Source organism: Crinia signifera, chromosome 1 (genome assembly GCF_055691185.1).
Source record: "Crinia signifera chromosome 1, ASM5569118v1, whole genome shotgun sequence".
Classification (NCBI taxonomy): Eukaryota; Metazoa; Chordata; class Amphibia; order Anura; family Myobatrachidae; genus Crinia; species Crinia signifera.
Genome location: NC_139217.1, coordinates 29050541 through 29122629, shown reverse-complemented (window position 1 = coordinate 29122629; position 72089 = coordinate 29050541). Strand labels below are relative to the sequence as shown.

At 48.0% G+C, this 72089-nt stretch overlaps 2 protein-coding genes across 2 annotated transcripts; both read right to left on the bottom strand.

The window, feature by feature from the left end:
* Positions 1–38678: 38678 nt before the first annotated feature.
* On the bottom strand, positions 38679–66898 carry UBOX5 (U-box domain containing 5). Its single transcript, XM_083183672.1, has 5 exons — positions 66760–66898; positions 49185–49261; positions 46613–47801; positions 45492–45659; positions 38679–43684 (listed from the first exon to the last, which is right to left on the bottom strand). The coding sequence occupies exons 2-5, from the start codon at positions 49236–49238 to the stop codon at positions 43476–43478; spliced, it is 1620 nt and encodes a 539-aa protein (XP_083039798.1). The 5' UTR covers positions 49239–49261; positions 66760–66898; the 3' UTR covers positions 38679–43475.
* On the bottom strand, positions 54835–66862 carry FASTKD5 (FAST kinase domains 5). The gene is made up of 2 exons (XM_083183538.1): positions 66760–66862; positions 54835–57679 (listed from the first exon to the last, which is right to left on the bottom strand). The coding sequence occupies exon 2, from the start codon at positions 57640–57642 to the stop codon at positions 55291–55293; it is 2352 nt and encodes a 783-aa protein (XP_083039664.1). The 5' UTR covers positions 57643–57679; positions 66760–66862; the 3' UTR covers positions 54835–55290.
* Positions 66899–72089: the final 5191 nt, after the last annotated feature.

Below are 72089 nucleotides of genomic sequence, written 5' to 3'. Positions count from 1 at the left end.
TTATATCTCATTTGACCCTGTGCACTGTCTTGATGATGGAAAGGTCCCCTAGGAACCACCTAAACCTTTTATTGTTGCTTCTGTTGAGAGATACTTAACAAATGTCAGCGGTAAATTGGGATGCAAAAGATTTGTACAAATTGGTGGCCTCAGGGGCGGTATCGACAATCAGACACCAGGCGGTTATAGGAGGATTTGGGGTTTGATGGAATGTGACAGAATGTACATTTTAATTGGCTACTTAAATATTACGCAGTTTGCTGTTAATGAATAGCTGCTGAATCTTTTCCAGTTGCTCATTATAGACCGCCGCCAGTCCTCAATGTTGCAGCAGTCTAGAGATTAAACTGACCAGTAATATGCTGTAATGCTGGGTCACTTGACCCTTGTTTTTGACCCTTGCCTCAGATAGATCCCATTAAATCAATGCTCTTTGGGAAGCGCAGATAAGTGCGTACATTGTGCCAGCAGCAGTCAATACTGTAGGTCATTTACTATGACGTAATAAATAATGGCATTTTTGTATTCAGATCTAGGGATGTTGGTGCTTTGGGTTTAGAATCTGGTTCTAGTGACCTGGAAAAGTACCCCCAAATCCAAAATGTGATATCACTACTGGGTGTAGGTGATTTTAGCTGCAGCAAATGAAATTCATTTCAGGAGGGGATATATACAATAAAAATGTTGGGTGATAGAGGTCCGTGACAAATAATGGCTGGTCAGAGGGATGGGAATGGGGTCCGAATCTATCAGGATTAGAGATGTGCACCAGACAATTTTGGTGTTTTGTGTTTTAGTTTTGGGTCTGGAGTTTCCGACGTGTTTTGGATCTGGATTGGTTTTGCCAAAACCACCCTTTCGGGTTTTGGTTTTGATTTGGGATCTGTATTTTAGTTTTAGTTTTTTAAAGCACAAAAATGAAAATGACAGATTTTTTGTATCCTACAGTATTACGATTAATTTCCACTCATTTCCAGTCTATACTGAACACCTCACCATATTGTTTTTAGGCCAAAAGGTTGCACCGAGGTGCAACCTGGATGACTATGCTAAGCCACACAAGCGGGTGGCACAAACACGTGGCCCATCTAGGAGTGGCACTGCAGTGGCAGACAGGATGGCAGTTCGAAAAACTAGGCCCCAAAGACCACATAATGCAAAGAAAAAAGTTGAATGAACCCATCATTTCAGCGACAAAAGCTGCCCAAGTTCTCCGTATCATACAACCTCCATTTTTGATGACTTTTTTACATTCTGATAAACAGCAAGAGGAAGATTATTTTTGAAAAAGGTGAAAAAATTTCTTAAAAATAAAGAGGTGCAAGATGAAATTGTCCTTGGGCCCTCCCACCCACCCTAATTTTCTATAAACAGAACATGCATACTTTAACAAACCAATCGTTTCAGCGACAGGGTCTGCCACACAACTGTGACTGAAATGATTGGTTTGTTTGGACCCCCACAAAAATAATCAATTAATCTCTCCTTGCACAAACTGGCTTTACAGAGGCAAGATGTCATCTTCATCCTTCTCCAATTCCTCACCCCCTTCAGTGTGTACATCCTCTTCCTCACAAAGTATTAATTGGTCCCTGCTAGAATCCACCATCACAGGTCCCTGTGTAGTGTCTGGAGGCAATTGCTGAGAATTCCTGGAGGAATTTATCATTAATTTTGCTGAACATCGTATACTCCACATTTTGTGGAAGCAACCTCCTCCGCCGATCGCTGATAAGGTTACCGGCTGTACAAAACACTCTTTTGGAGTACACACTGGAGGGGGGACAACTTAGGTAACATAAAGCCTGTTTGTGCAAAGGCCTCCAAATTGCCTCTGTTTCCTGCCAGTACAGGTACAGACTGTCCAACATGGTTACTTGGATGTTGTCACCAATATAATCCTCCATCATTCTTTCAATGGTGACAGCATCATATGCAGTGACAGTAGACATATCAGTAATTGTTGGTAGGTCCTTCAGTCTGGACCAGATGTCAAAAGTTGCTCTTGACTGCCCTGCATCACCACCAGCAGGTTGTCTAGAATATTTATGTTTTTTCCTTGCAGCCCCAGTTGCAGGAGAAAATGAAGGAGGAGCTGTTACCATGTCACGATCTGCTTCAGTTGACAATTTTCTCACCAGCAGGTATTTGCACCTCTGCAGACTTGTGTCTACTGGAAACAGATAAACAACATAAGCTTTAAACCTAGGATCGGGCAAGGTGACCAAAATATAGTGTTCTGATTTCAACAGATTGACCAACAGTCAATCCTGGCAAAGAGAATGGAGGGCTCTATCCACAAGTCCAACATACTTGGTGAAATAACTCAGTTTGAGCTCCTCCTTCACTTTCTCCTGCTGCTTCTACAAAAGCCTGATCAGTGGAATGAGTTGACAAGCTGGCAGTGTCTAAACTGACTTCAGGTTTGGCAAGTTCAAAGGGATAGAGAGCCTTGCACAACATGGAAATCAGTCTCCACTGCACTTGAGTCAGATGCATACTCCCTCCTTTGCCTATGTCATAGGTGGATGTATAGGCTTGAATTGCCTTTTGCTCCTCCTCCATCCTCTGAAGCATATAGAGGGTTGAATTCCCCCTCGTTGCCACCTCTTGCTTCCAGGGACGTGCAGTCAGGGGAGGCAGTGCCTAACCTATCATAAATGATTTAAAATAAACTACTCCAAATTATTTTTATAAACTTTATGTGTTGGCATTGAGTAGGAATGAACTTCAGGTAGGAAACACCAATGATCCTGCCGACTACAGGAGACTCTTTATTAAATGACTTTACATCATTGTCCTTGTAAAGGGGTCAGTGGCGTAACAAAAACTTTTGCGCCGCCGAGGGGGCTGTGGCCCTATAGTTACGCCACTGAAAGGGGTCTGTGTGCACATCACACATGACTCTGAAGAGCTGCAGAAGTGTGTCTTTACTAGCTGCAGCCATGTTGAACAAATGACTTACTGAATGTCAAGAGGATGGCAGTGATGCAACTTCCTGCTCTCTCTTAGGCCAGGCATGTCCAAACTATGGCCCTCCAGCTGTTGTAAAACTACAAGTTCCATCATGCCTTGCCATAGTTTTGCTATTAGGGAACCTAAACCTATGGAAAGGCATGCTGGGGTGTGTAGTTCCACAGCAGCTGGTTGGCCATAGTTTGCTTTAGGATATCTTTTATAAAAATGTTGTGTTTAAATGTCTAGAGAGCTTTTGGGTGAGTTATTTTGTTTCTGTGCAGGGTTAATACTAGCTGATTTTTTTTACACTGCAAATTAGATTTCAGTTTGAACTTTATCCCACCCAAATGTAACTCTCTCTGCACATATTACATCTGCCCCACCTGCAGTGCAGCATGGTTTTTCACACTTTGAGAACAAATTTGTCCTGTTATCAGACCTGAATTAGGCCCCAGTTCCGATCTTTCCAAAGTTCGGCATGCAGATTTTAAATCTGAATTTTGGATTTTTAAGCAAACCATCAACAAATCCAGAGTGAAACACTTGAGGGTGGTTTTGCCAAAACCAAATGATGAATTTGAACCAAAACCAAAATGCGAGGGTCTGCGCACATGTAAAAAATAATGTGGAAATCAGGCACACAAATAAATATAGACTTTATATATTGTATTATGCCCATAACCATAGGACAAACCTCCAGTAAGACACTGGCAGTGGGATGCATCTCCTGTAATCTAATAATCAATACGAAGGCTGCACAGTTGATCTAGAGGAGGACATATATAAGTGGCAGGGATGGAGCGCAGGAGTTAATAAACTACGAATGCCCGGGAGACACGGCGGACGTAATGTAGATAAACTGCTCTGAGGAACGGATCGTGCTTTATCCTAAATACATGGCAGGAAAAGGATGCTTCAAGCTTTCACAGGAAAGTATCAGTGGTATTATAGCAAATGTCAGTGTGAACTACGGAAGACAAGCAGTGAGCTGCAGCAGCTGCTGCTATTCTCAGTGTATAGCAAAGGGAATAGAGAAGGATTCCAGACTCATAGGCAGATGTCTCTTCTGCCGCCTGGAACCTGTATAAGGGAGGGGAGATAACTAGGGCATATAACACCTCTAACCAGGGACGGTGTAAGGCTTCTCAGTACCCTAGGTAAAACTTCAGCCTACTGCGCCCCCCCCCCCCATACTGCCACCAATACCAACCCCTTAAGGCATACTTACCTAACATTCCAGAATGGCAGGGAGGCACCCAAAAAATGGGTGGTCCACCCAGCAACAAATGGGCGAGTCCCCTTTGCCATCCACAATACAATACAAGAAGGGGGGCAGGCAGCAAAGTAGGGCAGTATGCCTCAAGGGAAAGTATGGAGGTGAGGTCTTAGAGGTTCCACAGCAGACACCTATATTAGGTACAACAAAGATCCTCATAGACATCCTTGATTTTTTTGATAGGCAGACTTGGTGGCGCCCCCCGGATCCTGGCGCCCTAGGCAGCTGCCTAATGGTAGAGCTGGCCCTGCCTCTAACATGCTGTCCCTACTGAGAGGCAGCAATGTCGCTACTGAGAGGCAGTGATGTCGCTACTGAGAGGCAGTGATGTCGCTACTGAGAGGCAGTGATGTCCCTACTGAGAGGCAGTGATGTCGCTACTGAGAGGCAGTGATGTCACTACTGAGAGGCAGTGATGTCCCTACTGAGAGGCAGTGATGTCGCTACTGAGAGGCAGTGATGTCGCTACTGAGAGGCAGTGATGTCGCTACTGAGAGGCAGTGATGTCGCTACTGAGAGGCAGTGATGTCGCTACTGAGAGGCAGTGATGTCACTACTGAGAGGCACAGGGAGGATTTGGAAACATGTAAATGATCAAATAAAGCACCGCTGGTTTAAATGAGCCACAGAACCAGTGTACAGTTGCGGTACGATTAGCATGCTAGACAGTGCACTATATAGTATCGTGTGTGTGCACTATGCAACATATCATATCATGCACTCTCCCACCAACTCAATTCTGGCTAGAAAGCGTATGATAGTATAACTGTGATGCAATAGCATGTATACGATATCGTAGGGTGTTTAAACAACAAATCATATGCTTTTGACCACCGAGACATATACGATATCGTACGGTACATAAATCCAGGGCTATTTTTGTGCAGGCTCCAGCAGGAACTGTGGCCCTTATTCTAGTTCACTCTTTCTGACAAAATATTTCTTAGATGGACAAAACCATGTGCAATGCAGGTGAGGCAGGTTTAAAACCCCACCCAAATCTAATTATCTCTGCACAAGTAACACCTGCCTCACCTGCAGTGCACATGGTTTTGTCCATCTAAAGGTGCGTACACATGTACAGATTTTCTGTCCGATCTATCTGGTGGGAACAAAATCCTGGAAATGTATGGGAGCATATGACAATCAAAAATTTCTACCCAAATGCAGGAAAAAAAAAATATGCTTTGATAAATTTGTTATATCAGAATGATTTAAACAATTTGTCTGACTGATCACTGTCTGTTTTCAAGTGTTTGGGACCAATTTTTTGATTGTCAGTTGCTCCCATACATTTCCAGATTTTTGTTCCCACCAGATAAATCAGACAGAAAATCTATACGTGTGTAAGCACCTTTTGAAATATTTTGTCAGAAAGAGTGAACTAGAATAAGGGCCACAGTTCCTGCTGGAGCCTGCACAAAAATAGGCCTTCATAAATCTATATGCAAAAAGCATATAGAGCACGGTTACTGCTAATGGGCCATAGCTTATATTATGCAGCAGTTTATTTACTTTGGTTACTGATTAAAAAGTCTACAGCAGGGGTGGCCAAACCGGTCTGCAAGATCTACCAACAGTTCATGTTTTCCAGGCCACTTGTTTATCTGTAGAATGTGTCAGTTAGTAATGACTTCACCTGTGCACCAGCTAGGGGGTCTGGGATATGTTACAGTTAGTAATGACTACAGCTGTGCACCAGCTAGGTGATTTGGGAAATGTGTCAGTTAGTAATAACTACACCTGTGCACCAGCTAGGTGGTATGGGAAATGTGACAGTCAGTAATGACTACACCTGTGCACTAGCTAGGGAGTGTGGCAAATGTGACAGTTAGTAATGACTACACCTGTGCACCAGCTATTTGGGCTGGGAAATGTGACGGCGAGTAATGACTACACCTGTGCACCAGTTAGGGAGTCTGGGAAATGTGACAGTCAGTAATGACTACACCTGTGCACCAGTTAGTTGGTCTGGAAAGTGTGACAGTCAGTAATGACTACACCTGTGCACCAGCTAGGTGGTCTGAGAAATGTGACAGTTAGTAATGGGGATATAAGCAAGGCTCCTAGCATCCCAAGTTACCTTGAACAACTAGGGTGAGATTTAATAGGATGAGAGTTTCAGAAAGGGAGAGATTTGGTGAGAAATCTCCAGGGTTTTTTAAAGCGGCAATCATTTACACTGCAAAATCAAACTGGTTTAGCAGTGTAAATGATTGCCACTTTAAAAAAACTGGAGATTTCTTACCAAATCTCTCACTTTCTGAATCTCTCATCCTATTAAATCTCACCCCTAGTCTCTAGTGTCAGCATTCTAAGCTCCAGGCAATCACTTGCTCCAGTGTTATCTCCATCTGTGACCTGCTGCTGCTGTTCCAAACCTACATTCTGGTAACTCTCCTTCTGCCAGATCACCTTCCAGCTTAGTGAAGTGTCTGTGCTGCATCCAGTTATTACCAGCAGAGGTCACTATTGGCTCCCAGGCCAACTACCCACCATTGTGTCTGGACCATAACAACACCACCAGTTTCCAGACCGCCTCTGACATCCCTGGCTCCCAAGCCAATGACTACTTACCTGCTGGCTCCCAGGTTGATGACTAGTGCCATCCCCGGCTGCCATGCCGATGACTACTTACCTGCTGGCTCCCAGGTTGATGACTAGTGCCATCCCCGGCTGCCATGCCGACATCTATGAACACCTCCTGCTTCCACGCCGACTAGTACCAACCTCCCCAGCTCCAAGGCCGAAGTCCACGTATCGGTTCCCTAACAGACAGTGTCCTCCATTGGCTCCCAGGTCAGATTTTTCCATCGGTTTCCAGACCGACACCAACTGAAAATTATCATACAATATGCATCTCTACAGTTCTGCTACTCTCAAGATCTCCAGTTCAAATTCTCCAGAGTTGTCCCATCACCAGTCAACTGAGTTCAGCGGACCAGGACAGGGGACCGCGACCTGCTCGTCAGGCACAGCTAAGTCCAAAGCTACTAGTGGGGCTCCCTGGCAAAGACCACTGGCGGTTAGACTCCACACCCCTGTTCCTGGTCTCCGCCAACCCTCTGTTCCAGCTGCTCCCTGTTGTGCCATTGTATGTCTTCCCGATTCATCAAACCACCTAGTTACCAGTTTCCAGCGCCCTCCACTGGCCCACCCAGGTCACAGCCAGGAACACAGATTTTTCCTGTGCTGACAGCTGGAGGCAGTGGCATATCAATAATGGGTCGAGTGTCCATGGAGCACATGGGCCCCGGAGTTCCAGGGGGCCCCACACCGCACACACTGCACCCGATTTTTAAATATTTACTCTCCAAAGTCCAGCTACAAGTGACCCTAGTGCAGGGGTGGCCAACCGGTCAGAGGTAAAGAGCCGAAAAATATCGGTAGTCAAGCTAAAGAGCCGACATGCGCCAAAAAAAGGGGCGTAGTCTATTTTGACCCCTTGGGTGGGTGTGATACAAATTTGCCTCCAATAGTGCAGTGCCATATATACATATGCCCCCCAATAGTGCCAGATATACATATGCCCCCCACACGGTGCCAGGTATGCCCCTACGGTGCCAGAAAGCTGGTATGCCCCCACAGTGCCAAAAAGCTGGTATGCCCCCACAGTGCCAAAAAGCTGGTATGCCCCCAAAGTGCCACAAACTGCTATGCCCCCACAGTGCCACAAACTGCTATGCCCCCACAGTGCCACAAACTGCTATGCCCCCACAGTGCCACAAACTGCTATGCCCCCACAGTGTCACAAACTGCTATGCCCCCACAGTGAAAATCCAAGCAGCAGCACTCACCATTGTTGCTGCTGCTGCCGGGCGGGGAGAGGACAGTCTGGCGTCCCCCTGCAGTCCTGTGATATCACCGAGGGGAGGAGAGCACAGCACACCGCGCGTCTCCTTCCCCCTCACTTCCCTGTGACTGGGCCGTCCACCAATCAAAGCTCGCTGGCCGGCTCCTGATTGGCTGCTGGCCCGCGAGCTCTAATTGGCAGACGGCCCAGTCACAAGGATGTACAGTAAGGGGTAGGAGAGATGCGCGATGCACACTCTCCTCCCCTCAGAAGGAGAAGGGATTCAGGGAACCGGCAGCAGGGGGGACTGGGATGGACGGTGGGCGGCGGGAAGCAGTGGGAGCAGGAGCCACACTTTACAAGGGGGAGAGCCGCATGAGGCTCAAGAGCCACGGGTTGGCCACCACTGCCCTAGTGCAATGAGTCTAGTGGGTTGCCTACTAAAGAGGAGAATCCTCTCTTAGGGGCCTGTTCAAACCCGTTCCTGCGGGTCTGAATTAGTCTCCTTCCCCGATGTCCATGTAGGACGTGTTGAACATGATGGCCATATAATGCCTCTGAGCAGATGACTGAGAATGTCGGCATAGCATTGAGAGCCTGAACCATCGATGACACCTCTACGACAATAGAAGAACAGGATACATTATTTATAGTCAGAACGCGATTATTGGGGTACGGTGAGAGACAACGATGTTCTACTGTGAAGTCCTTCATTGTCATATTGTTTCAAAAATGTATTAAAAATATATATAATATTAAACAAATATGACGCGAGACTGAAGGACGCAGAGATCCAATGTTTTATAGAACAACTCGTCACTGGTGTCCTTCATACTCGCCACTCAGAGCGCTACATAGACATTATGGAACAAAGGCGACGCTTCGGACCATTCAGACACAAAACACTTGCATTGTGGACACTGACTAAGGTATAGCGTATGTAAACATGACAGGTATTGTTCATTATAGAATGAAGGATAATTAAGTACAAAGAGATAAATAGGCTGCTGAACACTTGGTGATTGGAGGGACAGCAGCATTAGAGACTTGACTATCGCTCACCTTTGGTAACCAAGGGTCCCATTTACCAACAAGTTGTATCATACGCTATAATGGGGAACCATTACTCATAGCATATGATAAATGGTTCCCCGGCCAGTCAGATCTTAACTGCCATTTGTTTTAAAAATGTCAGCTAGGAGCTGATTGGCTGGAGCCCCATTTATCGAAGGCAACGAGTTTAAACCTCATTGCGTATGATAAAACCTATTGATAATTGAGGATATTCGCTTCTACTAGCAAACTACTTGTGATTGGCTGTTTGCAAACCCTAACACTAATTGTTCTTTTCTTTAGCTCTCTTGAGGCAGCTCGTTCTGCATCTATGACAAGAAATGCGTTTGTAACAGTATATATCTTGTATATATACGGGTTAGGATCATTTGGTCTACAGCATGAGGGTCAACAGTCATTAGTTCAACACCATTAGGTCGACACAGGTAAAGGTCGACATGGGTCTAGGTTGACATGGTTCTAGGTCGACATGGTTCTAGGTCGAAAGGTCATTAGTTCGACAGGTCATTAGTTCGACAGGTCATTAGTTCGACAATGTCTAGGTCGACAGTGAAAAGGTCGACATGGGGTTTTTCACTGTTTTTTTTACCTGAATGTCAACACAGTCGACATGGACACAGTTTAAAGTGCACCGCATCCCCTCGTATTGCTCGCTGTGCTTGCTATGTGTCGGGCACGGTGCCTCGCTGCACTCGGCACACTATTTTATTCTCCCACCATGCCCTAGTGGATGGTAGGGCATGAAATACCGCCTGTCGGCGCACGTCGGCTCAAAAAAACAGTGAAAAACCCCATGTCGACCTTTTGACTGTCGACCTAGACACTGTCAAACTAATGACCTGTCAAACTAATGACCTGTCGAACTAATGACCTGTCGACCTAGAACCATGTCGACCTTTTCCTATGTCAACCTAGACCAATGTCGACCTCTCCCCGTGTCGACCTAATGGTGTCGACCTAATGCCTGTCTACCATCATGTAGTAGACCAAATGACCGCATCCCATATATACTGTAGATATATATTTTCTAAATATTGGCGGTGGTTCACACTGGCATTTGCACCATGGGTCTACACATGCGTGTTTCCGCTGACACGCATGAACAGACCCGCAACATGGGACTTTGCTGCAAATTCATCTTTTTACAAGCCATCCTGAATGACCCCTTGTGTCAGAGGTGATGAGAACACATTTATCTTCCAACATCCACATTGCGCACAAACACAAGTAGGTAAGGACTTTTGCGCACAACAAATCTTCGCGGTACAGCGCTGCGTAATATGACCGGCATAATGAATAAATGTTAATAATAGTAAAAAAACAGACTTCACATACAAGCGAACAAGGAAACAAAATCCACACAAAAGAAAATGAAGAATTCTTTGCTTTTTAAGCAACAAAGTAATATTTTACTGATGACCTAAAAGCAGAATATTCAAATGAATCCATCTGCGGTGTTTCATTATGGTCATTAAATTCAATAAAATCTGTTTGTGACATTATTATAATTGTAATATTTCTTTTTTCTGTTCTGATTCTCCATCGCTAAATAATATTATCCATGTATAAGATTATTAATGAAAACGTCACTCGCGCTGATCTGTTCAGTGCGCGTGACCTGCTTCCGTGGTTCAAAGGTCACAGCGATCCATCGACGATGAGCGCAGGAAACACGCAGTAAAGGACCTACTGCCTCTTTGCATTTGACTAAAATGACTTATTATAATGCAAACAAGCTGGTGCAGCCACGGTAAATTAGCAAAATGAATGAGTAACAAGATTCCAGACTCATAATTTTATTAAAACATGCTAATTATACAATGAGATTTTTCCATTGATTCTGTCAAAAAAGTAACTTACAGATACATTAAAATAAATATATACAGACATGACCATATTTGTTAATACCTGTACGCCTCATTGAAGCAATGCTTCATTCCTCCTGAAAAGTGATTCAATTAAAAGCTATTGGGTGAGATTTAATAGGATGAGACTTTCAGAAAGTGAGAGATTTGGTGAGAAATCTCCAGTTTTTTTTAAAGCGGCAATCATTTACACTGCAAAATCAAACTGGTTTTGCAGTGTAAATGATTGCCGCTTTAATAAAAACTGGAGATTTCTTCCAAAATCTCTCACTTTCTGAATATCTCATCCTATTAAATCTCACCCATTGTCTCAGGTATGGCTGCGTTTTCATAGAATACAGCAACATAACTGTGAAAGCAGATACATGATTACTGTACTGGTTCTCCAAAGATATTATAAAACAGACTAGATAGATTTGTTGTGATATCTCAAATAAATTGTTTTCTTGAATTAGCCTCTCACATGTCTTCAATCTTCAAATTAGTTTCACAGCCTTTTCAAATGGAGAAATGTAGTCTTTTGTTTGGTATCACCGTGTGTACCACACTGAATATCAAAGGTAAAGGCTATAAGACAATGGCCCTTATTCTGATCGGTGCGGATATATCCGCGTGCGTTCGGGCCGCCGATGTTTTGTGTCTGCGCATGTGCAGAGGCGTCTCTGCGCATGTGCGAGCGGGGCGTACGGCCAAATCCCGCATGATATGTGAACACTCCGAACAGGGGGTGGAGAGGGGCGTGAAGGGCTATTTGGGCTCATTACCATATGCATACGCCCCGCGTTTCATGAGAGTTCCCATGAAAACGCTGGGCGTACGTATGGTAATGCGGCCGTGACGCACGTGTAGGGGGCGGACATATGACATCGCCGGATGTCAGCTGCCCGCCCTGATCCCTGCTTTTGCACGGAGAAATGTCCGTGTGGTCTGAGGTTGCGGGTGCTGGTGGAGCACTCGGTTCTGCATTCGATGGTCTGCGACCATCGAATGATGGGGGAGGTTCCCTTAGATGGAGGAGGCGTATTCCGTGAAAAATACACGTGCGGTCCGTTCGGCCAGCTTCTTACCGCATACGGACGGAGTTGGCGATCCGTATGGAAGGCGGGGTTTCGCACGCACGGTTCTGGCCGCATAATCGGCTCCGGCCGCACTGATCAGAATAAGGGCCAGAGTCCGAGCAGCCTGATGGTCATGTGACTTTAGTTGCAAATATTAGTAAGAAATTTAAAGTCCATGGCACACTTTTGCCATCCCCCAGATAAACCCCAGATTAAACAAAACTATAGCGGAAATGGTTTAAAAGAAAATAAGGTACTTGTTTCCTAGCACGGCGCCCATCGCATCGTATACCATAACACTTAATATGGTATACGATGGTATGCGATGTGATGCGACGCAATATTGTACAATAAAATATCGCATTGCATCGTATGCCATACAATGGCATACGATGCGATGGTATATGATTTTTGATTGTACAAGCACCCTGATGGGTCCTTACAATGTTACAATGTTAAAGGGCCCCCCATTGTTAACACCACACCCAGGATCAACGCCAACCCTCGCTGTGCTCGCCACACTATCTAAAATCAGTTCCACGTCGGATAGAGGGGGTATGAAAACGTCGGAGGACGGGTACCGCCACCCCTCGCAGGCTCGCTGTGCTCGCCACGCTTCGGGTTTGCGTTGGGGGTGCATTTAACATTGTAAGCACCCATCAGGAGTCATTAAAAAAGAGTAAACACAGTTGTTTGACAATAAATGGCTTCACCCAACCACTGACCATAAGTGAAAGAAAAAGCTTGTGAGTTATCCTTCATATTCTCTGACAAATGGCCAGAAAATCACAAATTCTGCTAGCAGTAGCGCACGCAGGGGGGGTTTCTGAGTACCCAGAAACGCCCCCAGGAGTCTAAGGACCCTAGACTGAAAGCTGAGGGTCCCCTCTTTCCATGGGTACAAGAATTTTAAAAATCGGCCCTTGGTAACCGGAGATATCTGACTTCAAAGCAGTGGTCCCCATCCAAGCCTGTTAATTGCTCTTCCCAGTCAGATATTTCAGGTTCTGTCTGATTGAGAGTTTCTCTGAGGGTATATTCCAAAAGCTGGGACTCTCCTCCTTTGATGGACACTAGTAGCTTGTCTCTACTCTTCCCAGAACCAGAGATATCAGCCTTCCAGCAGCTGGTTACTGCTCCAGCTCCACACACCTGGTATGTAGTTTTATATTCTCGTTGGCAGATTGCTCTGCCTCCTGAACTCTGATCCCCTAGTCCCCAGTACCATTTGGTAGGTGGGATTCTCTAGTTTTTAATTACATTAAAATCTAAGAAATCTATTTCCGGGAACTGGAGATATCTGCAGTCAAGCAAGCTGTCCTCCCACCAGAAAATTATGAATAATAAGCCCACTCCACTATACACCCCTCTTCTGCATATTAAACATCCTCTACCACCCTGGAAGTTATGTATCAGGGCCCCTTTCATTCAGCCCAATGCCCCCTTCTCCCACCCCATCTCCCACCATCTGTGCAGTAAAGGGGTAATTAGTGGAAATTACTGATCCAGGCCCTACATGCTGAACGGTTGATATATTACCCCCTACCACCCACGGGACATCAAAGCCTCCCCCACCCCTACCGCAAAAACTGACCCGTATATACTGGGTCACCTAAGTGTCCATCTCCGTGCTTTGCTCCGCCCCTCTGGAAACCCCCTTCTGAAAATCCTGTGTTTGCCCCTGTTAGGGTATGTAAATTTATGAGCACAACTGTATACACAGCCAATGCCGATACTCACTGATACACATGCCTGGCTGCTGGGTGCCTTCCCTAAAGTATTGGAAACACGCAGTAGCCATCCCCATGAGTAGCGGAACTCTAGGCTATATAACGTGCTGTTCCTGATGTAGGCCCCTGAGAGCCTGGTAACACAGTGAAGAACAGAATGATCTATGTCCTCATCACAGTAGAAGCTTCGTATAATCATTAGTTATTCCAGAGAAACAGGGTTTAGCATGGTTTGTCCTGGCTTTGGTTACAGAGCTGGTCAGGGCCTGATTAACAATGGGGCGGATGGATCTGCAGCTCCAGGCCTCCACATACAAATAGTCTCATCACCATGACGATCACCGGATGGACACCAGCTGCCACATTGTTGGCCATAAATTATAAGTGTTAAACTTCTATTTCTATTTTACCCATTTTTGTACTTTTCTATATCTAGGGAGACATTGGGGCATATGGTGTATGAGTTCTACGGGATGCGTTCATTTGGTCTACAGCATTATGGTCGACAGTCATGAGGTCGACACCATTAGGTCGACATGGGAAAATGCCGACATGAGAAAAGGTCAACATGGGAAAAGGTCGAAAGGCCATTAGTTCGACAGGCCATTAGTTCAAATTGTCTAGGTCGACAGTCAAAAGGTCGACATGGGGTTTTTCACTGTTTTTTTGAGCCGACATGTGCCGACACGCAGTATTTCATGCCCTACCATCCACTAAAGCATGGTGGGAGAATAAAATAGTGTGCCGAGCGTAGCGATACACCGTGCCCGGCGCATTGCGAGTACAGCGAGCGATGCGAGGGGATGCGGTGCCCTTTAAACTGTGTCCATGTCGACTGTGTTGACATTCAGGTAAAAAAACTGTGAAAAACCCATGTCGACCTTTTCACTGTCGACCTAGACATTGGAACTAATGACCTGTCAACCTAGAACCATGTCGACCTTTTCCCATGTCAACCTAATGGTGTCGACCATAATTCTGTAGACCAAATTATCCAACCCGAGTTCTACATGGCACTGGCATCACCCCCTCCACTATACATAATCTCCCCTCTGTACATGTTCCGATCCAGGCCCATTAGGTTGTTAATCCAGCCCTGGAACTGGTGAGCAGTTATACCAGCATAGAAAGCATCACCTAGAATGGGAAATAGGGGAATGGTGTCCAAGCCACAAAGTCCAGGCAGCCCCCACTTCCGCTATAGCTCACGGATGTGATGGACAAGAAACTTGGCACTTACACGTGACATCATCTGTGATCCGCTTCAGACTTGGACATGTGATGGCGCAATTACTCCAATGGAAGTATAAAACGGAATAACAGTAAAAGCTATAATGCAATAATAGAAAGAAAATGGGGGCTGAGATTGTGGCTTAGGGGGCACCACCAGGGCAGGCGAGAGGGGAGGTCAAAGTGGACACCTGTACCGGGCCCCGACATTCTAAGGGGCCCTAAGATTGAGAGGCTGTATGCATAGGTGTGGCACAGCAGTGCCTAGCAATAGTTTATAAAGGTGCTGTACGGCCATCCACCTGCCTGGATTCCTGGGAGGGAACTCAAGGACCCCATGCACTTTCACGATTTAGGCTGATTTCACCCAATTACAACGGATCGCGCAAAATCGGCCAAAATCGCCAAGTGTTTGACATCCCATTGGATCTGATGTGTGGTTCTCTCCAGAATGCAGAACCAGGCCACTGGTTTATATAGACAACTGTGTCCAGATGTCTGTGAAACCCATTTCACGGTGGGGGCACACCAGCTTACCCTTCCTTAATACTGTCCCCTTTATGAGAAGCCAGGACCTGATTAAAGGTTCCAGGTGCCCCAGGATAATACACATGTAATGGCTGCTAAACACACGTGTATTCAGGAACTCGCCATGTGCGTGTAATGCCCATGTGCGTGTAATGAAGGATATACAACTGGCATGTACTGTAGGATCTAATGCTTGTGGAATGGGAAGGAGACTTCGGCGTTAGGCTGCCCGGCTGGCGCTATAGCACAATGTACATAAAGTAATGGTTCCATCAGTAGGTTACATTGGCTCAGACATCTGGCAGTCACCTTAATAATTTTACCCCCCACAGTACACAGGAACAGGTGATCACTAACAAGCATGGAATAAATCCCCCCCCCCCCCCCAGTCCTGGCACCCTAGGCTGCAGCCTATTGGTTATTCAGGCACCCTGAGAAGCCTTATAATGCTGATTTTTCAATGTACCTGAAAGTGTTCAGTGTTTACATTTTCACTTTAGTTTTTAACTTTATATTCACTCCTATATTTAAAAATGACATTAGGAATTGTATCACATTTGTGTGGTTGATGACTCTTTGGGTGGTGTGCGATTATGTGATCCCCCAAAGTGTTCTGTGTAGTCATTTTTACTGTTCATCTCAAAGATAAAAATGTCCAGTCTCCAGGTAAAGCAACAGCTACATGTGGGGTGATACATACACTTCTGCCAAAGGACCCAGCGTCCGAAATGCGTTAAGTGTGTGGACTGCCTGCCGTGGACTTGCTGCTCTGCCATCCCGTTCACTGGACATTGGATCCTTGAGCCGGCACTTGGACTCCATTCACCTCCCCTGGTTCCATCATGGGTGACCGATCTTATGGGGGACTGGCCCAGCAGTATTTGCCTGGTGGATACATTCTTGCTTTTTTAATAAGTCTGTTTTTGTGAGTGCATTTTATCAATAAATACTTTGTCATTGTTTATGAAGTATTGCACCAATTGCTCTCCTTTCTGGTCCCCAACACATCCCATTAAAAAACCTCTATGTTTAGATGCTTTGGAGACCTATGTAATTTCAGAGGTACTGCACCTTCTATGGAGATACTGAAGTTCTTTGGAATAGCCCAGCAGTTTTTGGCTTGAGGAATTTCCTATGTGCCTTTTATACATCGTATGCTTGTGAGTGCATCTCATTCTCTTTCAGATTTACTGCACCAATTATTGTTTTTTATATATCTTCAAAAACTCCAATTGTGGGGTGCTTGGAGTCTTTTCAGATTTGGGAAGGATATTCCCTTCATTGGGACATGTGAAGCCGCAGTCACCAGTGTTGTTAAGTTATGTATTGTATTCCATCTCAAATGCCTGGTCTTTCATATGTTTAAAAACTGGAGGTAGCGCTTAAGGGTGTTGACTGACGTTTTCTTCACTGTGATACATAAATCAGTTGAGCAATCTCTGAGCTTGTTGGTTGGGAGTTGCCATGACGATGTGTACAGCCGCAGCTAATGTTGTCATGAATATCCCTCTATTGCAATCCTGTAATCATGAAAATGCTGTTCCCAATAGTCTGTGCAAGGCAACATGTAACAGAGGCAGGAAAACATCTGTAATATTACCCACTTCTAGTTCATCATTGGCCGGCCTGGGACAGTGGTTCTGAGAAGTTCTGGTCAGAACTTTTATTATTATTTTGACATTTTTCTTGCAGCTTACATATGGATTTGTTTACAATTGAATTGTGTTTGCACTTACAGTTGTCACAATCTAAGACTACAGGCTCATTCGATGTGTAAGGGGCACTCCTACTGATTGACTTAATGTGAATAAGGTGCACTACTTTGTGGTGTAATATGAATCAGGGGCGCTACATGCGATGTAGTAGACATGTACTGTGAATAGGATTGTGCTACTGTGTGGTGTAATTTGAAGTAGGGGTTCTGTTATGCGACCACCTCATTGAGAGACCACTGTCCCTTTATAAAGTATAGGAATTAGGGTACAAATTTATAGTTTGCAGCAGGTACCAAAAACCAGGCTTTGCCTAATGCTGGAGGTGGAGGGTCAGTGGCAGGGGAAAGGAGTTCCACCACCTCACTTTAAGCCCTGGATGCCCCTTGCCTATGATCTGCTTTACTCTGAGTTCCATAGTAACAGCAGGCCTAATTCAGACCAGATCGCTGGGCTGCTAAATTTTTGGAGCTGCCCCACCAGAGTGAAATCCTGCCCTATGCAAGAGTGCGAATTGATTAGCAGGGCTTGCGAAAATTATCTGCAATCCATTCGCAAGCCGCTCTTCTTATAATGATTCCCCAGTGTGTGCAGTCTGTGCCCAGGACTTACTCAGCGGCTGCGATAGAATCAGGCTGATCGGGGGCGGAGCTGATGTCACATGACTTCCCCTCGCACACCTGGCCACGCCTGCGTATTACCTGATACTCCCAGATAACAGCCACTCACCATGTAATGATTCCCCAGTGTGTGCTGTGTGTGCGTAGCCCAGGACTTACTCAGCGGCTGTGATAGAATCAGGCTGATCGGGGGCGGAGCTGATGTCACATGACTTCCCCTCGCACACCTGGCCACGCCTGCGTATTACCTGATACTCCCAGATAACAGCCACTCACCATGTAATGATTCCCCAGTGTGTGCAGTCTGTGTGTAGCCCAGGACTTACTCAGCGGCTGCGATAGAATCAGGCTGATCGGGGGGGCGGAGCTGATGTCACATGACTTCCCCTCGCACACCTGGCCACGCCTGCGTATTCCCTGACATTCCCAGATAACAGCCGCTCACCATGTAATGATTCCCCAGTGTGTGCGTAGCCCAGGACTTACTCAGCGGCTGTGATAGGATCAGGCAGATTGGGGGCGGAGCTGACATCACATGACTTTCCCGCACACACCTGCATTATCCCTGACAATCCCAGATAACAGCCACTCACCATGTAATGATTCCCCAGTGTGTGCAGTGTGTGCGTAGCCCAGGACTTACTCAGCGGCTGTGATAGAATCAGGCTGATCGGGGGCGGAGCTGACATCACATGACTTCCCCTCACACACCTCGCCACACCTGCATATTACCTGACACTCTCAGATAACAGCCACTCACCATGTAATGATTCCCCAGTGTGTGCAGTCTGTGTGTAGCCCAGGACTTACTCAGCGGCTGTGATAGAATCAGGCTGATCGGGGGCGGAGCTGACATCACATGACTTCCCCTCACACACCTGGCCACACCTACATTATCCCTGACACTCCCAGATAACAGCCACTCACCATGTAATGATTACCCAGTGTGTGCAGTGTGTGTGTGTAGCCCAGGACTTACTCAGCGGCTGTGATAGAATCAGGCTGATCAGGGGCGGAGCTGATGTCACATGACTTCCCCTCACACACCTGGCCATGCCTGCATATTACCTGACACTCCCAGATAACAGCCGCTCACCATGTAATGATTCCCCAGTGTGTGCAGTGTGTGCGTAGCCCGGGACTTACTCAGCGGCTGTGACAGAATCAGGCTGATCGGGGGCGGAGCTGACATCAAATGACTTCCCCTCACACACCTGGCCACGCCTGCGTATTACCTGACACTTCCAGATAACAGCCGCTCACCATGTAATGATTACCCAGTGTGTGCAGTGTGTGCGTAGCCCGGGACTTACTCAGCGGCTGTGACAGAATCAGGCTGATCGGGGGCGGAGCTGACATCAAATGACTTCCCCTCACACACCTGGCCACGCCTGCGTATTACCTGACACTTCCAGATAACAGCCGCTCACCATGTAATGATTACCCAGTGTGTGCAGTCTGTGCGTAGCCCAGGACTTACTCAGCAGCTGTGATAGAATCAGGCTGATCAGGGGTGGAGCTGATGTCACATGACTTCCCCTCACACACCTGGCCATGCCTGCGTATTACCTGACATTCCCAGATAACAGCCGCTCACCATGTAATGATTCCCCAGTGTGTGCAGTCTGTGTGTAGCCCAGGACTTACTCAGCGGCTGTGACAGAATCAGGCTGATTGGGGGCGGAGCTGACATCACATGACTTCCCCTCACACACCTGGCAACGCCTGCATTATCCCTGACACTCCCAGATAACAGCCGCTCACCATGTAATGATTCCCCATTGTGTGCACAGTCTGTGGCCCAGGACTTACTCAGCGGCTGTGATAGAATCAGGCTGATCGGGGGGCGGAGCTGACATCACATGACTTCCTCTCACACACCTGGCAACGCCTGCATTATCCCTGACACTCCCAGATAACAGCCGCTCACCATGTAATGATTCCCCATTGTGTGCACAGTCTGTGGCCCAGGACTTACTCAGCGGCTGTGATAGAATCAGGCTGATCGGGGGGCGGAGCTGACATCACATGACTTTCCCTCACACACCTGCATTATCCCTGACAATCCCAGATAACAGCCACTCACCATGTAATGATTCCCCAGTGTGTGCAGTGTGTGCGTAGCCCAGGACTTACTCAGCGGCTGTGATAGAATCAGGCTGATCGGGGGCGGAGCTGACATCACATGACTTCCCCTCACACACCTCGCCACACCTGCATATTACCTGACACTCTCAGATAACAGCCACTCACCATGTAATGATTCCCCAGTGTGTGCAGTCTGTGTGTAGCCCAGGACTTACTCAGCGGCTGTGATAGAATCAGGCTGATCGGGGGCGGAGCTGACATCACATGACTTCCCCTCACACACCTGGCCACACCTACATTATCCCTGACACTCCCAGATAACAGCCACTCACCATGTAATGATTACCCAGTGTGTGCAGTGTGTGTGTGTAGCCCAGGACTTACTCAGCGGCTGTGATAGAATCAGGCTGATCAGGGGCGGAGCTGATGTCACATGACTTCCCCTCACACACCTGGCCATGCCTGCATATTACCTGACACTCCCAGATAACAGCCGCTCACCATGTAATGATTCCCCAGTGTGTGCAGTGTGTGCGTAGCCCGGGACTTACTCAGCGGCTGTGACAGAATCAGGCTGATCGGGGGCGGAGCTGACATCAAATGACTTCCCCTCACACACCTGGCCACGCCTGCGTATTACCTGACACTTCCAGATAACAGCCGCTCACCATGTAATGATTACCCAGTGTGTGCAGTGTGTGCGTAGCCCGGGACTTACTCAGCGGCTGTGACAGAATCAGGCTGATCGGGGGCGGAGCTGACATCACATGACTTCCCCTCACACACCTGGCCACGCCTGCGTATTACCTGACACTTCCAGATAACAGCCGCTCACCATGTAATGATTACCCAGTGTGTGCAGTCTGTGCGTAGCCCAGGACTTACTCAGCAGCTGTGATAGAATCAGGCTGATCAGGGGTGGAGCTGATGTCACATGACTTCCCCTCACACACCTGGCCATGCCTGCGTATTACCTGACATTCCCAGATAACAGCCGCTCACCATGTAATGATTCCCCAGTGTGTGCAGTCTGTGTGTAGCCCAGGACTTACTCAGCGGCTGTGACAGAATCAGGCTGATTGGGGGCGGAGCTGACATCACATGACTTCCCCTCACACACCTGGCAACGCCTGCATTATCCCTGACACTCCCAGATAACAGCCGCTCACCATGTAATGATTCCCCATTGTGTGCACAGTCTGTGGCCCAGGACTTACTCAGCGGCTGTGATAGAATCAGGCTGATCGGGGGGCGGAGCTGACATCACATGACTTCCTCTCACACACCTGGCAACGCCTGCATTATCCCTGACACTCCCAGATAACAGCCGCTCACCATGTAATGATTCCCCATTGTGTGCACAGTCTGTGGCCCAGGACTTACTCAGCGGCTGTGATAGAATCAGGCTGATCGGGGGGCGGAGCTGACACAATGGGGGACATTTACCAAAATGGATTCGTAGAAAAAAGGTGTATTCGTAGGGAGAAATACACCTTTTTTTTACGAATTTGTATTTTCGGGATTTACAATCCCAAAAATACAACAATTCGTATTCCTAAAGATGGAACATTCGTATTTGTAGTTACAAATACGAATGCCCTACACCATCGATAGGATACGACAGAAATCACCATTCAAAAGAATGGTGGTTTCTGATTTACTAAGCAGCCGTACTGACAATACGGCTGCTTAGTGGTGTGAAACACCCACGCAAATACGACAGGAAAATAGAACACCATTTTCCTGTTCTATTTGCGTTTTAGCCTGCACGGATCAGTCAGATCCGTGCAGGCTGCAGTGTAAAAAAATAGAAAAAATAAATTAAAAAAAAAAACGGCGTGGGGTCCCCCCCACAGCTGTAACCAGCACCAGGCTGAAGGAGCCGGGGCCGGTAATTAAAAATCAGGGAACCCGACAAATAGGGGTTCCCCGATTTTTAACAACCAGCCCCAGGCTCCAGGTCCGGGGCTGGTTCCCAAAATACGGGGGACAAAATGAGTAGGGGTCCCCCGTATTTTAAGAACCAGCCCCAGGCACAACCAGCCGGCAGGGTAATGTCACAGCCGGGGGACACTTATAATATAAGGTCCCGCGGCCAAAACATTCTCCCTACCGACCAGTCAGCCTGGCCAGGGGCCCTGGGGGAGTGGGGACCCCCCCAATGAAGGGGTCCCCCCCCTCCAGGACTTACCTGACCAGGCTGAAGCCTGGTGCTGTCCTCGATGCCCCTGGGCGGTGGGCATCGAGCTGATAAATGTTGTAAAAAATAGATAAACCATTGTTTTTTACTGTGGCACTACAAGTGCCAGCAAGCCTCCCCAGCAAGCTGGGACTTGGAGAACCACAAGTCCCAGCCTGCTGGGCATTAAAGGGCCCGCTGGCACTTGTAGTTCTACAGTTAAAAAAATAGTGCACAAAACACACTGACACACTTTTAAAATAAAACTTTATTACACACAAAGCCCACACATACTAATACTTACCTATCTTCTTCCCATAGGTCGCCCTGGTCCTGTGTCGTCGTCTTCTGGTCCTGTGTCGTCTTCTTCCTCCATGTCGACGTCGCTGTCGGCGATGGTGTCCCCGTCCGGATCCGAAGAAATCCATTTGGGAAGCTGTGGAAGGAAACCATACTCACCTGTCCCAGCGCGACGTAGTCCAGGTAAGGTCTTTGCAAAAAAATAAACCGAAAACCCCGAAACCAAACCGGACACGACGGAGACGCACGGTGTGTTTGTTTACATCGTGCGGCTCCGCCTCCCGAATGCCGCTATTGGCCGCTAGGCCGCAAGGCGGCCAATAGCGGCATTCGGGAGGCGGAGCCGCACGATGTAAACAAACACACCGTGCGTCTCCGTCGTGTCCGGTTTGGTTTCGGGGTTTTCGGTTTATTTTTTTGCAAAGACCTTACCTGGACTACGTCGCGCTGGGACAGGTGAGTATGGTTTCCTTCCACAGCTTCCCAAATGGATTTCTTCGGATCCGGACGGGGACACCATCGCCGACAGCGACGTCGACATGGAGGAAGAAGACGACACAGGACCAGAAGACGCCGACACAGGACATCAGGGCTACCTACGGAGAGAAGATAGGTAAGTATTAGTATGTGTGGGCTTTGTGTGTAATAAAGTTTTATTTTAAAAGTGTGTCAGTGTGTTTTGTGCACTATTTTTTTAACTGTAGAACTACAAGTGCCAGCGGGCCCTTTAATGCCCAGCAGGCTGGGACTTGTGGTTCTCCAAGTCCCAGCTTGCTGGGGAGGCTTGCTGGCACTTGTAGTGCCACAGTAAAAAACAATGGTTTATCTATTTTTTACAACATTTATCAGCTCGATGCCCACCGCCCAGGGGCATCGAGGACAGCACCAGGCTTCAGCCTGGTCAGGTAAGTCCTGGAGGGGGGGGACCCCTTCATTGGGGGGGTCCCCACTCCCCCAGGGCCCCTGGCCAGGCTGACTGGTCGGTAGGGAGAATGTTTTGGCCGCGGGACCTTATATTATAAGTGTCCCCCGGCTGTGACATTACCCTGCCGGCTGGTTGTGCCTGGGGCTGGTTCTTAAAATACGGGGGACCCCTACTCATTTTGTCCCCCGTATTTTGGGAACCAGCCCCGGACCTGGAGCCTGGGGCTGGTTGTTAAAAATCGGGGAACCCCTATTTGTCGGGTTCCCTGGTTTTTAATTACCGGCCCCGGCTCCTTCAGCCTGGTGCTGGTTATGGCTGTGGGGGGGACCCCACGCCGTTTTTTTTTTTTATTTATTTATTTTTCTATTTTTTTTTACACCTTGCAGCCTGCACGGATCTGACTTGATCCGTGCAGACTGCTAGAAATAATTCGTATTAGCGGCCGTATATACGGCCGCTAATACGAATCATTACACCATCGGAGGGTTACAAAGCAGTCGTATCTGACTGCTTTGTAAATCCCCCTCCGGAACACGACTTTGCATACGACTTAAACAGTCGTATGCAGTCGTAGGGAAACAACCAATACGAAAAACTAGGTTTTTCATATTGGTAAATTTCCCCCAATACCTCTCAATGCCTAAAACGCCTGGGCACACCTGCATTTTCCATGAGACTCCCAGAAACCAACCAGTTACCACCACCAAACTCAGGCTTCCCATCAATCACCATATGGCCAGCGATAAAAAAAATGTAGGACTTTATCGCAGGATGACATCGCGCTTGCGTTGTACAGGCCGTAAGCATAAATTCGCAAGCCGTGCGGTCGGGTTTCATTCAGGCACATCCTATGAGACTCTGTTACTGATGAGACATCAGCGAGGTGAGTTGTCCTAATGTATGAGGGATTACCACATTCATCCAAAAATCATGTCTTTCACAGCAAGTACAAACAAGCCCTAGCGCTTCACTACACACTGGGGGTTGGCTTCAGATGTGACTGGCGGAAGCAGCAGGGAGGCAATAATGGGGTCACCCCAGCCAGCCACCGCAGCTCTAACAAAGAGGTCAAGAAATCTGTCTTCACAAAGAGGGGTACACTTACCTGGGATGTTGCCCATAGCAACCAATCAAAATCTACTTTTTAGAGTCTGGCTTTATTACTCAGTCCAAAATGGAAATAACGTGTTTTTGGAAATTGGGGAAAGACTCAAGGCTCAGGCTGGTTTAGTCTGAAGCTGGTCTGGTACCAGCATTACAGTACAGGTGCTGCACATGTGCAAAGTACTGAACATTGGTTCGTTGCGATATGTGAAGCCTCTGAGTTGGGAACTGAATCGGGCCCTTGGTAAGACATTAAAATAAATGCCATGGTGTTAGGAAACTGAAGGGGATGATATATTTGTCGGGATACGGTCATTTGGTCTACACAGCATAATGGTCGACGGTCATTGCTGATGCTTACGGCCTGATCATTTGGTCTACACCATGTAGACCAAATGATCCCAACCCATATTTGTCTAGGTGTGGAATGACTTGCAAACAGTTATGTTAGCAGTCATCCTGTCTACCCAGAAGCAGTATGTCAACATCATAAAATGTCGACAAACCCTCCCGGGTGGTGCAGTGTCTTCTAGTGCAGCCCAGTGCTGTGACCGTAACTTCTAGTGCAGCCCTCTGACGTGGCAGCTTTACAGGGAGAAGGTCATACAGGTGTCCTCTACATTATCTGTTATCCGCTTCCAAGTGTGTGTGTGTGTGTGTGTGTGTGTGTGTCTCCTCCTCCCCCCCCCCCCCCCCCCCAAAAATAAAATAGGGAGGAATATGGTGAATGTGAAGCGTTAGCATCACACAATACCTCTTAGTCACTCTCATTATTATATGATGGCAAACAGACATAATAGAAGGGCAGGCTATTGCTTTAATTAAACTATTACAGGGCAAGAGCAGTTAGTGAATTGACCACTTCAAAGGCTAGCATCTGAAAAGCACCTACATGGGCTGGAGAGAGGGAGACAAAAGGAGCGAAGGAGACGGACACAAAAGATAAGGATCCTACAGATCCACTTGCATCTCGCATTCTGCACTAAGCGCTGGTCGCACAATAAGAGGTATTAATTAAACTATTACTTGGCACGTCCAATCGGCCTTCCACGCAGATGACAGCCTCTGGGGATGACTAAGGCAGCTCCTTCATCTGCATTCTAGATACTTAATACAACCCATTACAGGCGACGCATCCTCAGGAACATAGGAAGGTTGCTGGTGGCATCCATGTCACTGTATAGGGGTGTACACACGGAGCAAATTTGTGCTATTTTCTAAGCAATCTGACTAGATTGCTTAGAAAGTAAGCACAGATCTCTCCGTGTGTATGCTCCAAGAGATTAAATATCTCTTACTAACTAAGTCAGTGCATGCAGTCACAATCTAGTAAGATTGCTTAGCAAATGACTGCAAATCTCTCTGTGTGTACAGAATGAGAGATACTGATCACAATCTCTCATTCTGAACCATTACCCTGACTTTTATTGCTTAAGCAAAATTGTTTAGCAAAATCGCTTAGCAAAATCACTTAGCACAAAACTCTGCATGTGTATGTGCTCCCCATGGGAGATCTTGACACCAGCAAAATTGCTAAGCAAAATAGCTTAGCAAAATTGCTCAGCACAGATCTCTACATGTGTATGCCCCTTATGATCAATGTGACAATCAGCGATTACTATGTGTGCAAGATACAAATGGCATTAAACGTGTCAGGTTTCGCTCGACCAGGCCTAAGACTGCGGCCTTATGGTTCCCACTGACAATTTTCGACCGATCGGCTGATAATCGTCAAGTTTTTTTACCACAATCATTAGCAATTGAGAAAGATCGTGATCCGATGCGTATCGGTGCGATGCGATCCCACGGATCTTTAGCTGGATCTTTTGATCTTACCTGCTGCAGGGAAGATCAGAAGATGCAGCTAAAGATCTGCGGTACTCGTGTATTCCTGTCTTCTTGTGTTCGGGTATTTGGGAATTGGGGTGCTCAGTCGCTCGGGTGCGTTGGCATGTTCGGGCGAGTTTGGAAGCTTAGGGATTCGGGTGCATTCACGCGATCGAGTGTTCGAGCACTAAGGGATTCGGCAGTTCAGCCATTCATGGATTATGGTGCGTTCAGCCGTGTTCACGCGATTGTTCAGGTGTGCTCAGGCGAATTTGGGTGTGCATGGATTCAGATGTCTAGAGAAGTTCGGGAGCTCAGGGATTTGGGTGTGTTTGTGATCCAAGTATTCACACGATAGGTAGAGTTTGGGTACATTCGTGCAGTTGAGTATTTGCTAGTTGGCGCACTCGGGTATTGGGGTGCTCAGGTGTGTTCGGGCTTCCAGGCGATCATTAGGGGAGCAGCAGCAGGGAGGATTGACTTTGTGAGCGACATGTGTGTGTGCGGAGTGACGAAGGCGAACACCTTTGGGTCAGTGGCATGCGACGGCAGCACCGCAAAACACAGAAAATTTCCAGGCAAACCCCCGAAGGGGTTACAATTTTTCTGAAATCTTAAAATACATTTTTGTCAAAATATAATCTTTGAACTAAATCTTTTGTCCCAGACTGATGGGGAGTTCAAGGAAAATCTTAAGAAGAGATCACAGATCTTTCTAGTGTGTGGGCCACTTTAACCCCTTACCGATGCAGCATGTTTTTGCCTTCCTGACAGAGCCCTTTTTTTCAAATCTGACATGTATCACTTAAGTGGGGATAACTTTTTTTTGCTTTTACTTATCCCAGTGATTTTGAGATTGTTTTCTCGTGACACATTGTACTTTAAATTAGTGGTAAATTTTGGTCGATACAGTTTTTTTTTTTTTTTGTGAAAAATACCAAAATGTCGTAAAAAAATTGTACATTTTGCTATTTGCAAAATTTTCTGCTTGTGAGACAAATAATCATACCACTCAAAATAGTTAATAACTAACATAGACCATATCTAAACTTTATTTTTAAATCATTATTTCAACCTCCTTTATTTTTTTTGGACACTAGGGGGCAGCAGAGTCTAAATTTTACACATCAGACAGTAAACGCTGCTTTTGGCTGTTCACGTTTGAACAGCCAATCGCAGCGATCGCCCATGGCGGGGGGCATCGCTGCCCCCCCTGGGCAATGATGGAAGATGTCTGCTGTCAGGGACAGCAGACATCGTCCCTCTGTCACCGCGTCTCTAGACGCAGTGGCACTTTGAAGTCATGACGTACATTTACGTCATGTGTCGGGAAGTACATCCCGACCATGACGTAAATGTACGTCAAATGTCGGGAAGGGGTTAACACTTTCACCGCCTCATCAGCACCTGGTCAGTATTGTGACTTACACGTTATCCTACTAAGCAGCCTGACACTACTAATGCGCCAGTCCATGCACCTGCCAGATCCATTGAGCAGGACCCAGAGTAGGAACCGCCGCTGTTTATCTATATAATAAGTTGAAGAGTGTGTGTGCGTGTGTGTCTGTTGCATTGCGGACACACCGTGGCACTCAGAGCCCCCAAATTTTGGCAACAAGGTACCTCTATACCCAGTGGTGTGCACTTCGAAGCCGTATTTGGGAAATTTCACTCAGAAATTTAAAAAACACCAAGATTCAATTTGCCTTGAATCAGGATCTGGAAAAAAAGATTGACGATCTGGGAAACAGATGATGACGAAACAACACCACACCTGAATTCATTGCCCCCATTGAATATGCATGCAAACACATTCCAACATTATGGTAAAGGATTTCAACAATAAGGAATATTTGGGGATATACATATACCACACATCACACACACACTATACTTGCATACCTCACCCTCTCCCTGGTAATGTGTGAACCTGTGGTGAAATACCCTTCTTATCAATTAACCATCTCACCACAGGTGACAGTAATCAGACATTACCAGGGAAGTCCAGGAACAGAGCATTTTCTCCCTGAAATAGAGTCAGGTAGGCAAGTTTCACACACACATAACACACACAGTACACCATATACGCACACACAGCACACCACACACATAGATACATAGCGCACTACACACACTTATACATTAGTTAGATACACACAACACACACATAACACACCACATGCAGTACAACATACACCCACAAACACTGCAACACATACCCTAAAAGAGTACAACACTCACAAATACACGCACACACACACTTAAATATTGCACACATACAGAAACACACAGAACACACACTTTGACATTGCGCAGATACACACAGCACACTACACACACATATATACATAGTGCATACATGCCGCACACAGACATCCATTCACCTCCTCCCTGACTCCGCTGCTGTCTGCAGAGTACAGCAGCGGAGGTTGTGTGTGACCCCCATCCAACCGCCATACTGACCACAGGATGCTGCGGTCTGGAGGTTGGGCTTCCCCCATTGATGTAAACAGGAGCTGGGTCAGATGAATGTGACAGGTAGCAGGTGGGATAAATGTGACATAGAGGTGCATGTCCCTGCGTCACCCAGCCATCTCTGTCCCTGCGTCACCCCGCCATCTCTGTCCCTGCGTCACCCAGCCATCTCTGTCCCTGCGTCACCCCACCATCTCTGTCCCTGCGTCACCCCGCCATCTCTGCCCTGCATCACCCAGCCATCTCTGTCCCTGCATCACCCCGCCATCTCTGTCCCTGCATCACCCCACCATCTCTGTCCCTGCATCACCCCGCCATCTCTGCCCCTGTATCACCCTACCGTCTCTGTCCATGCGTCACCCCGCCATGTGGCATAATGTGAATTTTAGCTCAATCCAGGTGGCATAATGTGAATTTTGGCTCAATCCGGGTGGCATAATGTGACATTTTGCTCAATCCGTGTGGCATAAAGTGAATTTTCCCACTTTCTGTGTGGCATAATGTGAATTTTGGCTCAATCCGGGAGGCATGATGTAAATTTGGGCTTATTCCAGGTGGCATGATGTCAATTTTGCCTCAATCCATGTTGCATAACGTGAATTTTGGCTCAATTTATGTAGCATAATGGGAATTTTGTCTCTTTCCGGGTGGTATAATATTAATTTTTTGCTCATTCTGTGTCGCATAAGGGGAATTTTGTCTATTTCTGCATGGCATAATAATTAAGGGGCGAGTGTAAGGGGGTCCTACTACTGTTTTGCATAATGTGTATAAGGGACATACAGCATGGTACACTACACTCAAGGACATGCCCCCTTTTGAGTGGCAGCACCCTCTTTTTCTGGAGTGTGCACATAACCGTTTACACTGTGGTGCCTACCTGAAGTGTAGACGGATGTGGCGCTTGAAGATGACATCATCTCCAAGCGCTGGGACCACGATCACCCCTGCCAGGACCGCCGATCATCGCCTTGGGGGCAAGCCCAGCCCCCGTGCACCCCCAGTCTGCGAGGTGAATGGATGCCGCACACAGACATCCATTAATTTCCTCCTTGACTCCGCTGCTGTCTGCAGAGTACAGCAGCGGAGGTGGTGTGTGACCCCCATCCAACCTCCATACTGACTACAGGATGCTGCGGTCTGGAGGTTGGGCTTCCCCAATTGATGTAACCAGGAGCCGGGTCAGATGAATGTGACAGGTAGCAGGTGGGATGAATGTGACATGTAGTGTGACATAGAGGTGCATGTCCCTGCATCACCCCACCATCTCTGTCCCTGCATTACCCCGCCATCTCTGTCCCTGCGTCACCTCACCATCTCTGCCCTGCTTCACCCCGCCATCTGTCCCTGCATCACCCCGCCATCTCTGTCCCTGCATCACCCCGCCATCTCTGTCCCTGCATCACCCCGCCATCTCTGTCCCTGCATCACCCCACCATCTCTGCCCCTGCATCACCCTACCGTCTCTGTCCATGCATCACCCCGCCATGTGGCATAATGTGAATTTTGGCTCAATCCAGGTGGCATAATGTGAATTTTGGCTCAATTCGGGTGGCATAATGTGACTTTTTGCTCAATCCGTGTGGCATAAAGTGAATTTTGCCCCTTTATGTGTGGCATAATGTAAATTTTGGCTCAATCCGGGAGGCATGATGTGAATTTCGGCTTATTCCAGGTGGTATAATGTCAATTTTGCCTCAATCCATGTTGCATAACGTGGATTTTGGCTCAATTTATGTAACATAATGGGAATTTTGGCTCTTTCCGGGTGGTATAATGTGTATTTTTTTGCTCATTCTGTGTCGCATAAGTGGAATTTTGGCTCTTTCCGCATGGCATAATAATTAAGGGGCAAGTGTAAGGGGGTCTACTACTGTTTTGCATAAAGTGTATAAGGGGCATACAGCATGGTACACTACACTCAAGGACATGCCCCCTTTTGAGAGGCGCCACCCTCTTTTTCTGGAGTGTGCACATAACTTCAGCCTTTAATTTCCCATACCCCCACTTCAAAATTTCCACTTCGACCATTGCACACACATATTTATACGTAGCACACCTCACACACATTGGACAGATACAACACAACACACCACACCACAGTACACACACCCACATACACTACAACACCCACAAAAACAGTACAACGCACACAAACACACAAAAAAAAATTAATCATAGGTGCTAAATCTCAGGAGTGGATGTGGAATTCATCAACACACACCAGCTATCAAGTCAGGAGTGGTGCGTTTCAAACAACAACAACAATACCACCCCTGATTTCATTGCTAGCATTGAGTATCAATGCAAACACATTCTAACATTATGGCGGAGGCTTTTATAAATTACAATCTTGAGCCATAAATGCAGCATAAGACAACATTTTACAGCAATTTTGGAAAAAAAAAAAAAAACAAGGTTGTCCCGGGTAACGCCGGGCGGGTCAGCTAGTAATGAATATGCTAGTAAACATGTTTTTTCACCCTGGAGATCCAACATCGATTTATATGTTTACCTCATTCAACCAGTTGCAATCTACACAGCATCACATTGTCCAATCCTTCCTGTGAACGAATACAATGTAGGCAGTCTAGGGTCTTTCGGGAGTGCATAATCACACCTAGCGCTAATATTTCCTGAACCCTACTCAATATATATTTACCTGCGCCTCGGGTGAGATCCGATATCCAGGTGGCCAAATCAGAGGTCAGGCCGGGCTTCCTGCTAACCGACTTCTCCCTCTGGAGGTCACCAACTTCATAGCTCCAGCTTACTTGTTCAGTTCTGTTGAATGGTTTGTACAGTCCACTTAGGGGTGACAAGGGGCAGTATGGCGATGGCTTGCTCAACCCCTTACCCAAAGACATTGGCCCAGGTGACTCACAATGTCCCTTCATCGGTTAAGATCTCATTGGGGAACCCTACTCTGCTGATGGACAGAGCTATACCCACTGTAAACTGGGAGATCTAATCCACAACGGTGAGACTACTGTATATCCCTTACCCAGTCTACTGGGACGTACTATGCCCATAGTCACTCATTATGAAGGTTCCTCAACTGTTGGCACATAGTCATTGGCACACGTCCCCGAACGTACAATAGGTGGGGACGTCACTCGGTACTTCAATCCCCTCAGCTAAAGGGATTTGGGGGCCGATTCAAGATCGCTCGTTGCAAATCTGGCCCCAGTCCCAATGGTAGATGATAGACTGACATTTATTACCTAAGGGGAGAGAAATCATTCGATGAAACCATCCAATGATTTCTGTCCCCTCTGACCGCATGCGAGGGGATGTGTTTGGGTACATTACTAGGGTCAGTCATAGGGAAGTTAGCCACTCATACACTTAGCAAAAAATTAGGGACTAGTCACCTCTACAGGTTCTACACCCTATGAGCTTCTACAGAACATGGTCTTCCCATAGGCAGCAGGGAAAGGATTGGTAGGTGTGCGGATCTGGTGCTTCGGTCTTCCTCCGGGCTGGGTTGTGCTGGTGTAGATGGTGATAACTGTAGTCCGGCTGCTTGAATGGTGATGGCGCTAGGAATTTCAGCATCAGTTCAAACACCAAAATCAAACCCCAGGATGACATATTCAGGCCCAATTTTATCATACAAGAAAAGTCCTTGTGGGTTATGGACCAATCTATTTACCAACCGTAACAGAGTCCCAGTGGGACTGGACCGCGGCCACACTCTTGGTCCAAAAGCAACAAGTATGGCTGCTGAGTGACTCGTTGTGCTCAGATGCCTGTCTGCATGATATCTGGCCTTCTTTATAGATGGAGTAACTGTAAATGGTACTTGTTTCCAAGCAGGGAGCGCCCACTAAGCTATTTGCTTAGTGGGTTATTCGGCGTAGTGAAATCGCATCGCATCGCATGCCTTTTTGTGTCTTGCGATGTGCGATGCGATCGCAGTAGTTAATTTATTCACTGCACCCTGAGTGAAATCACATTGCATCGCACATCACATCGCATGGCCCTTTTTTGTGGCGTGAGATGCGATCTCAGTAGTTCATATTGTAAAAAACCACCACTCTCCACGTCACCCAGAAGTGTGGCGAGCGGTGTCGGAACGCATCCTCCGACCTTTTCATACCCCCACTATCCACGTTGGCGTGCAGTTGATTTTATATAGTGTGGCGAGCGCATCGAGCCTCTAGAGGGTACGCAGATTACTTTACATGTATTCCGTGTCCCCTCGCGGGGCACGCTGCGCTCGCCACACTATATAAAATAAACTCCACACCGACGTGGAGGTATGAGAAGGTCGGAGGACGCGTTCCGCCGACGCTCGCCACGCTTCAGGGTGACGTGGAGAGTGGTGGTGTTTTAGGTGTTTTACCATATGAACTACTGAGATCACATATCTCACGCCACAAAAAAAGGCCATGCGATGCGATTTCACTCAGGGTGCAGTGAATAAATTAATTTAATTAACTACTGATCGTAGGTAGGAAATCTGGGTGCCCTGCTAGGAAACAAGTACCATGTAAATATTTCTTCTCGCTCAGGCTAGGGCAATACTGTACATTTCTTATCACTGTGGCTGGAGGACCCTTATAGCCCAGATCAAACGGTTAGAATCAGCTCATCGGACATAAATGGAACAATTTAGAAAAAGTGCATTGAATATGTACAGGGATCATACATCAAATGTCTTGGGCTAGACGTCATGCACATGATCCAGGACACAGAGCATATACTAAGTGGCAAGAAAAGTTTGAGAAGTGTCAATTTTTTTTTTTTTTGGTGGCAATGTTGACACCGGAACATGTGGACTCACAATACTTCAGGCCAGGGGCCTTGCTCCGCTGCCATTGGCACATTTTATGGTTCCCAATCAGAGTCCATGAGTACAATAAAGTACGAAAAGTCCCCAAAAACTTGTGTCGACCGTTTCATGTGTCAAACATTGCCACTTCGATGTTTTGCTTGTAATGACCTATTGACTATATGGTGTTGACTGAGACATAGGGCCCCATTCAGCCGGCTGTGAATCGGCAGCCCATCTGATAATTAAAAGACCGTGCATGCGCCTGGTGCACAGTGCGGGATCCCAATGCATACGGACCATGCTGGTAATACGCAAGATGCTTGACAGCCGCCGGGCATTGGGAAGCGTAACGCTGATGTTTTCTGGGAGTACCCCAGAAAACGTTGGTGCTCCCTGACCAATGGGAGTGGAGAAAGACGCTGATGTCAGCAGTGGCCTCCTTCTTCCAACGACCTTCGCAGCGCTGAGTAAGTATCAGACTCGCCGAAGCGTTGGCACAGGCAGGGGAGTGTGCAGGTGGCAGCATCAATGGAACATCAACCGTTTTATAACTGTCTGCATGAAAATGCTGGGCATTCCCTTGGGCGTGGTGTTGCCTGCTCAGGGATCAGCGGCAAAAATAAAAGTCAAAGGGAGAAAAATGAGATGGACGCTGACCAACAAATTGTTTCTCTGCTCTTCGAGGAGATGTGTTCTCGTACAAAATGTCAACATTTTTTTATACTTTACCATCCACATTGACTCCAATTGGGAATGATAAAGGTAGCGATTGAGGCATGGCACAGTACATTACCCGGGTCCGTGTGCTCAGATCACAGTACACATGCCCAATGCTAAACAACGCATTTCTAAGATATTTTTTCTTCCCCACCCGGACACAATTTGACAGACAGATAGGCGGCGTCTGGGGTGGTAACCGGCCATTTTCAGGGAGTGTCAGAATAAACACAGACGTGGCCAGGCATTGTGAGCGAGGGTCTGTGGCATCAGCTCTGGCCTCGATCAGCCTGATACTATCGCAGAGTTGAGGAAGGGTCAAAGCTCCGCACACACTGCACACACTATTCAGTGGCCGGTGATTTGCGCATGGACTTGCAGCTGTACAACGATCGGCGATATTTTCGCAAGACACCCACAGACTTGCACAGGGCGGCATTTCATTCTGATCGTAGACCTCTGCAATATCACCCAGCAGCGATCAGGTCTGAATCATCTCCTATACACGAGGCATGCAAAAGACAGTCCTGGTTATAGCTGGTTTAGTAAGATGTTTAAGGAGAGCTAGCCGGCTTATGACCTGACCAGCACATGTACCGGTGTACTATGTACCATGTACCGGTGTACTATGTACCGGTGTACTATGTAACGGTGTACTACGTAACGGTGTACTACGTAACGGTGTACTACGTACTATTTACCGGTGTACTACGTACTATTTACCTGTATTCCAAGTGCTCTTATTTATCTTCAAGCATGTCCAGACAGATGACCTGGAATTGGCAGAGCTAATGGGATCATGGCTTGAACAATCATTGTGTTGCCTACGGCAGAGTTCAGTTTAAAACTACAAAATGTACCAGATATAACAAATATACAGAGTCGCAAGGTCTTTTTCCACCAGCATTTTCTGAATCCAGTCCGACGTATGGAGTTCTGGCCGTCTCATTAATTACAGACTTGTCCAGCGCTGCGGAGAGCATCAAGACTTACCCATCAACCTACCCCAGCACTGGCTGCCCAGCTGCCATCTAGCCTTACCCATCAACCTACACCAGCACTGGCTGCCCAGCTACCATCTAGCCTTACCCATCAACCTACCCCAGCACTGGCTGCCTGCTGCCATCTAGCCTTACCCATCCACCTACCCCAGCACTGGCTGCCTGCTGCCATCTAGCCTTACCCATCAACCTACCGCAGCACTGGCTGCCCAGCTGCCATCTAGCCTTACCCATCCACCTACCCCAGCACTGGCTGCCCAGCTGCCATCTAGCCTTACCCATCCACCTACCCCAGCACTGGCTGCCCAGCTGCCATCTAGCCTTACCCATCCACCTACACCAGCACTGGCTGCCCAGCTGCCATCTAGCCTTACCCATCAACCTACACCAGCACTGGCTGCCCAGCTGCCATCTAGCCTTACCCATCAACCTACACCAGCACTGGCTGCCCAGCTGCCATCTAGCCTTACCCATCAACCTACACCAGCACTGGCTGCCTGCTGCCATCTAGCCTTACCCATCCACCTACCCCAAGCACCGTCTGCCCAGCTGCCATCTAGCCTTACCCATCAACCTACCCCAAGCACCGTCTGCCCAGCTACCATCTAGCCTTACCCATCAACCTACACCAGCACTGGCTGCCCAGCTACCATCTAGCCTTACCCATCAACCTACCCCAAGCACCGTCTGCCCAGCTACCATCTAGCCTTACCCATCAACCTACACCAGCACTGGCTGCCCAGCTACCATCTAGCCTTACCCATCAACCTACCCCAAGCACCGTCTGCCCAGCTACCATCTAGCCTTACCCATCAACCTACACCAGCACTGGCTGCCCAGCTGCCATCTAGCCTTACCCATCAACCTACACCAGCACTGGCTGCCCAGCTGCCATCTAGCCTTACCCATCAACCTACACCAGCACTGGCTGCCCAGCTGCCATCTAGCCTTACCAATCAACCTACACCAGCACTGGCTGCCCAGCTGCCATCTAGCCTTACCCATCAACCTACACAAGCACTGGCTGCCCAGCTGCCATCTAGCCTTACCCATCAACCTACACCAGCACTGGCTGCCCAGCTGCCATCTAGCCTTACCCATCAACCAACCGCAGCACTGTCTGCCCAGCTGCCATCTAGCCTTACCCATCCACCTACCGCAGCACTGGCTGCCCAGCTGCCATCTAGCCTTACCCATCCACCTACCCCAGCACTGGCTGCCCAGCTGCCATCTAGCCTTACCCATCCACCTACTCCAGCACTGGCTGCCCAGCTGCCATCTAGCCTTACCCATCAACCTACACCAGCACTGGCTGCCCAGCTGCCATCTAGCCTTACCCATCAACCTACACCAGCACTGGCTGCCCAGCTGCCATCTAGCCTTACCCATCAACCTACACCAGCACTGGCTGCCCAGCTGCCATCTAGCCTTACCCATCAACCTACACCAGCACTGGCTGCCCAGCTGCCATCTAGCCTTACCCATCAACCTACACCAGCACTGGCTGCCCAGATGCCATCTAGCCTTACCCATCAACCTACACAAGCACTGGCTGCCCAGCTGCCATCTAGCCTTACCCATCAACCTACACCAGCACTGGCTGCCCAGCTGCCATCTAGCCTTACCCATCAACCAACCGCAGCACTGTCTGCCCAGCTGCCATCTAGCCTTACCCATCCACCTACCGCAGCACTGTCTGCCCAGCTGCCATCTAGCCTTACCCATCCACCTACCGCAGCACTGTCTGCCCAGCTGCCATCTAGCCTTACCCATCCACCTATCGCAGCACTGGCTGCCCAGCTGCCATCTAGCCTTACCCATCCACCTACCACAGCACTGTCTGCCCAGCTGCCATCTAGCCTTACCCATCCACCTACCGCAGCACTGTCTGCCCAGCTGCCATCGAGCCTTACCCATCCACCTATCGCAGCACTGGCTGCCCAGCTGCCATCTAGCCTTACCCATCCACCTACCGCAGCACTGTCTGCCCAGCTGCCATCTAGCCTTACCCATCCACCTACCGCAGCACTGTCTGCCCAGCTGCCATCTAGCCTTACCCATCCACCTATCGCAGCACTGGCTGCCCAGCTGCCATCTAGCCTTACCCATCCACCTACCACAGCACTGTCTGCCCAGCTGCCATCTAGCCTTACCCATCCACCTACCGCAGCACTGTCTGCCCAGCTGCCATCGAGCCTTACCCATCCACCTATCGCAGCACTGTCTGCCCAGCTGCCATCTAGCCTTGCCCATCCACCTACCGCAGCACTGTCTGCCCAGCTGCCATCTAGCCTTACCCATTAACCTACCACAGCACTGTCTGCCCAGCTGCCATCTAGCCTTACCCATCCACCTATCGCAGCACTGGCTGCCCAGCTACCATCTAGCCTTACCCATCAACCTACCCCAGCACTGGCTGCCCAGCTGCCATCTAGCCTTACCCATCCACCTACCCCAGCACTGGCTGCCCAGCTACCATCTAGCCTTACCCATCCACCTACCCCAGCACTGTAATGCCATCTAGCCTTACCCATCCACCTACCCCAGCACTGGCTGCCCAGCTACCATCTAGCCATACCCATCAACCTACACCAGCACTGGCTGCCCAGCTGCCATCTAGCCTTACCCATCAACCTACCCCAGCACTGGCTGCCCAGCTGCCATCTAGCCTTACCCATCCACCTACCCCAGCACTGGCTGCCCAGCTACCATCTAGCCTTACCCATCCACCTACCCCAGCACTGTAATGCCATCTAGCCTTACCCATCCACCTACCCCAGCACTGGCTGCCCAGCTACCATCTAGCCATACCCATCCACCTACCCCAGCACTGGCTGCCCAGCTACCATCTAGCCTTACCCATCCACCTACCCCAGCACTGGCTGCCCAGCTACCATCTAGCCATACCTATCCACCTACCCCAGCACTGGCTGCCCAACAAAATCCCTCTTTGCCCCAGTATTGCCCACCCTTAACTACTGGCCAAATGCTATCAACCCTGATCGCTCCCTGCCCCCAACTGCTCCCTGCACTTACCCCTCCCTACTGCCCTTACTCTCCCCTACTGCTGCTTGCCATAAACCTGCTCTATCCCAACTGATACTTGCCCCCAGCACTGCCCAAGCTGCCACCTGACCCCACATCTGTCCCAAATGCTGCCTGTCCTCATGCCCCTTAATATGCCATGAGACCTAGAAACCGTGGAACAGGACAGAAATCCATTAAAGTGGGGGTGAACCTTGGAACCACAAATGTTTGTGCTCCATGCAATCACTGGTGACAGCCACGTCCGCACTGTTGCTGTGTGTATGAGGTTTGTGGCATATACAAGCACCCGTGTAATGAATGGCAACAGCAAAAGAAGCCAGGATTCATTTCCTCCCACACGGTGTTCCTCGCCACAGAAAATGGTCGATCAATTGAATAAGACCAGCAGAATTGACAAATGTTACCAAAGCTTTAATGAGGCGCACAGGACACCAATCAGTTGTAACCATTCTATACACACAGAAGCGTAATGTGTTATTACAGCAGCCAGACTTGGAGAGAACAGTGTCTTGGTAAGGGCGCTGGTTAAAGCCTTTGGCCTAAATTGGCACTTGTAATATAAACACAAAAGCACAAGAACGCGATGCTTCCATTTCCGTCAGATATATCTACAGCTGACAATGCAACAAATGTACAGAGACCAGGAAAGGGAACCAACCCTAATCCACTGTATATAAATCACCTGCCATGTACAGACCAAACAGCATCACTGGCATGAAAATACAGGACGCACCATCCGGAATAGATAAAATATCAACACCAGCCAAAACGGTCTGTAAAAAGACTACATCGGCACGAGCAAGGACTGGCTACGGGACCTACCTTATTCCAACCTACTGATCAGAGAAGCAATGGCGGACGTTGAGGCATCAGTCCACACATTTGTTTATGCATTCTCGTTACCTAGGGGACTATAAAATATTGTTCTGTTACCAGACAATAGTATTCCAGAGAGAAAGACGATGTACTTCTGTAATAATCGACCTGGATCTCATGTAGTTTAAACTCCTCATATCACTTAGTAAATGTTTTACTTGAAAGCAACTTATGTTACACATTATGTGCTTCTTTAATATGGACCACATATCAGGGACTTAGCTCTTTCCTCTGCTTTACATTACAAAGCACTTCCCACCATTGCAATTCTTGTATTACTCAACCAAATGTGGTTTGAGACAATATTAATAATAATGCAGCCTATGAAATCAATAGAAGCACCAAGAATGCAGCCTATCCATTCACTAGGAACCGGTGACATCACGGAGATGCAGTGTAACCCATCCATTCACTAGGAACCGGTGACATCACGGAGATGCAGTGTAACCCATCCATTCACTAGGAACCGGTGACATCACGGAGATGCAGTGTAACCCATCCATTCACTAGGAACCGGTGACATCACGGAGATGCAGTGTAACCCATCCATTCACTAGGAACCGGTGACATCACGGAGATGCAGTGTAAACCATCCATTCACTAGGAACCGGTGACATCACGGAGATGCAGTGTAACCCATCCATTCACTAGGAACCGGTGACATCACGGAGATGCAGTGTAACCCATCCATTCACTAGGAACCGGTGACATCACGGAGATGCAGTGTAACCCATCCATTCACTAGGAACCGGTGACATCACGGAGATGCAGTGTAACCCATCCATTCACTAGGAACCGGTGACATCACGGAGATGCAGTGTAACCCATCCATTCACTAGGAACCGGTGACATCACGGAGATGCAGTGTAACCCATCCATTCACTAGGAACCGGTGACATCACGGAGATGCAGTGTAACCCATCCATTCACTAGGAACCGGTGACATCACGGAGATGCAGTGTAACCCATCCATTCACTAGGAACCGGTGACATCACGGAGATGCAGTGTAACCCATCCATTCACTAGGAACCGGTGACATCACGGAGATGCAGTGTAACCCATCCATTCACTAGGAACCGGTGACATCACGGAGATGCAGTGTAACCCATCCATTCACTAGGAACCGGTGACATCACGGAGATGCAGTGTAACCCATCCATTCACTAGGAACCGGTGACATCACGGAGATGCAGTGTAACCCATCCATTCACTAGGAACCGGTGACATCACGGAGATGCAGCGTAACCCATCCATTCACTAGGAACCGGTGACATCACGGAGATGCAGCGTAACCCATCCATTCACTAGGAACCGGTGACATCACGGAGATGCAGCGTAACCCATCCATTCACTAGGAACCAGTGACATCACGGAGATGCAGTGTAACCCATCCATTCACTAGGAACCAGTGACATCACGGAGATGCAGTGTAACCCATCCATTCACTAGGAACCAGTGACATCACGGAGATGCAGTGTAACCCATCCATTCACTAGGAACCAGTGACATCACGGAGATGCAGTGTAACCCATCCATTCACTAGGAACCAGTGACATCACGGAGATGCAGTGTAACCCATCCATTCACTAGGAACCAGTGACATCACGGAGATGCAGTGTAACCCACCCATTCACTAGGAACCAGTGACATCACGGAGATGCAGTGTAACCCACCCATTCACTAGGAACCAGTGACATCACGGAGATGCAGTGTAACCCACCCATTCACTAGGAACCAGTGACATCACGGAGATGCAGTGTAACCCATCCATTCACTAGGAACCAGTGACATCACGGAGATGCAGTGTAACCCATCCATTCACTAGGAACCAGTGACATCACGGAGATGCAGTGTAACCCATCCATTCACTAGGAACCAGTGACATCACGGAGATGCAGTGTAACCCATCCATTCACTAGGAACCAGTGACATCACGGAGATGCAGTGTAACCCATCCATTCACTAGGAACCAGTGACATCACGGAGATGCAGTGTAACCCATCCATTCACTAGGAACCAGTGACATCACGGAGATGCAGTGTAACCCATCCATTCACTAGGAACCAGTGACATCACGGAGATGCAGTGTAACCCATCCATTCACTAGGAACCAGTGACATCACGGAGATGCAGTGTAACCCATCCATTCACTAGGAACCAGTGACATCACGGAGATGCAGTGTAACCCATCCATTCACTAGGAACCAGTGACATCACGGAGATGCAGTGTAACCCATCCATTCACTAGGAACCAGTGACATCACGGAGATGCAGTGTAACCTATCCATTCACTAGGAACCAGTGACATCATGGAGATGCAAATAATGTAAACTATCCATTCACCTGGATTCAATGAAATCACTGAGGAGCAGATAATGTAACTTATCCATTCACTTGGAACCAGTGACATCACAGAGGTGCTAAGAATGCTGCCTATCAATTTATAAGTAACCAGTGACCTCATGGAGGTACAAAGAATGCAGCCTATAAATTTACTATGAGCCAGTGATATCACTGAGGCGCAGATAATGCAGCCTATAGGTTGACTATGAGCCAGTGACATCACTGAGGTGCAGAGAATGCAGTCTATCCATTCACTATGAGCCAGAGACATCACTGAGGTGCAGAGAATGCAGCCTATAGGTTGACTGTGAGCCAGTGACATCACTGAGGTGCAGAGAATGCAGTCTATCCATTCACTATGAGCCAGTGACATCACTGAGGTGCAGAGAATGCAGCCTATCCATTTATAGGGCACCAGTGACATCACTGAGGTGCAGATAATGTAGCCTATAGGTTCACTATGAGCCAGTGACATCACTGAGGTGCAGATAATGCAGCCTATAGGTTCACTATGAGCCAGTGACATCACTGAGGTGCAGAGAATGCAGTCTATCCATTCACTATGAGCCAGTGACATCACTGAGGTGCAGATAATGCAGCCTATAGGTTTACTATGAGCCAGTGACATCACTGAGGTGCAGAGAATGCAGTCTATCCATTCACTATGAGCCAGTGACATCACTGAGGTGCAGAGAAGGCAGCCTATAGGTTCACTATGAGCCAGTGACATCACTGAGGTGCAGAGAATGCAGCCTATCCATTCACTATGAGCCAGTGACATCAATGAGGTGCAGAGAATGCAGCCTATCCATTTACTAGGAACCAGTGACATCACTGAGGTGCAGAGAATGCAGCCTATCCATTCACTATGAGCCAGTGACATCACTGAGGTACAAAGAATGCAGCCTATCCAGTTATAAGAAGCCTGTGACATCACTGTGGTGAGAAGCATACAGAATTGCTCCCCCATGCGTCTTGTCCTAAAGAAAACGGAGTGACCATATTGTCACTTAATTTAAATAATGAAATTCTTAATATTATTAGGGGGAAAAATACAATATTACTTCATTATTATCATTATTATTATTATTATGATACAAAAATCTTAGATCCATATCTCTCATTCTCTCTGGTCTCTGAAACATACAGCAGGATTTTAAGACCATGTGTTTGGAAGAGATGGCCCGGTTTTTTTCAAGGACTTCAAAAGAAAACACGGAGGATACAGCCTGGGAATCAGCTATAAAATCTTCAGCAAGAACCTGAGGCGTTTTACCAGCAAGCATTAAACCAAATGAACCGGAATACAAATATACAAATGAAATACAAAAAAATGACCTTCGAGAAGTTATGATGTGAGGGTTTCAGGAGGCCAATGTGCGAAGACCAAGCTGAACAGACCAGAAGCCAGTGCTGGTAGATTGAAGGCTACAACCATTTCAGACTCAGGGAAGCGCTGGGTACCATACCCATATTTCGATATCTCAACCTAAATCTGTAAGAGGATGCTCGTTTAAATCATAGGAAGACATGGGTTGCCAAACTAATGACCAGTAGGGTGTAATACGAGGCCTGTGTGCTCTTGATAAAGAGTAGGATCACTTAAACCACAAGAGAACATACTAGGTGCCAGGGAAGGGAAGCAGGAGGGTCACAAAACACAAGTGCACTTAATCCCAGAATCCCTCAGGGAATGTCACTGTAAACTAGCACAGCAAAGAACCCCATTGTAAACAGGAGGCATTTGAGTGTGTCGGGATTCTCACTAGCACAGCTATGACGGGAACAAGGCCTCTGAAGCGCCTAACTTTGACCTTCTACATAAATATGCGCACTTTAGTAGAGCTTAGCAGCATAGCCGGTCATGTTAAAGCGCCGTGTTGCAGAGGGTGGTGGGGGGGGGGGGGGGGGGGGGGGGAGCTTGAACGCAATGCTCCTTCCATTGGTTGGTTGTCCAGGGCAGAGACCTACAGGTGGACTCTCAGCACATCGCGGGTTGCCACGTTTCGGTTACAACTCATGCACAGGACAGAGAGGGACTTCTGAGTCTCAGCCAGGCACGGACGACACATGAGGTGGCCGCAGGAGAGCTGATATATAGGCTCAGTCTTACAATAGGCTGAAAACGTCCTTGCGCAGGAGGCGCACCCTTGTACCACGCCGCTTCTGTTGTGATCTGTAGGATAAAGAACACACATACACACAAAGAAAAACGTTAGGCAGACGGGGAACAGTCACCAAGGTCACAGTATATAATACATACTTCACTGCCGCTGCTTTCAACGGGCTTCACCCACCCCAGTTGTTATGTTACGATGTAACAGATTATTGCTCATTGCCGGTGTAACTTTCCACCGCAGGTTAGGTTTGATTACACATAAAGTTTCTTTTTATCAACCCAACAAAGAAAAAAAAAACACTTTAAAAATAAAATTTAAAAAAACTATAACAAGATCTAAAAAACAGTATAGAAAAATCTAATAAAGGGGGTGATTCAGACGTGCTCATTGAGGGCCAAAATAGTCCCCCCCCCCCCCATAGTAGGTTAGCATGCGTGAATACGTTCAGACTGACGTATTAACGAAGGGGAGCAAAATCATCTGATGGTGAGTGACCATAGAAACGGTTTCTCTCCCGCGCGGCTGCATGCGAGCGGTTGTGTACGAGAACGTATCTGCTCGCATGCTAGCGAGCGGATTCAGGGAGGGGTTGGCGGATGTTTGGCGAGGCTGCGTTTTACCTGCTGGTCTGAATCATGCCCAAAATCTAAAATAGATCTACCTTTGCGGAAATAGTTCCTGTAATTAGTAGGAGGAGATTACTGTGATTACGCTCAGCCTCAGAACGTCCTGGGTTCGCAAAACGTGACGCGCGGCTTTACTGTTGTGCTTCTTAAATGCAGAGCAACAAAACGGCTTCACGAGACCGCACGGCGTAAAAGTATTGTGCAACGCTTGTAGATCTGTGTGCAACCAAGTCTGAATCTGTATATGAAGAACAAATCAGAGCTTTGTATAAAGAATCAGGACGCCAGACCGGTGTCAAATATCTAAATCAGTGCAAAAGATTTTTTTGCACCACATTACGTCACACGCTTGGTGCAAGCCAGGTTGCATGGGACCTTGCGCACCAGGTAGGGACCATGGCAGCGGCCAGCTCTGTAGGCTTACCCTGCCCCCCTTCTCACACACGTCTCCTAGCAGTCTAACCATGAGCCTCCCCACCCTGCAGCTCAACCTAACCCTCTGGTACCCCGCCTAACTCTGAACCCCCCTTCCCTTCTAGGTGCCCAATCCTAACCCTTCCTCCCCATAACCTAACCCTAACCATCCACTCCCCGCAGTCTAACCCTAACCCCTCCCACTAGTACCCAAATCTCGGCCACACGCAAGGACTGGCTGCATTTCGACATCTCGGCAGACAGGATTACTTGTGCCAGCATCCTAAATAATGGCAGGATTCCAGAGCTGGTCTCCCGGCAGTAGTCGGGATACCAGCGTCCTTATACTGGATCGGGATGCGGATATATTTTGTGTGTGTGTGTGTATATATATCTGTATGTATATATATGAGGACACCTCTGTATACACATAACTGCCCATTAAGCAGACATGTAACTGGACATGTATATTTTGACTAGACACTTTCTTTTTTTTAAATCCCAGCATTAAGTTAGATAGTCTTCATATCTGTACTGTAACTCCTCCCATTACTGCTCATGAATATTCAATTCAGAAGCTTTAATGGGAACAGCCCAGATCGTGGTAGGAGCACGCTCCGGGAGCTCCTGAGAAACGTCCTGTGACATCACCTCTCTCTGTGCCACGGTTCACAAAAACGTGATCGCTCTAACGTCTGCCGACAATAACCGCAGATACAAACACTGCCCATAGCCTGCCAGCAGAGGGCGTGCGTGCCTACAGAAACAATGCGTGAGAAATAGTGGTCATGCAGAACAGGCCTATGGACTAGGAGGACCATACCAGTCAGGGCGGAGCTGGTCGTGCAGCGGGGGCCACCTGAGCTCTCCTGGTGCAAACCTTGTGGTTGACTCTTCATAAACCTGGCCGTGTAGGAAGGCATGGAGCCCAGCGCTGTGGTCAGAGCCTGGTCCAGGCTTTGTGTCAATCTCTGTTCATGGGACATGGACTCTGTGCACAAGGAGACAACACATTAGACAATGGCGGTTTCTAAACCCGAATTCACTCTGCAATGGAGCAAATCAGGAGTTTCATTGAGGTCACATTAATATGCAGAGTTTTCCCACCTACGGAAATCATCAATCTACAGATTGGCAGTTTCCGTCCTGCAACTTTTACTAAGCGCTGTGGTTTATTCTTCTCCGATCCCACAACCACCTTTATCTCCTGAGTGGTTGTATGTACCGCCGTTCGGAACAATGTACTGCTCAGGTAGATACAGTATATATGTAGTCTAGGTACAACCGCTATGCTTTGCAACACATTAGAAAAGGTTGCAAAGTTGATGTATGGACCACGCACCCTGACCCTCCTCCAGTATCTCACACTGCATTGTCACACTGTGTTATTGTGCAGGAACAGTGGCGGCTCCAGGGGTGGGGGAGCTGCCGCACAGCTCAAAATTCAAATAGGGGAGCCACACCCACTGACCTGGAGTCCGTTTGGAACGGCAGTTGGTGGCATATGAATTTTGATCTGTGCTGCAGCCACAGCTTTGAAGCCGCCACTACGCAGGGCCCTTACTCCTATAGAAGATTACATAACGTGCTACTAACTGTCGCATGCAACCAAAGGGGCGAGGGAGTCAGTAATGAGGATATATCAGACAGCGGAGCTATAAAAGGGAGCAATAGGATCATTGGACAGCATGTTATAACCTAATTTAACATACCCTCGGCCAAATGCAATAGCAAGCAAGTTTGGCGGCCAAAATCGGGGGTTTAATTAAAGGTGAAATCATTAAAAGGCAAAACCAACCATAGGCCTGCCAGCAAAAAAATGTGCGAGTCCAGCACTAGAAGGGACCACAAGGCGTGCGATTCCTGCCCCCCCACTCCCATACTTTCTGAGTATGAAGAGAAGGCAGAGGCAGAGATAAGTGGCCACAATTATACACACGATACCTGAATTGGAGCAGTCCATCTGTGACGTTTGACTATCGCATTCGGTCTTCATCTTCTTGGTACTAAAATCTGAGGTAGAAGAACAGAGTCCACTAACGGCAGATAAATAGGTCTCTACATTATCCCCGTCATTTGCAGAATCCTCCATCCACTCCACCTTCCTTTTCATAGAGTGCAAGGCTACGGCCGAAGGGGTGACCATACCCCCGGCCCGGGCCCTGCCCAGAAGAGTAGAACCGGGGATTTGGTGCTGGAGGAGGAAGTAGTCTATCCTTAATTTCAGCGAGGGATGGGGGAGCGGCTGGGACTGCGGCGTGTAAGGAACACCGGTGAACGGGTCGCTTGGCAACCTGCCCCACGATGCTTCACTTTGGTTGCATTTATCGAGTGTGCTTTGGTCGATGACCTTTCCCGATGGAAGGATTATGGGCAAGGTCATGATCTCAAGGGTAATGGGGTCCAGAAACTCCTCCGGGACGTCTTGGAGAATATTGGCAAGGTCGCTAAGGCTGTACTGCGAGTTTTCTGTGTTACTGTAAGACACGTGGTTACTTTCCATCGGTGACACCGGACGCGGCTGTACGAAACCAGGGGGGAGACTCATGCAGGCGATCTGGTAGACGCTCTCCACCATCTCCTTGGGATAGGTCTTAGCAGGCTGACCCCATACCTCCACTTTCTTTATACAGCACAGGGCACCCCCGGCTACGTGCGTTATACAGATCTTTAAGTGGCTAACGTTACTGAGAGAGTTCTGCCCTTTGTTCCACAGGTCCTGGCACGCCGAGCCGTGGTACGACATCACGTTATCGGTTTGGTGGAACGGGTGCCGTGGCTTGAAGCCTCGGTTATTAAAAGTGGCCTTGCTTTGATTCTTAAGCACAACTTTTCCCACCAAGGTAAAGACTTCTTTGTCCAGTCCCTGACCAACCGCCGCCGGCTGGTTCCACTCCTGGGTGTTCCAAGACATTCTGTTGGCAGAGGTAGCTGTATAAACGTCCATTCCGGAAAAGTTATGGTGGCCCCCGGACGAGGTGTCTATATTAATCCTACATAGATCGATGTTGAATGGAAAAGATACGGTGATGTGTACAGGAGGTTTAATAAAATATTCACAGCGAAACCCACGGTTCCTTTTAGCGAGGTCTTCGGAGACCAGATTGTCCACTTCGTAGCCGTCGGCACTGATCTGAAACAGCAAAAACACAGGTCAGAATGTGGAAGGAAACACTTAGAAAGGAAACGGAGGCGGCGCGGTGCTGTCCTGTCCGCAGGCACTCGGGGCTCAGATGAACGCAAGGACGGGTGTATCACTGCTGGGAGGACATTTATCATAGTCATTGCAACGGATTTACAGCCCAGGATCGATTGGGAGAGTGGATGGGAGGATCGCTCACATTTAGGGTGTCTGGAAGTGTTTGCCATGTCATGCATTCTCTCCCTATGCACGTCATGCACTGTATGTAATTATGTACGTGTTATGTAAGAGCTTCTGTGCAGCTTTAAGGCCTGATTCTGTAAGGATTGCAAAAGCAAAATCTCGCTGTAAATGGACAAAACCCATGCTGCAATGCAGGTGGGGCAGATGTAACATGTGCAGAGAGCGCCAGAATGGGGTGGGGAGCCTTCAAACTGAAATCTAATTTGCAGTGTAAGAATAAAGCAGCCAGTATTCACCTGGAGACATTGTTTTTACAAACTGCTGAAACTTTGGGGGGTTATTCTGTCTGGACTGCGTTCGCATGGGGACCGATGTTTTTGTACTGCGCACGTGCATACACAGGGTGCATGCACCCATGGCAAACAGACCGTTCACCGGCAGCACGCATGCAGGCGGGGGGAGGTGGAGAGGGGCACCATTAGCATATGGGAATGTCCAGCAATTCATGGGCGTTCTTATGCTAATGAGCCCATGACACTGGGGTGGGGGACATCACCGGATGTTGGCTGCCCGCCCACTACCCCCCCCCCCCCCCCTGAGCTTCGAATCGAATGATGTGGGCGGATCCCACAAGGCTGCGAATGGATGCTACTGAGTAACATCTTTTCGCAGGCCTTGCGAGTGAATGGCCCTTGCGAATGGCTGTGAATTTGCAGCCTTGGGAATTAACCCAAATAACCCCCTTGGTGTAGTCCTGGCAACAGAAGTTCTGGCAGGATTATTGTTGCCACGCCTTTGGCAGGCAAAGCAAAATCCTGAAAAATAGCCCTGTTTTTGGCTGGGACTTTTGGAGCGAAAAACACACAGGTTACACTGAAACCGTGTGTTTTATGGCCAAAAATTGGGTGGGTTTCTGGCGTTCTGGCTACATTGGATCGCCTTAAAATAAATAGGTGAAACATCGTGAATTTTTTTAAAGAAAGTTTGTTTTTCACACCCAATGGTTTTTCCAACCTAATCTAAATGTAGTCCGTAAAGTGTTTTGGTACGGGAAAGTCGCCAGCGGCACCATACATGGGGCTATTTGGCAGGATTTAACGATAAGCTGTATGTGGGGACGTCTGTTACCCCTGCATCAAGTACAGAACAGGAAATAACATAATGTAACATAATAGAATACAAAGAATTTACCTTGTTACAGACTATCCGAGGCCTGAACTGCGGAAGGCAGAGATTTACCACCATCCTCGCCGGTTACACTGGTAGATCTGGGGGGAGATAAGAAACAGATTACAGCACAGGATCACACTCCTCTCTTAACCAGGATCAGTCCACCAGCGGATCTACTGCGTCTGTCAGATATGCCACCTATACCCATGCACACGTCTGAAAGATCCAGCAATCCCAGCAAGATGACATAGGATTGTGCTCAGCCAATAACCAGAAAGCATTGACCAGTCGGTCTCCAGCCTTTGGCGGGGTTGACCGACCGTTATACCTGCAGAGCTAAAGCCCTCCATGCAGACAGCAAATCTCACGGGTGACTGGACAGAACAAATCAACCAGTGTAAAATGCAGGTCTAATGGAGCAACACAATATCCCTGAGACTCTCACATGTATATAAGTGACTGTTCTCTGGATTTAACATTAACAATCCAAAATTATTAATATTCCATATGATTTACTTGAAGTCTTTCAATAAAACCAATTTTAGACTAAAAATAATTAAAACAAGCGAAATAACTTTTCAGAGGAATGCACAAACACACACAAGGTTTTGAATTGAAGTAAACATGAAGATTAAACCATGAGTTGTTTGTGTATTGCCTGTTGTTTAATGTGATGGTGTGGTTTGCTGTTAAAGATTGTGAGTATTAACTGTGTTTTTTTTCTGTCCTATGGGAATGTTGGGGGGAGAAGCTTGATGCCAGGCAGATTGAGCATCTCTCTTCTCCGAATCTCCTCCCTATATCTTTGATGGGGTTGGGATCGTTTGGTCGAATGCATTATGGTCGAATGTCATTACATCGAATCCATTAGGTCGAATTGCTAAAAGGTCGACATGATTCTAGGTCGACATGGGAAAAGGTCGAAATGATTCTAGGTCGAAAGGTCATTAGTTCGACAGGTCATTAGGTCGACAAGGTCATTAGTTCGACATTGTCTAGGTCGACATTCACAAAGTCGACATGGGGTTTTTCACTGTTTTTTTACCTGAATGTCAACACAGTCGACATGGACACAGTTTAAAGTGCACTGCATCCCCTCGCATCGCTCGCTGCGCTCGCGATGCGTCGGGCACGGTGCCTCGCTACGCTCGGCACACTATTTTATTCTCCCACCACGCCCTAGTGGATGGTAGGGCATGAAATACCGCCTGTCAGCACATGTCGGCTCAAAAAACAGTGGAAAACCCCATGTCGACTTTGTGAATGTCGACCTAGACAATGTCGAACTAATGACCTTGTCGACCTAATGACCTGTCGAACTAATGACCTTTCGACCTAGAATCATTTCGACCTTTTCCCATGTCGACCTAGAATCATGTCGACCTTTTTAATTCGACCTAATGGATTCGATGTAATGACATTCGACCATAATGCATTCGACCAAATGACCACATCCCCTTTGATGTGCGTGTGATTTACTGTATTGGTTCAGCTTACTTAGATGAAAACAGGAAAAAAAAAAAGGAATGTGAAACATCACCAGGGATTCCCTTACAATAGGCAGTTTTAAAGAAGTCATTGTGTTGTGCCTGTATTCACAGCATATAAAAAAAGAGTTTTATTTAAAAAAAAAAAAAAAAAACTAAAAATTTGGTTTCAAATCAGCCAACCTGACACATTTCAATCAATGTTCAGGAATTGGTTTAAGTAAAGTGACAGTTTATGGAGTGGACGTGGCCTCCAAATTCCCCAGATCCTAAACTGACCGGAGGAGCAAGAACAAGCCCGAGCCACAGAAGCCACACCTTGTAACTTACAGGACTTCGAGAATCTGGTGCTAACGGGTTTGTGCCAGATACCACCGAACACCTTCAGAGGTCTTGTGGAGCCCAAACTGCTTTTTCGGCAAAATGACTTAAACAATATTGGGCGAATAGTTTTAATGTAATGGCTCATTAGAGTATATATGCACAGAGTTTGTTTATGTTCAACTATTTCATTGAAAAATACTTCTATAATTGTAATATTACAAATCCTGAATAAAGGAATAATTCTAAAACTCTAAGCAGGGAAATTAGCAAAGTAAAGATTTAGCAGGTGAATGGTTATTATTCATTATGAAGGACTACAGCGCCATCTGCTGTGCTATTGCCGTTACTGCAAAAAAAAAAAAAAAAAAAAGTTCCCAAAAACTCCACATGCAGCCACTAGGTGTCAGCAAGCATGAAGAAACTGGGGGAGTGCTGTGCACTAGAATATTCTTATGTGTAATGGAGGGAGACAACAAGCATGTCAACTAACCCATTGCATCCTGCGTTATGTGTCACAAATGACTCAATCTAATGCTTGGCTCTGTATTATTAAATATATCTTACCTTACTTTTATTTCCTTCTTTATTATGTTAAAAATCCCTAATAAGCACAACTTTTTACATTCTACCACGTTTTGAAGAAGTCTACACCCAATAGAACGGGTGTGGATCAGTTGGTCACCAGCAAGTTGTTTGACAGTTATTATGTCGACACCACGTGTCTAGGTCGACATGCAGGAAGATAGACAAGGGTTATAAGGTCGACAGGGTCATTAGGTCGACATGGGGTTTGTCACTGTTTTTTTTTACCCAAATGTTGACACAGTCGACATGGACACAGGTTAAAGTGCACCGCTATTTTATTCTCCCACCAAGCCCTAGTGGGTGGTAGGGCATGAAATATAGCCTGTCGGCACAAAAAAACAGTGAAAAGCCCCATGTCGACCTAATGACCCAGTCGAAATAATGACCCTGTTGACCTAAAAGCATGTCAACCTTCCTGCATGTCAACCTAGACACGTCGACCTAATGCTGTCGACCTACTGGGATACGGTCGTATTGTCAAGAGCACTTAGGTAGACATCATTGGGTCAACAAGGGGAAAGAATTGACAGGGTTCTAGGTCGACAGGTGACCAGGTCGACATGGGACAAGGTCGACATATGCGTTAGGTCGACAGGTTGTTAGGTCGACATGGGTTTTTTCACTGTTTTTTGAGCCGACATGTGCCGACTATTTATGCGGTATTTCATGCCCTACCATCCACTAGGGTGTGGTGGGAGAATAAAATAGTGTGCCCGAAGCATTGCGAGCGAAGCGAGGGGCTGCGGTTGACTTCCAACTGTGTTCATGTCGACTGTGTCGACATTTGGGTAAAAAAGTGGAAAAACCCATGTCGACATAACCCACGTCGACCCAATGCATATGTTGACCTAAATCCATGTCGACATTGTCCCATGTCGACCTAAACAGCTGTCGACCTTGACCCATGTCGACCTACAACCCTGTCGACCCAACGGTGTCGACCTAAGTGTGGTCGATAAAACGATCCACACCCGACCACTTGCTGGTGACCCAATGACCATATCCCAATAGAACGTATACATTGGCTCGATTTAAAGAAATGTGTATAAAAGACAAACAAAATATCTGGGCAGCCCACGTGAACATCAAAGAGGTAAGCTAAACACATTATCGTAATAAGTAAGAGAAACCAAAGATTCCCATCAACTGCAATCAAAGAACTCAAAATTAGACAAACTCCAGTAACAGTTAAAAAACCAGGGGTGGCCAAACCTGTCCTCAAGATCTACCAACAGCTCATATATTTTTAGGCAACCTGTGGATCTATAGTAGGAATGAATGCAGCATGTTTGAAATATGACAGTTAGTAATGACTACAGCTGTGCACCAGCTAGGGAGTCTGGGAAATGTGACAGTTAGTAATGACTACAGCTGTGCACCAGCTAGTTGTATAAATAACTCTGTAATGGAGGTCTAAATGGTCATATTGCTTGCAGAAAAGCATTGTTGAAGATTGTAAATAAAAGTAAAATGCCTTTGGTGGCCCATAGACCACCAGTATTGGTCACTGGATCAGTTCAAAGACGTATTATGGACTAATGAGTTCATATTTGAACTTTTCTGAGCCAGCAGATGTCAGTATTATCAAGAAATGGTTGGAGAACGTGTGTCAGATAATGGTTTTGTCAGACCGTTAAACGTGGTTGTAGTTAGGTCATGATTTGGGCTTGTTTTGGTGGAGAAAAGGTTGGAGATTTCATTTAAATATCATCATCATCTATGCAAATAAACAATACCGCAGTAGGTTTGTACATCACGCTGTACCGAGTGGAACTTTAAGTACTGGATAGGGGATCATCACGCAACAGGATAACGACCTTAAGCACATCAATCCTGTGTAGAAAGTTCTACAAATGATGGTATGGCCTCAGTCACCTGATATCAAGCCTAAAAAATTGTGAAATGTCTCCAACAGATACTAAAACTTATGGAAACGTCTGAACAAGCCTGGAAGGCAGAACTTAAACTTTAAAAAAAGTTGGGTACTTGTGTATTAGCACGGCGCTCACGATGTATGCGATGCAATGGTATACGATTTTTTATTGTACAAGCACTCTGATAGGTCCTTACAATGTGAAATGCCCCCCATTGTCAATGCCACCCCCAGTACCAATGCCAACCCGAAGCGTGGCGAGCGCAGTGAGCCCGCGCGGGGTGGCAGTATGCATCCTCTGACCTTTTCATACCACCACTATCCACGTCGGCGTGGAGTTGATTTTAGATAGTGAGGCGAGCGCAGTGAGCCCGAAGCGTGGCAAGCGAAGCGAGCCCCGCGAGGGTACAGGGATTACTTTACATGTATTCCGCGTCCATTCGCCACGCTTCGGGCTCGGTGGCTCGCTGCGTTCGCCACACTATCTAAAATCAACTCCACGCCGACGTGGATAGTGGGGGTATAAAAAGGTCGTAGGACGCGTACCGCTGCGCTCGCCACGCTTCGGGTTGGCATTGATAGTGGGGGTCGCGTTGACAATGGGGGGGCATTTTACATTATATCAGGGTGCATGTACAATTAACTGCCATTTGCTGGCATGCGATGCGATATTTAATGGTACATTTGGGCATTTTCACGCAGAAATCGCATACCCTATTTAGTGGTATACGATGCGATGGGCCCCATGATAATACACAAGTACCAAAATTTGTTATAAATTATGAGAAGCAGGGATAGGCGCCAAAGGAGGTCACATTAATGAAAGCAGAACTTAATCTGAAATGTATGCTCTAGTATTAATTATATATTTTTAGAATGTTTCCTTATTGCTCTACATTCTTTTAATTCCAAATATTTTCCTTGGTCAAAGACTTTGTACGCTGGTGTACTCTTGGACACAACATTGCCGGGATCCAGATGATCAGTCAACAGTGTCTAGGACTACATTATACGGCCAACATTGGCTTTCCTAAAATCCATTGTTTTTGTACTATTGCTTTACAATTCACGTGGACTACCACTAGAAATAGCAGTATGCCAAGCGCAGCAGTAGCGGAGCGGGGCACCTGGCCAGAAGAATGGTGAGCGAAACAAGTCATGCTAGGGGTCCAGGTACACTAATTGAGGTTCCAAGTGGTGAAATCTATAAATTGACACCATAAAACGTAAAAAAAAAAAAAAAACGAATTTCTGTTCTGGATCTTGTTGTTATTTTTTTATGTGAACATTATTTTACTATTTGGTAAAGAATGAAACAAATAAAAATAGCAATAATCACATACATTTTATTTATATACAAAAAATACAAAGTATACAATAAAAAAAATGAAATGTACTAAATTGGATTAGAATGCAGTAAATTAGGTAGCTTTTTTAGAAAATAAATATTTTGGTGCATCTCATAGAAAGGTGCTATTCTTAATAGCTCCTGTTTTGTTATGGAAAAGACGCACATCATTATACCATCCATAAATATGTAACTCAATAACCACTAGCATTCATTCTGGAACCCCGTCACCTTGTAATATCCTTGTGGTTCCTCTTGCCTGGCTGGGGTTTCCCTCTCTGATGTGGTGTTTCTACCACAGTCTGGTTTGTGTCTTAGCACTGAGATAAAGCCCAGACTGTGCAAAAAGTACCACAGCGGAGATCGACAACCCAGACAGGAAGGTGGAACTGCAAGGATTACACACGGTGCAGGGTTGTAGAATGGACAAGAACACATGTTCTTGATTTAAGCTTGTATTTTTTAGAGGAAGAATACTGTTAAATTCTCGTAGACGTCGCACAGCTGACATTATTCATATTGTACGGAGCCAAAGATTTTGTAGTGTAGATAGGCAAGCTGCTCAGACTGTGTACGCTTGGTAAGAGGATACCACTCCCAGTATGGCAGTTCCACCACTACATATCCCAGTTTCCGCAACTGCCGCCTTTTCATGCTGTGAAGACCCAACAGGCGTTTCATTCCATAGCAGTAATGATTGCGGTTTGTTACTTGAATTGCCAGCTTAAGAGTGTCCTTACGGCACAAATACGGTTGATCTACATTTTCCCCCGGGCTCACCTTCTGCAATAAATTGTCCGTAATTAGAACACCATTGCGTTTCTGTAGTTCATGAATGGGGACATCTGCTGAAGGATCATCACTGCTTTCAGAGTTTTGTTTTGAGTTTATATCCAGCAACTGATTGACGAGGCCATCGGTGACATTGTGGCGGCAGGGCTTTGGTTGAGGTTGACCACTTGAAAGGACACCGGCATTTATAGCGATAGGCTTGTTGTGGATATCCAAGTGGACCTCCAGATCTTTGGATCTGGTATGAGGCAAAATCATGTGGTTCTTTACAAATTCTGGCCCGCCCAACATAATTTCCAACAAGGAGGCAGCTTTGAGGAACTCAGCCTTCAAGTATATGTCCTGGTTGGACAAATTCAGCAGCATTTCGGTTACTTCTTTTTGGAGCTCTGGTAGAAGGGTTACACCTTTGTATTGGGGACACTCAATTTGTACACTGCCAGCTATAGTAAAAAGATCCTTCTTAAGTTCGAACACACTTATTTTAGTAGAACGTGCAATAAACTTCTCGCTTAAGGCCAGTTCAATGAGATCCAATGGGAACCGTTCACAGAAGGCTAGGGCCATCAAGCAAGTGAGAAAGTGCTCCGGAAATACCTCAAATTCCATCAGATTCTTGCGGATTTCGTTGACCAAAACGGGGTAAAACGTATCAGCGTTAGATGGTTCATAGGTCAGAATGCCAAAAGCCCAGAGGAACTTGGCAAGGTCTTTACTGCGGCAGTAGGACACACGGCTTGGGATAGCTAAGGCAACGGCATCCATGAGGTCCTCATTCATGATATGCATTGAAGCAAAGGACAGGGTGATATGCATGATACCCTGAATGCCCATTTCGGGTATGCGTTTAGGAACAACCCTCCCAACTTGTCGGAAAAAGTCTATATGGTCTACACGGGTAAATCTGAACATTTTGAGGACATTGACCAAGGAGTAACTGCTGATGTCTTCCATATTTTCTATAATTTTATCCCCAAATTTTCTCATGAGGTACTCGGACAACCCATTACCAGTCTTGAAATATCCTAGGCAAATAGCACCAATTTCTTCAACATTAATGGAATTAAGGTAACGTAAGACCATGGAGTCCAGTTTCTCCAACAACTCTTTAGGGACTTGCCTCCCTTCTCCAATAATATATATGAGTTGTGTTACCTGAGCTAAATCTAGGTCCATACAATGTAACTGCATGTAGCTGTACAGGTTGTCCAAGAACGTAGGGACACTACAACTGAGACACCTCCACGTGTCTGCCACGCGCAACAGCTCGCTGGTAGATAGTTTCCACACCCGACGACTAAACTCTAGCTCATAATCTTTCAGCATAGTCTGTTTTGGGGGGATCTTGAGCCGGACAAAGGCATCAAGCATGCGTATGAGCTCTGCGTTGGTGCAGAGGTGAAGTTTTTCAGTGCTGCAGCGGCAGAGAACGTCAAATTTTTTATTGACTTTTAGCGCCCCAATTTGCCTTTTAGGTAAATAACTTAGCTTCTCCCAAAAATCCGCTATTTTGCTGGTGGCTAGATTATCGCCAAGAGCCACCTCCTCCAGAATGCTCGAAAGCTCCTGAGTGGAAGTGTCCGTTGGATGATCGGCACTGTAACATAACGATTTGTATTCCGGTCGACACTGTTGGAAAAACCTTGGATCTGCCAAAGTGTCAAATGATTCCTGTTTTCTTATCCGGTTTTCTGCAAATGAGTCTAGCAGTTTTGTTTCTGGTGTTTTCCTAGTACCCACTAATATTTGCTTTTTACTTTTAGGCCAGATCTGGGATCTAGCGGTGGAGTATTGTATTTTAGTGTCACCGTCTACTGTTGCTTTTGGGTTGTCAGTTTCTGTAGAGTAAGCGTTGGGGTTGTAGAGATCCGGACTATCTTTAAGGTCTACCACATAGCGGTTGGCTTTTTTGAAACGAGCAGAAGTCTTTGCCCTTTGTATAGCAGTAGGTCGTCCATCTGGGGCCTTAGTACTTGTCCACCTAGCAAAGGACGCAAAAGTGGCTGCCCGACAAACACCTACTTGTAGTCTTCGATATATCGCACTGGTCATAGATCTTGCGGTAGCCATGGGTCTCGCAGTGCCAAGTCAGACGAGTGTCCGAGTACTGAAAAAAGGGCAGACGAAGAATGAAGATGAGTGTCTTCCATCGATATAACCAATAAGGTCTTAACTGTACAGAAATATAATCGGATTTAAAGGGACACACATAAAAAGGGACCAGCCATGTGAGCTGCCATAGGAAGAGGGCAACACTGTACTCATCGCTACACAGCTCGATGAATATGCTTTCTTCACAGTGTGGCTTCTTAATAAATTCTCCGAAAGTCCCACGATACAACTGCAAACTAGGTCATATTCTTGGTTGCTTATGTTAAGCCATTTCTACAGTCACTGAATTTTACGAGGTACAGGTACTGTGTGACTGCTGAATATTGCAGGGAAGAAACAATCTTCTAATGTAACATAGACAATCAAATCTATCCCCTGACTGTGTCTGTAGGTAATGCCACGTCGGTTTTCATACATGCCCCTGCAAGTGTTCTCTCAGGTCCCTGGCGTCAGTCACTGGCACAGGATTCATCACAGGCACCCGTATCAGGAGAGTCTAGCAATGTGCAGAACTTTTTATTTCAAGACTAATATATATTATACACAGCTGTCTGCTTTGTTGTCTATCAGATTGCGGCCTGTATCTCAATACAGACCACACTGTGCTATAAGGACCACAGCAGAGAGCAACACCACAGGCAGTGTAGTGGAACTGGTCAGTTTTTGAAAGGTGTGTTAGAATGAAAACTATAATTAATATGGAGGCGGGCAGGGGGCATACATGCGTGTTTCCTGGGCGCACCAACCAAAATGCTGGGTGTCCCCATGCAATCACCTGCCTTCCGGAGGCAGGTGGTTAACATCACAGGAGATCAGCCGGCAATCCCGTTTTCGGAGCAGGAGGCAGCAAGTCTAAGTCAGCCCAGACTGACAGATTTGCGAGCACGGTGGAAATCATTCGATGGTCGGCGACCATCGAATAATTTCAGCCCCGCACGCTATGCAAAACATCCACTGGCAGTGTGGCGGAGATATTCGCAAGGCGGCAGTGGGGCGGCCAATCGTACGCCTAGTGGGCAGTGTTAGAAGGCTTGCTAAGCAGCGACCCCTAAAATGAAGAGTCTCTTATAATTCTGTAAACGGTTTCAAAGGAACCATCAGTTTTTAGAATTCATCATCCAAACTGCACCGTACCCTCTTTGTGGATATCCACATAAAATCGTACATTTACAGGGGGAAAAACTGGCGCATTTATTTGAATGTTATACTTGAGGTGCGCTGTTCTAAGACTTTACATGGATATAGCCCAATCCTCCCCTCATAAATCCCATTGGTCTCTGAACATGTTCTTTATTAAATTTGTAAAAAAATGCAGAATTATTCCGAAGTCATAATTTAGCCCCGCATATCAATGGATGATAAAACGGACTGATGATAAAAATGATGTAATCACCTTGGCATTTAGTTGGTCTGAACTCTGACCCTTACCACCAGTGTCGAAACTTCCAGAAAGTTCAGGCAAAACAAACACATCTCCAGGGGCAGGGGGGTCCTCCCGCAGCTGCAGGGTTTTGGTATTCGAATAAGGGACAGAAAATGGCATACAGCGATTTCTATAGATTCCCCCTCCCCCACCCCCAAAACACACACACACACACACACACAGGGAGCCGCAGAGGCCTTTGGAGACCCCTGGAAATATGGATATTTTTTTTCTTGCATCTTGGTGTTTTCAGCTCCGAAAACCATGCAACCAATTTTCTTTTTAAAATAGAGACCGCAGGCATCTGCAGCACACATACTCGCAGTTATCCAAAATTGGCCAAAGGTAAGCAAGATTTTTTTTTCCTTGCTAAAACTTGTGCCCAAATGAATTCCCCTCAGTCTCCACGCAATCCTGTTATTTCTCATGCTTACCATACCACCTGAAATTCCTGATAAACATCCAGTAGTAACCCCACAGCTTTATCCACAACCAAACATGTATATCAGAGAGGAAAGGAAAAAGGGACAGAGAGATGTACAGACCTCAGGGAGAAAATCTTCTATAGAATCAATAGTGAGCGTGGCCTAAAAGGTACAATAGAATGTAAACATAAACAGCAAATAAAACCATATAAAAAGGTAATCTATATAACAAAATGAAGAGCTGATAACAAATTGCATTGGTGAGCGAATATGAACATTGGACCTAATGTGCACAGCATGCACCTACCTCAGCTCCCTAAACAAATACAATATAATTTCAACAGCCCCCCTTTCATAAAGACTAAAAACACAATCCAGGCATGAGACTAAACAGTGACATTCACAGTTGGAGCTATAAGAGAGAGAGAGCGCAATGGGGATGAAGAGAGAGAGAGGTAGAGAGAGCCATGGGGGGAGGTGAAAAAAGAGAGCGCGCCCCAGGGGGGGGGGGGGGGGGGGGGAGTGGAGAGAGAGCGCGCCCCAGGGGGGGGGGGTGTGTGGAGAGAGAGCGCGCCCCAGGGGGAGGGGGTGTGGAGAGAGAGCGCGCCCCAGGGGGAGGGGGTGTGGAGAGAGAGCGCGCCCCAGGGGGAGGGGGGAGTGGAGAGAAAGCGAGCCACGGGGAGGGGTGGAGAGGAGAGAAAGCGAGCCACGGGGAGGGGTGGAGAGGAGAGAAAGCGAGCCACGGGGAGGGGTGGAGAGGAGAGAAAGCGAGCCACGGGGTGGGGTGGAGAGGAGAGAAAGCGAGCCACGGGGAGGGGTGGAGAGAGAGAGAAAGCGAGCCACGGGGAGGGGTGGAGAGAGAGAGAAAGCGAGCCACGGGGAGGGGTGGAGAGAGAGAGAAAGCGAGCCACGGGGAGGAGTGGAGAGAGAGAGAGAAAGCGAGCCACGGGGAGGAGTGGAGAGAGAGAGAGAGAAAGCGAGCCACGGGGAGGAGTGGAGAGAGAGAGAGAGAAAGCGAGCCACGGGGAGGAGTGGAGAGAGAGAGAGAGAAAGCGAGCCACGGGGAGGAGTGGAGAGAGAGAGAGAGAAAGCGAGCCACGGGGAGGAGTGGAGAGAGAGAGAGAGAGAAAGCGAGCCACGGGGAGGAGTGGAGAGAGAGAGAAAGCGAGCCACGGGGAGGAGTGGAGAGAGAGAGAAAGCGAGCCACGGGGAGGAGTGGAGAGAGAGAGAGAGAAAGAGAGCCACGGGGAGGAGTGGAGAGAGAGAGAGAGAGAGAGAGAAAGCGAGCCACGGGGAGGAGTGGAGAGAGAGAGAGAGAAAGCGAGCCACGGGGAGGAGTGGAGAGAGAGAGAGAGAGAAAGCGAGCCACGGGGAGGAGTGGAGAGAGAGAGAGAGAGAAAGCGAGCCACGGGGAGGAGTTGAGAGAGAGAGAGAGAAAGCGAGCCACGGGGAGGAGTGGAGAGAGAGAGAGAGAGAGAAAGCGAGCCACGGGGAGGAGTGGAGAGAGAGAGAGAGAAAGCGAGCCACGGGGAGGAGTGGAGAGAGAGAGAGAGAAAGCGAGCCACGGGGAGGAGTGGAGAGAGAGAGAGAGAGAGAGAAAGCGAGCCACGGGGAGGAGTGGAGAGAGAGAGAGAGAAAGCGAGCCACGGGGAGGAGTGGAGAGAGAGAGAGAAAGCGAGCCACGGGGAGGAGTGGAGAGAGAGAGCCACGGGGAGGAGTGGAGAGAGAGAGAGAGCCACGGGGAGGAGTGGAGAGAGAGAGAGAGAGAGAGCCACAGGGAGGAGTGGAGAGAGAGAAAGCGAGCCACAGGGAGGAGTGGAGAGAGAGAAAGCGAGCCACAGGGAGGAGTGGAGAGAGAGAAAGCGAGCCACAGGGAGGAGTGGAGAGAGAGAAAGCGAGCCACAGGGAGGAGTGGAGAGAGAGAAAGCGAGCCACAGGGAGGAGTGGAGAGAGAGAGAAAGCGAGCCACAGGGAGGAGTGGAGAGAGAGAGAAAGCGAGCCACAGGGAGGAGTGGAGAGAGAGAGAAAGCGAGCCACAGGGAGGAGTGGAGAGAGAGAGAGAGAAAGCGAGCCACAGGGAGGAGTGGAGAGAGAGAGAAAGCGAGCCACAGGGAGGAGTGGAGAGAGAGAAAGCGAGCCACGGGGAGGAGTGGAGAGAGAGAGAAAGCGAGCCACGGGGAGGAGTGGAGAGAGAGAAAGCGAGCCACGGGGAGGAGTGGAGAGAGAGAGAGAGAGCCACGGGGAGGAGTGGAGAGAGAGAAAGCGAGCCACGGGGAGGAGTGGAGAGAGAGAAAGCGAGCCACGGGGAGGAGTGGAGAGAGAGAAAGCGAGCCACGGGGAGGAGTGGAGAGAGAGAAAGCGAGCCACGGGGAGGAGTGGAGAGAGAGAAAGCGAGCCACGGGGAGGAGTGGAGAGAGAGAAAGCGAGCCACGGGGAGGAGTGGAGAGAGAGCCACGGGGAGGAGTGGAGAGAGAGCCACGGGAGGAGTGGAGAGAGAGCCACGGGGAGGAGTGGAGAGAGAGCCACGGGGAGGATTGGAGAGAGAGCCACGGGGAGGAGTGGAGAGAGAGCCACGGGGAGGAGTGGAGAGAGAGCCACGGGGAGGAGTGGAGAGAGAGAAAGCGAGCCACGGGGAGGAGTGGAGAGAGAGAAAGCGAGCCACGGGGAGGAGTGGAGAGAGAGAAAGGAGAGAGAAAGGAGAGAGAAAGCGAGCCACAGGGAGGAGAGGAGAGAGAGAGAGAGCCACGGGGGGAGTGGAGAGAGAGAGAGCCACAGGGAGGAGTGGAGAGAGAGAGAGAGCCACAGGGAGGAGTGGAGAGAGAGAGAGAGCCACGGGGGGAGTGGAGAGAGAGAGAGAGAGACACGGGGGGAGTGGAGAGAGAGCCATGGGGGAGTGGAGAGCGAGCGAGCCATGGGGGAGTGGAGAGCGAGCGAGCCATGGGGGAGTGGAGAGCGAGCGAGCCATGGGGGAGTGGAGAGCGAGCGAGCCATGGGGGAGTGGAGAGCGAGCGAGCCATGGGGGAGTGGAGAGCGAGCGAGCCATGGGGGAGTGGAGAGCGAGCGAGCCATGGGGGAGTGGAGAGCGAGCGAGCCATGGGGGAGTGGAGAGCGAGCGAGCCATGGGAGAGTGGAGAGCGAGCGAGCCATGGGGGAGTGGAGAGCGAGCGAGCCATGGGGGAGTGGAGAGCGAGCGAGCCATGGGGGAGTGGAGAGCGAGCGAGCCATGGGGGAGTGGAGAGCGAGCGAGCCATGGGGGAGTGGAGAGCGAGCGAGCCATGGGGGAGTGGAGAGCGAGCGAGCCATGGGGGAGTGGAGAGCGAGCGAGCCATGGGGGAGTGGAGAGCGAGCGAGCCATGGGGGAGTGGAGAGCGAGCGAGCCATGGGGGAGTGGAGAGCGAGCGAGCCATGGGGGAGTGGAGAGAGCCAGCCACGGGGAGAGTGGAGGGAGTGCAAGAGAGCCACGGGGGGGAGTGAAGAGAGTGCGAGAGCGCCATTGGGGGGAGTGAAGAGAGAGCGAGCCATGGGGGGGGAGTGAAGAGAGAGCCACGGGGGGGGAGTTTGAGGAGAGCGCGAGCCACGGGGGGTTGAAGAGAGAGCCACGGGGGGGTTTGAAGAGAGAGAGCCACGGGGGGGTTAAAGATAGAGAGCCACGGGGGGGTTAAAGATAGAGAGCCACGGGGGGAGTGAAGAGAGAGCGATCCATGGGGGGGAGTGAAGAGAGAGCGAGCCATGGGGGAGTGAAGAGAGAGAGAGCAACGGGGGAGTTTGAAGAGAGCGCGAGCCACGGGGGGGGGGTTTGAAGAGAGAGCGCCACGGGGGGGGGTTTGAAGAGAGAGAGCCACGGGGGGGTTTGAAGAGAGAGAGCCACAGGGGGTTGAAGATAGAGAGCGCCACAATGGTAGGGGTTAAAGAGAGAGAGCGCCACGGGGGGTTTGAAGAGAGCGAGCCATGGGGGGGGGGTTTGAAGAGAGCGAGCAATGGGGGGGGTTTGAAGAGAGAGACACAGGGGTGAAGAGAGAGAGACACAGGGGTGAAGAGAGAGAGACTTGGGGGTGAAAAGAGAGACGCGGGTAAAAAGAGAGAGAGTCACGGGGTGTAGAGAGCCAGGGGGGTGATGAAGAGTGCAAGACACGGGAGGGGGGGTGAAGACACGGGTGTGTGAATAGATGTAGACATGGGGGGCAAGAGAAGAGAGTGAGCAACAGAGGGGAAAAGAAGAGAGCAAGTCACTGGGGAGGGGGTAGAAGTGAACGAGCCACGAGCACGAAGTCACACATGGCACCACCTTCTCTATACCATCACCTCACTCCCCTCACGGAGGTATAAATTGCAGAGACTCTATTAATGACAAAATTGCTTTGTGGAGCACTCAATATGTGTCGGTAAATGATGTGGTTTTGTTAAGACGTAACTTTTAAACGCAATTATTTAAGATACGGGAGATAACACAGACAAACATAGTGGTAACTCAAAAAGGGGACATTTTTCATCTTTTTTTTTTTTTTTGCATGTTACATGCTTTAGAGAAAATATGTACACAATAAAGGTGCATGTAACCAACAAAATTATTAAAGTAAATCACGAGCCTGTAGATTGATGTGTGGTGAAAAATGATTGCGGTAACTATAAGGCAGATTTATTAAGCTCGGTGAAGTGATAAAGTTTTTATCACTGGCCAATCAGCTCCTAACTGTGAAGTTACAGGCTTGGTTTGAAAAATGACAGGTAGGAGCCGGTGATAAAAACCAGACACTTTATCACTTCACCGAGCTTAATAAATCTGCCCCTATGTGTTGTAATTTCACTGGATACATAACCCTTTCAATTTGCGAATATAGGACAAAGATTTGGCACCAACTGCTCCAAGATGACATATGGCGATATTGGTCAATCGTATGAAACCTCCTCGATACGACGTGGTGGATAAGAGAAAGCACCCTGTGACCAGATAAGAGGGCTATCTTACAGCAATATGAAGAGGATAGTAAGGAAAATAAGGCTCCTCCTCTGTCACACTGCACCTGCTCCTCCTGCCTACAGACATTGTAGCTGACTCTTTTTGAAGCTTGATACATCTGGCCCAATTTATTTTTTCCTAATTAAACCGGGGTAGATGTATGAAGCAGTGATAAGGTAGAAGTGATAAAGTGCTTGGTTCTTTATCACCAGCCAATCAGCTCCTAACTGTCCCTTTTAAACCCAGCCTTTAACTTAGAAGTCAGGAGCTGATTGGCAGGTGATAAAGAACCAGGCACTTTATCACTTCTCCTCCCTTATCACTGCTTCATACACCTACCCCACAGAGAGAATCCTGCAGAGAAAAGGCAGATTTCACCTACACCCTATTTGCCAATGCTGCTGCGGAAATACTTCAGAGTTCACGCTGCAGTGTGTGAGGTCTATTAGGAAATGGTGTTGGTACCGCTGCAATACGTGGCGATTCAAAGGCTGGGGCGTTTTCACTCTCCATTTTTTCACTTTCAAGCTTAGTACATCTGGCCCAGAATGAGAAGTATCACAGGATGATAAGCTGATCCATCGGTACAACTACAGGTGGCCAGAGAACAGTAGCCCACAGGCAGATATAGTGACGTAAAGGAACACAATGGCACTATGCCTCACAATTGTAGCATATGTAGTTACATGTACACACACTCACAGTACATTCAGCGTACAGACAGGTGTCAGGGAGTGTGACACCTAAATAATATACAGTGTACAGGTAGATAGAGACAGCAGGACAACTACAGAAAATAAGTATAGACTATAGGTTGACAGGGACTTTGACACCTATACAATATACAGTATATAGGTGAGCTAGGGCTCTGACACCTACAGAATATACAGTATATGGGTGGGAAGGGACCCAACACTTGTAGAATATATAGAATACAGAGATACAGGGAGCCCGACACCTACAGAATATTTAGGATACAGGCAGCGTGGTCCATGACACATTACATAAAAGCTATTAGAAGCCGGCTGGGTCCACAGCACTTATAGACTATACAATTTGTAGGCTGATTTATGCAGGCCATGTCCCTGAAACCAATATAGAGTATAGAGATGGGCAGGGTGCCTGGCACATAGCAGTATTCAGGCAGTGGCCTTGGAAAGCAAAGTATACAGTTGAGCAGCAGCACAGGCTTGCACAGCACACAGTATATGGTCTGGGGGCGGCCGTGGTACCCACAGCACAGAGGCTGGCAGGGGCCATGGCACCCACAGCACAGAGGCTGGCAGGGGCCATGGCACCCACAGCATACAGGCTAGCAGGGGCCCTGACACCCACAGTATATAGGCTGGCAGGGGCCCTGACACCCACAGTATATAGGCTGGCAGGGGCCCTGACACCCACAGTATATAGGCTGGCAGGGGCCCTGACACCCACAGTATATAGGCTGGCAGGGGCCCTGGCACCCACAGCATACAGTATATATGCTGGCAGGGGATATGGAGCCCACAGTGTATGTATGTATATATATATATATATATATATATATATATATATATATATATATATATACACACACTGGCAGGGGCCCTGACACCCACAGAACACAGTATATTGGCAGGTAGGGGCTCTGGCACCCACAGCACTTAGGCTGGCAGGGGCTCTGGCACCCTGACAACCACAGCATATAGCCTGCCAGGAACCCTGACACCCACAGCACACAGTAAATAGGCTGGCAGGGGCCCAGGTACCCACAGCACACAGTATATAGGCTGTCAGGTGCTCTGGCACCCACAGCACACAGTATATAGGCTGGCAGGGGCTCTGCCACCCACAGCACAAAGTGTATAGGCTGGCAGGGGCGCTGCTACCCACAGTAAACAGTATGTAGGCTGGCAGGGGCCCTGACACCTACAGCACACAGTATATAGGCTGGCAGTGGCTCTAGCACCCACAGCACACAGTATATAGGCTGGCAGGTGACCTTACACCCAAAACACACCGTATATAGGCTGGCAGGGGCCCTGGTACCCACAGCACACAGTATATAGGCTGGCAGGGGCCCTGGTACCCACAGCATACAGTATATAGGCTGGTAGGGGCTCTGGCACCAACAGCACACAGTATTTAGGATGGAAGGGGCCCTGGCACCCACAGCACACAGTATATAGGCTGGCAGGGGCCCTGGCACCCACAATATACAGTCTGGCAGCCGCCCTGGCACCTATAGAACACGGGCGTGCTGGGTCACACACTCTCTCCTCTCCCCGTACCTGCACTTAGAAGAGACACAAACCCCGGCACCGGCTGATGACGCAGGGAATGTCAGGCTGCCGATAAGGGGGCGTGTCCCGGAAAGGGAGGGGCGGGGACATATTGCCCCCACAGTGCCACGCTTCTCCTGCCAGTGAGTAGGCGGGGACGGCAGTGACGTCATGCGATCGCTTTCTTTCTAGCTGTGCCGCCTGGCGACCCGCCCCCTAACTGGCAAGCCCAGGCTTTAAGTGTCTTGTTACTCGATATCTTCACTACATATTAATATCCCTGTGCTATGTGTATTTGTCATACTATGTATGTATGTGCTATGTATGTATGTATGTAAGTATATGTATGTGTCATACTATGTATGTATGTGCTATGTATGTATGTATGTATGTATGTATGTATGTGCTATGTGTCATACTATGTCCTATGTCCTTCCTCAGCTGCACGCTGCACAGCTTGAAATGTTCTCAGTTGGGCAAAAATGACAGTTGGGAGTTGATAGGCTTGTGCATTATTTCCTCATAGTTGCCTACCCTCCTGCATTCTGCAGGAGGCTCCCTGACATAGCAGCAATCTCCCTCTCTCCTTCATTAGTCTAGAAATCTCCCTCATGTCACAAGCCCATATTACACTGTTACATCATAGTTACCTCCCCTCCTGCATTCTGCAGGAGACTCTGACATAGCAGCAATCTCCCTCTCTCCCTCATTAGTCTAGCAATCTCCCTCATGACACCTAGCCCACATTACACTGTTACATCATAGTTACCTCCCCTCCTGCATTCTGCAGGAGACTCCCTGACATAGCAGCAATCTCCCTCTCTCCCTCATTAGTCTAGCAATCTCCCTCATGTCACCTAGCCCACATTACACTGTTACATCATAGTTACCTCCCCTCCTGCATTCTGCAGGAGACTCCCTGACATAGCAGCAATCTCCCTCTCTCCCTCATTCGTCTAGCAATCTCCCTCATGTCCCCTAGCCCACATTACACTGTTACATCATAGTTACCTCCCCTCCTGCATTCTGCAGGAGACTCCCTGACATAGCAGCAATCTCCCTATCTCCCTCATTAGTCTAGCAATCTCCCTCATGTCACCTAGCCCACATTACACTGTTACATCATAGTTACCCCCCTCCTGCATTCTGCAGGAGACTCCCTGACATAGCAGCAATCTCCCTCTCTCCCTCATTAGTCTAGCAATCTCCCTCATGTCACCTAGCCCACTTTACACTGTTACATCATAGTTACCTCCCCTCCTGCATTCTGCAGGAGGCTCCCTGACATAGCAGCAATCTCCCTCTCTCCCTCATTAGTCTAGCAATCTCCCTCATGTCACCTAGCCTACATTACACTGTTACACCATAGTTACCTCCACTCCTGCATTCTGCAGGAGACTCCCTGACATAGCAGCAATCTCCCTCTCTCCCTTATTAGTCTAGAAATCTCCCTCATGTCACCTAGCCCACATTACAATATTACATTTTTTGTGAAAAAAGGAATGAGAGACAGATACATTTACATTGAATCATCAGCACCATTTCCCAGCACTTAACCAAGTATAGTATCTCTTACTAACTGCTTTGGGGCTCATCTACATTTGGGTATAAGTCATTTTACAAGATTCCTCTCAGATGTAGCAGTGCACACCCACGCTTCTAGGTGCCACGTTCACAATCTCTTTCATTGTAAAATTCTACCAACTTTAATCTCCCTGAAACTAGTTTTCAAAAGTAGGCAAGTATGTATTACCTTCCACTTTATCTCCACTTTATCTCTTCAACAGACTTAATAGACCTGCCCCCCTGTATTATACCTCCCAACATGGCCATTTCCAGCAGAGACATTGGGGTCTATGCACTAAGCCTTAGTTAGATAAAGTGCCAACCAACAAGCTCCCAACTATAATTTTTCAACCATAGGGGAAGATGTATTAAGCCTGGTGAAGAGATAAAGTGGAAGGAGATAACGCACCAGCCAATCAGCTCCAAACTGCCCCTTAGCTATGCCCCCTTTTTGGACCAGGTCCCAATTTAAAAACTATGAAAGTTGTCAGAAATGCCAGAACTGCCCTGACTTCCAGACCAGCCCAATGACCTTGGTGTCCATCCATGAGGAAGCCTGATGTCACAACGTTCACTGGGAAGACAGGCAGTGAGAGATTACAGCCCCCACATACTGTATGGTAAATAGGGTAAGAAATTTAACACCCCTTATGGTGCATGCAAAAAGGTCGACATGCAAAAAGGTCTACATGAAAAGAAGGTTGACATGAAAAAAGGTCGACATGGGGTTTTCCACTGTTTTTTTAGCCGACATGTGCTGACAGGCGGTATTTCATGCCCTACCATCCACTAGGGCGTGGAGGGAGAATAAAATAGTGTGCCGTGTACTTCAAACTGTGTCCATGTCGACTGTGTCGACATTCGGGTCAAAAAACTGTGAGAAACCCCATGTCGACCTTTTGACTGTCGACCTTTTTGCTTGTCAAACTAATGGTGTCGACCTAATGGTGTTCTATCTTTTTGCTGTAGATCCCTTGTCCCGGTTCCTTTCAGAGGGGGTTTCCAAATGTAATCCAAAATGTCCAAAATGCTGGTACACTAGGCATGTGCTGCAGCTCAGAATCTGCTTTATTGGCCAGGTATACTTGCGTATACTAGGAATTTGTTTTCGGTTTGCTGTGTAGCAGCCAGGTGGGTAACAAGTAAACAGAAGACAGTATAAATCATAAACAATATAAATAGGTGGGGGAACATGTACGGTCATACAGAAAGTTATTCCGAGGGGACACCATGTTAGATTATGTGCAAAGGGTTATGGTGCGACTAGACAGTGAGGTGTTCATGAGTGTCAACAGGTGAGGAGACATACTGTAAACATTTTAGGCTTCTGGTGGGAATAGCCCTGTAGCGTCTGCCTGATGGCAGCAGGTTAAACAAGCCATGGCCAGGACGTAGTTGGTCCTTGACTATCTTCGTTGCCCGCTTTTTTGCTCTGGACAGGTACAGGTCCTGGACAGAGGGAAGGTCCGCCCCGATTATCTTCTCCGCAGTTCTGACTACCTTTTGGAGTCTGCATTTGTCTCTCTCGCTGGCGGAGCCGTACCAGACCAGTATTGAGCACAGTACAGACTCCACAATTGCAGAGTAGAAGAGGAGCAGAAGCTTCTGTGGGATGTTCAACTTCCTCAGTTGCCTAAGGAAGAATAGCCTCTGCTGCGCTTTTCCAACAATAGTATCAGTGTTGGGCCCCCATTTAAGGTCCCGGGAGATTGTGGTTCCATACCTCCCAACAGTCCCGAAAACCGCGGGAATGTCCCAGTTTTCGGGGACATTCCCGCGTCCCTCCCACGGCCGGCAGTGTCCCGCGGCGAGGGGGGGCTGTTGGGAGTCCCCCCTGTCAGCTGCTGAGCAGCGGTGAATAAAAGCTGTGCGCATGCGCACAGCGTCTATTCCTGCAGCCAGGGGGCTTGGGGCATGGCTAGAGTCTTACAGAGCCTCTGGGTCATGCCCCAATAGCGTCAAAACAGGGAATTGTGCCACATGCCCAACATTTTCCGGCGCGCCTGCAGCGCACATACCTCAGTCCCGCCTCCGTCTTCCTAGGAACTTGAACTTTGCTCTGTTCCTTACACTACATGGTGTGGTGGTAGCTCTATTGATAATATTATATACCAGTGCTATTGTTGTAATAATTTAAGGCACCTGCTAAGTGGAGGGGGGCTTCCGGTCAACCAGAGCACCCCTCCCCCCCTATACAGCTATAACCACGCTCGTTGTTGCTACAATATGTCCACTAGAGCCCTTTGGCGCAGCAAGTCGCACCAATGGCGCGGAATCGCAATGCTGCGCTATCTGCTTGCTTAATGCTTTTCTATGAGCCGCATGTGCGATTTAGGCGCGTAAGCGTGGTGACGGCTGCGCCTCTTTCACCATGGATGTTGCACGTGGAAATTGGTGCGACGACATTGAGCGCGGCTATATATGCATGTGACCTGATGACTCTGCTCTGACAGGTGATCACAGATGTTTGATACTGATAGAACAGTTGGGTCGACAGAGCTAAGGTCAACACATGAAAAAGGTTGACACAAGCATTATGTTGACAATGGGAAGGTTGACAGTCAAAAAGTCGACATGAGTGTTAAACTTTTTTTTGACCCGATTACTGACATGGTCGACATGTACACCGTATTGGTCCATGTTCTGCGCTCGCCATGCTTTGGACACGGTGGCTCGCTGCGCTCGGCGCACTATTCTGTTCTCCCTCCACGCCCTAGTGGATGGTAGGGCATGAAATACCGCCTGCCGGCAGATGTCGGCTCAGAATGAGAGTGAAAAACTCATGTCGACCTTTTGACTGTCGACACTCCTACTGTGAACATAATGCATGTGTCGACATTTTGCCCCAGTCGACCTTAGCCATGTCGACCTTTTTCATGTGTCGACCAGGGGTTAAAGTAAGGCGGAACTGTGTTCCGTCAGTTCCACATTGGAGGCGGAACGGTTCCGCCTCCATCAGGTCACCTTGCCCCGCTGTGTCTGTCCCTGGCTGCTTTGCTAGACAGCCCGGGAGAGCGGTGGAAACCCGGCTGTTCCTCTTCTCCATCCATCGGCAACTCTGCGGCTATTAAAAAGGACGCGCCCCCGGAGTTCCACCACCTCACCAGGAAAACTTTAAGCACTGGTGTCGACGTAAGCTATGTTGACCTTCAGTGGACGAATGCACGTCGACCTTAATAGTACCAACCTAGCGACTGCATACCCTGTGTACGGTGCTACAGAACCCTTATGATGCCTCATTTAAAATACAAACAATTATTGTATATAAGGCTAAAGTATTATTTGATGTGTGTGTGTGTTTTGTGATATGTGAAGGCCTGCAGGCACCGATGCATGTACACATTATAGTAACACTAGCAGTTAGCTATCACAGCATACCCTGGCTTATTATCAGTCTCCCATCATGTTTGCATAATGTATTCATTATAATAATCGGTACTTGTGTATTTTGGCGGCGCCCGATTTCAGCATCGTTCGATGGACGCATCGCATCGCATGCGATGTACCCAATGGCATGCGATGCGATTTTGACCCCCTATGCGATGAAAAATCATATAAGCACCCTAAAGGGTGCTTTTGAGCACCCTAATGGGTGCTTACAATGTTAAATGCACCCCCACGCCACCCCCCCACTATAAACGTGAACCCGAAGCGTGGCGAGCGCAGCGGTACGCGTCCTATGACCTTTTCATACCCCCACTATCCACGTCGGCGTGGCGATGAGAATAGAAAGTGTGGCGAGCGCAGCGAGCCACCGAGCCCGAAGCGTGGCG

Coding starts and splice junctions, on each gene's coding strand:
- UBOX5 (XM_083183672.1), bottom strand. CDS start 49,238: ATGGTGGTAAATCTCTGCCTTCCGCAGTTCAGGCCTCGGATAGTCTGT. Junction 47,802..49,184: donor CTCGGATAGTCTGTAACAAG/GTAAATTCTTTG, acceptor TTGCTGTTTCAG/ATCAGTGCCGACGGCTACGA. Junction 45,660..46,612: donor GATGGACTGCTCCAATTCAG/GTATCGTGTGTA, acceptor CCTTGTGCACAG/AGTCCATGTCCCATGAACAG.
- FASTKD5 (XM_083183538.1), bottom strand. CDS start 57,642: ATGGCTACCGCAAGATCTATGACCAGTGCGATATATCGAAGACTACAA.